The sequence below is a fragment of the Lithobates pipiens genome, unplaced genomic scaffold (genome assembly GCF_037356315.1).
Source record: "Lithobates pipiens isolate NorthernLeopardFrog02 unplaced genomic scaffold, aLitPip1_a1.2 Scaffold_1, whole genome shotgun sequence".
In the NCBI taxonomy this organism is placed as follows: Eukaryota; Metazoa; Chordata; class Amphibia; order Anura; family Ranidae; genus Lithobates; species Lithobates pipiens.
The window spans coordinates 79,664,107-79,736,195 of NW_027507685.1; the positions used below are offsets into that span (position 1 = coordinate 79,664,107).

General features: G+C 47.0%; 1 protein-coding gene across 1 annotated transcript; it reads right to left on the bottom strand.

The window, feature by feature from the left end:
* Positions 1–34,137: 34,137 nt before the first annotated feature.
* LOC143938474 (uncharacterized) lies at positions 34,138–59,200 on the bottom strand. The gene is made up of 4 exons (XM_077460896.1): positions 59,034–59,200; positions 56,291–56,824; positions 36,339–36,420; positions 34,138–34,547 (listed from the first exon to the last, which is right to left on the bottom strand). The coding sequence occupies exons 1-3, from the start codon at positions 59,080–59,082 to the stop codon at positions 36,362–36,364; spliced, it is 642 nt and encodes a 213-aa protein (XP_077317022.1). The 5' UTR covers positions 59,083–59,200; the 3' UTR covers positions 34,138–34,547; positions 36,339–36,361.
* Positions 59,201–72,089: the final 12,889 nt, after the last annotated feature.

Consider the following 72,089-nt stretch of genomic DNA (forward strand, 5'->3'; position numbering starts at 1 on the left):
CCTCACATGTGTGGTTTGAACACCGTTTTCATATGTGGGCGGGACTTACGTATGCGTTCGCTTCTGCATGCGAGCACATGGGGACAGGGGCGCTTTAAAAAAAACATTTTTTTTTTATTGTTCATTTTACTTTATTTATTTTAGTTTGACATTTTTTTCCCCAAAAATAATTTTTTTGATCACTTTTATTCCTATTACAAGGAATGTAAACATCCCTTGTAATAGGAATATGGCATGACAGGTCCTCTTTACAGTGAGATGTGGGGTCAATAAGACCCCACATCTCACCTCTAAGCTGGGAAGCCTGAAAAAAAAAAAAGATTCTGGCTTTGATCGTATTAGCGATTCGGTAGAAGCACCGGAGGGCGGCGGGAGGGGGGGGGATGTCTATGGCTGGGTATTGCAGGGTATCACCGACTATGGCTGGGTATCTCAGAGTATGGCTGGGTATCTCAGAGTATGGCGTTGCAGAGTATTGCGTTGCAGAGCATTGCAGGGTATTGGCGGGTGTTGCAGAGCATTGCAGAGTGTTGCAGGGTATTGGCGGGTGTTGCAGAGCATTGCAGAGTGTTGCAGGGTATTGGCGGGTGTTGCAGAGCATTGCAGAGTGTTGCAGGGTATTGCAGAGTGTTGCAGGGTATTGCAGAGCGTTGCAGAGCATTGCAGAGTGTTGCAGAGTATTGCAGAGTGTTGCAGAGTGTTGCAGAGTATTGCGGAGTATTGCGGAGTGTTGCAGGGTATTGCAGAGTGTTGCAGAGTGTTGCAGGGTATTGCAGAGTGTTGCAGAGTATTGCAGAGTGTTGCAGGGTATTGCAGAGTTTTGCAGGGTGTTGCAGGGTGTTGCAGAGTGTTGCAGGGTGTTGCAGGGTGTTGCAGAGTATTGCAGAGTGTTGCAGAGTATTGCAGAGTGTTGCAGAGTGTTGCAGGGCATTGCGGAGTGTTGCAAGGTGTTGCGGAGTGTTGCAGGGTATTGCAGAGTGTTGCAGGGTATTGCAGAGTGTTGCAGGGCATTGCGGAGTGTTGCAGGGCATTGCGGAGTGTTGCAGGGTATTGCGGAGTGTTGCAGGGTATTGCGGAGTGTTGCAGGGTATTGCGGAGTGTTGCAGGGCATTACGGAGTGTTGCAGGGCATTGCGGAGTGTTGCAGGGTATTGCGGAGTGTTGCAGGGTATTTCAGAGTGTTGCAGGGTATTGCAGAGTATTGCAGAGTGTTGCAGGGTATTGCAGAGTATTGCAGGGTATTGCAGAGTATTGCAGAGTGTTGCAGGGTATTGCAGAGTGTTGGCAGGGAATTGAGGGGTTAATTTTCGGTGAGCAGCGATGTGGGCACTGCAGATGCAGCCCACATCGCTGCTGACACCGATCTCTTCCCCCTCCGCTGTACTGATCGGTACAGAGAGGGGGAGGGAGGAACCGGCGTCATAATATGACGCCGGCTTGTTTACAAGTGATCACTCTGTCATTTGACGGAGCGATCACGTGGTAAACGGCCGCGATGAGCGGCCGTTTACCGTGATTCGTGATGCGCCGGGTCCACTGGACCCAGCGGTCACGGATGCTCTCGTGTGCGCGCCCCAGGGGGCGTGCGAGATCAGAATTCTGGGAGGCCGTTAATTAACGGCCTCTCAGAGTTAAACAACCGCCCTGAAGCCGTTAATCCGCAATGGGCGGTTGTTAAGTGGTTAAAGAGAGAGTTGCAGTAGTCAAGGGGGGAAATAATCAAGGAGTGAACGAGTTGCTTTAGTGTCATTAGTCAGGAAGGGTCGAATTCTGGAGATATTGCGGAGGTGAAGACGGCAGGATTTATCCAGTGATTGGATATGGGGGCTGAAGGAGAGGTCAGAGTCAAGGATTACACCCAGCTCCCTGGCATGTGTGGAGAGACCAATCGTTGTGTTGTTGATATTAATGGTAAAGTCACGGGGGGGAGGATTGTGAAGGAGGAAATATAACAAGCTCAGTTTTAGAGTGAGGCTATACAGGCTGTCTGCCTGTCGTTATGCTTGTGTGAAGAGGAGCCAGCACCATCTTGTTTTTTCTGATTTCTAGCCGGGAAGTTTAATTTAGTCAATTTGTGTGGACCCTTCTGAGATTTTCGTTTCACCCAATTCCTCCTCAAGTTCCAATCCTCGGTTCCCCCGGAGGCTGTGGGTACTTTTGGGTCCGATTTTGATAGATTCTAGCCACTGTATGAAGCCTCTGAACACAGAGCTTGGTTAGAATGTGGCCATCGAGCTCCACTGCCGGCCATGGCCCCCCCCAGTGAAGTTCTTTAACCACTTGGCAACTGAATACTGTACATATACGGCAACAGGGTGGCTCTCCTTGGGCTGGATCACGTACCTAGTACGCGATCCAGTACTTCCGTGTTGGGGGCACGCAGACACAGCAGTGGTGCGACCCTGCTGTGATTATTTACTGCAGGAACCGAGGACTTGATGTCCGCCAGCACCTGCCAATCATTCGTTACTATGATTGCCAGGCACTATGTAATCAATTCATGTAAACCAGGAGCACAGATCTTTGCCTTCCCCTAATACAAACATCTCCCACAGTTTAGTAAAACGCCAGTTAGGAACACATTTAACCCTTTGATCACCCCTGATGTTAACCCTTTCAAAGCCGGTGTCATTAGTACAGTGACAGTGCATATTTTTTAGCACTGATCACTGTATTAATGTCACTGGTCCCCAAAAGTGTCAGTCAGTGTCCCGACTGTCTGCCGCAATATCGCAGTCTCGCTATAAGTAGCAGATCACCGCCCATTACTAGTAAAAAAAAAAAAAAAAACCCTATAGCTTGAAGACGCTATAACTTTTGGTGCAGACCAATCAATATACACTTATTAGGATTTTTTGACAAAAAACATGTAGCAGAATACACATTGGCCTAAATTGATGAAATTAGATGTTTTTTTTTTATTGAATATGCAGAAAGTGAAAAATATATTTTTTTTTCAAAATTGTTGCTCTATTTTTATTTATAGCGCAAAAATTAAAAAACGCAGGGGTGATCAAATACTAACAAAATAAATCTCTATTTGTGGGGAAAAAATACAGATGTTTTATTTGGGTAGAGCATTGCGCGACCACGCAATTGTCAGCTAAAATACAGCAGGGCTGTATCGCAAAAAATGGCTTGGTTATGAAGGGGGGTAAATCTTCTGGAGTCAAGTGGTTAAGGTAGGCTCATCCAAAACTCTCTGTTTATTTTCAGCGTTCAGTTCTAACAACTAATCATGACAGCAAAAAACAAAAACAAAATTCTGCTGGCTGATGTTGGTGCGCACAAGCAGGAAGTGTGTGGACACAAAATTAAGTGGATTGCAGTATTGATACTGACTGAGAATTATATGTGAGATATCTGTGTGCACAAGGAATGTTGCTCATATAAACGTGAGTTTTATGGTTTTAATAATTTTAATAAACATATTTTTTATGTAAAGCACTATGAGTGTTATTTGCTTTGCCCTGAGAGATACAATGCATCTGGAAAGTATTCACAGCGCTTCACCTTTTCCATATTTTGTTCTGGATTAAATTCATTTTTTCTCTTCAAAATTCTATAAACAATGCCCTTATAATTAATAGCGTAATAGAAGTTTGAAGTCAAATTTATTAAAAATAAGAAAATTACATATACATAAGTATTCACAGCCTTTGCGCAATACTTTGATGAAGCACCTTTGGCACCAATTACAGCCTCGAGTCATTTTGAGTATGATGCTACAAGCTTGGCACACCTATTTTTGGGCAGTTTTTCTCGTTCTTCTTTGTAGGACTTCTCAAGCTCCATCAGATTGGATGGGGAGCATCGGTGCACAGCCATTTTCAGATCTCTCCAGAGATGTTCAATCAGGTTCAAGTCTGGGCTCTGGCTGGGCCACTCAAAGACATTCACAGAGTTGTTCCATAGCCACTTCTTTGTTATCTTGGCTGTGTGCTTAGGGGCGTTGTCCTGTTTGAAAATGAACCTTCACCCCAGTCTGAGGCCCAGATTGATCTGGAGCAGGTTTTCATCAAATACGTCTCTGTACATTACTGCATTCATCTTACCCTCGATTCTGACTAGTCTCCCAGTTCCTGCTGTTGAAAAACATCCTCACAGTATGATGGTGCCACCACCATGCTTTACTGTAGGGATGGCATTGGCCAGGTGATGAGCAGTGCCTGGTTTCCTCGAGACATGATGCTTGCCATTCAGGCCAGAGTTCAATCTTTCTTTCATCAGACCAGAGAACTTTGTTTCTCATGGTCTGAGAGTCCTTCAGGTGCCTATTGCCAAACTCCAGGTGGCTGTCATGTGCCTTTTACTGAGGAGTTGCTTTCATTTGGCCACTTTACCATACAGGCCTCATTGGTCCAGTGCTACAGAAATGGTTGTTCTTCTGGAAGGTTCTCATCTCTCCACAGAGCAACGCTGGAGCTCTGTCAGAGTGACCATCAGGGTCTGGGTCACCTCCCCCGATTGCTCAGTTTGGCTGGGCGGCCTGCTCTCGGAAGAGTCCCAGTGGTTCCAGGCTTCTTCCATTTACGGATGATGGGACCTTGAATGCTGCAGAATGTTTTCTATACACTTCTCCAGATGTATGCCTCGATACAATCCTGTCTTGGAGGTCTACAGACAATTCCTTGGACTTCATGGCTTGGTTTGTGATCTGACATGCACTGTTAACTGTTAGACCTTATATAGACAGGTGTGTGCCTTTCCAAATCATGTCCAATCAACTGAATTTACCACAAATGGACTCCAATCAAGTTGTAGAAACATCTCAAGGATATTAATGAGGATATAAAAGGAAAATAATAATGAATGTATTCCATTTTGAAATAAGGATGTAACATAACAAAATGTGGAAAAAGTGAAGAGCTGTGAATACTTTCCGGATGCACTTTATCTCTTAGATTAGAGGTGGTGGTACAGGTGAGGAAAAGGCCATTTAACCTCTGAAGGGGAAAAGCGATTTATGACCTCAATCACTTAACCACTTCAATACAGGGCACTTTCGCCCCCTTCCTTCCCAGCCCAATTTTCAGCTTTCATCGCTCTAGCGATTTCAGTGACAATTGCGCGGTCATGCTACACTGTACCCAAATGAAATTTTTATCATTTTGTTCGCACAAATAGAGCTTTATTTTGGTGGTATTTATTCACGACTCCGTTTTTTATTTTTTGCGATATAAGCACAAAAAAAGCGGAAATTTGGAAAAAAAACAATATTTTCTTTTTTTTATTTTAACCTCCTCCCACCCGCCCTATAGCCGAATGACGGCCTTAGAGCGGGCGGGTTCCTTCGCCTGGCCGTCCCTGGACGGCCCGGTGTTTACTTCCGCAATGCGCGCATCGCGGAAGTATTGTATTCGCCGTGTCTCCCGGAGACAGGCAAATACAGATCGCCGTGAACGGCCAATCAAAGCGGCCGTTCACAGCGCGATCGCAGCTGCCAATGGGAGATGATCTCATATGTAAACATATGAGATCATCTCCCATTGCAGTGTCTCTCCCTCCTCACACAGAGACAGCGTGTGAGGAGGGAGAGCGATCTGTGTGTCAGCCCCAGTGCCAGTGTCAGCCCCAGTGTCAGCCCCAGTGCCAGTGTCCGCCCCAGTGCCAGTGCCATCTGTCAGCCCAGTGCCATCTGTCAGCCCCAGTGCCAGTGCCATCTGTCAGCCCAGTGCCATCTGTCAGCCCAGTGCCATCTGCCAGTAGTGCCAGTGCCGCCAGTGCCACCTGCCAGTGCCTGCCGTCAGCCCCAGTGCCGTCAGCCCCAGTGCCGCCAGTGCCACCTGCCAGCGTCAGTGCCACCTGCCAGCGCCACCTGACAGCCCCAGTGCCACCCGTCAGCCCCAGTGCCGTCCGTCAGCCCCAGTGCCGTCCGTCAGCCCTAGTGCCGTCAGTGCCGTCAGCCCCAGTGCCGCCAGTGCCGTCAGCCCCAGTGCCACCTGCCAGTGCCACCTGCCAGCACCAGTGCCACCTGCCAGTGCCACCTGCCAGCGCCAGTGCCATCCGTCAGCCCCAGTGCCGTCAGCCCCAGTGCCGTCAGTGCCGCCAGTGCCAGTGCCACCTGCCAGTGCCACCTGCCAGCGCCAGTGCCACCTGCCAGCGCCAGTGCCATCCGTCAGCCCCAGTGCCGCCAGTGCCACCTGCCAGTGCCACCTGCCACCACCAGTGCCGCCAGTGCCAGTGCCGCCAGTGCCACTTGCTAGTGCAACCTGCCAGTGCCACCTGCCAGCGCCACCTGCCAGCGCCAGTGCCATCCGTCAGCCCCAGAGCCACCAGCCCCAGTGCCGCCAGCCCCAGTGCCGTCAGCCCCAGTGCCACGTGCCAGTGCCACGTGCCAGTGCCACCTGCCAGTGCCACCTGCCACCTGCCAGTGCCACCTGCCAGCGCCAGTGCCATCCGTCAGCCCCAGTGCCGTCAGCCCCAGTGCCGCCAGCCCCAGTGCCACCTGCCAGTGCCACCTGACAGTGCCACCTGCCAGTGCCACCTGCCAGCGCCAGTGCCATCTGCCAGCCGCAGTGCCATCTGCCAGCCCCATTTGCCAGAGCAATTAGCCAGAGCAAATAGCCAGCACCATCTGCCAGTGCCATCTGCCAGTGCCAGCCCCAGTGCCAGCCCCAGCCCCATCTGCCAGCCCCATCTGTCAGCCCCATCTGCCAGCCCCATCTGCCAGCCCCATCTGCCAGCCCCATCTGTCAGCCCCATCTGTCAGCCCCATCTGCCTCCAGTGCCATCTGCCTCCAGTGCCATCTGCCTCCAGTGCCATCTGTCAGTGCCACGTGGGGTCACTTTGTGGGCATTTCCATTGTCCTGGTGCTCCAGGGCCTTCAAAACTGTAATAGGTGGTTGAGAAATAAGATGTGTAATTTATGCTCCTAGAACGCCTAATGGTGCTATTTCAATATTGGGCCTCTGTATGTGGTCAGGCTGTGTAAAAGTCTCACACATTTGGTATCGTTATACTCAGGAGGAGTAGTAGAACGTATTTTGGGGTGTAATTTTTGCTATGTACATGCTATGTGTTGGAAATATCTTATAAATGGACAACTTTGCGTAAAAAAAATGCGTTTTCATTTTTTTTCCACATTTTCCCAAAACTTCTGGAAAAAAAATGAACCATTCAAACGACTCATTATGCCTCATAGATTATACGTTGGGGTGTTAGCTTTCCAAAATGGGGTCACTTTGTGGGCATTTCCATTGTTCTGGTGCTCCAGGGCCTTCAAAATTGTAATAGGTGGTTGAGAAATGAAATGTGTAATTTATGCTCCTAGAACGCCTGATGGTGCTATTTCAATATTGGGCCTCTGTATGTGGCCAGGCTGTGTAAAAGTCTCACACATTTGGTATCGTAATACTCAGAAGGAGTAGCAGAACGTATTTTGGGGTGTCATTTGTGGTATACACATGCCATGTGAGAGAAATAACCTATTACATTGAAAATTTTGTGAGAAAAAAAAAAAAAAATCTTCATTTTGCAAAGAATTGTGGGAAAAAGATGACAACATCAAAAACCTCACCATGCATCTTAGTAAATACCTTGGAATGTCTACTTTCAAAAAAGGGGTCATTTGGGGGGTATTTGTACTTTCCTGACTTGTTCGGGTCGCAAGAAATGAGATAGGCCACCAGTACATCAGGTGTGATCAATTTTGTGCGATTCGCACCACAGCTTGTAGACTCTCTAACTTTCACAAAGACCAAATAATATCCACTAATTTGGGTTATTTTTACCAAAGATATGTAGCAGTATAAATTGTGACCAAAATTTATGAAAAAAAAAATATAATTTGCAAAATTTTATCACAGAAACAAAGAAATATGCGTTTTTTTTCAAAATTTTCGGTCTTTTTTCATTTATAGCGCAAAAAATAAAAACCCCAGAGGTGATCAAATACCACCAAAAGAAATCTCTATTTGTGGGAAAAAAAGGACACAAAATTCATTTGGGTACAGTGTTGCATGACTGAGTAATTGTCATTCAAAGTGTGAGAGCACCAAAAGCTGAAAATTGGTCTGGTCAGGAAGGGTGTTTAAGTGCCCAGTAAGCAAGTGGTTAAAAGAAATCCAATAAAATCAAATTTTGTCATAAATTTAAGCCAAAATGTATTCTGCTACATGTTTTTGGTAAAAAAAATTCCATTAAGTGTATAATAATTGGTTTGTGTGATCACGGACATATGTACGCAAATGATCATGTACATATGTGTGCAGGTGATCATGTACATATGTGTGCAGATAATCATTGGGACATGTGATTTTAGTGGGACATATGTGGGGGAAATGTTTTTATTATTAGGGACATGTGTTTTATTATTTGGGGACATGTATGTTTTGGGGACATATGTGGGGACATTGTGTTTATACTGTGTGGTGTGTTGTGTGTATTACACTAGACTGGTGATCAGTGAGTAAAAAGCTGTAAAAAACAGCTCATACTCACTGATCATCAGCCGGCTGCAGCGATCTGCTCTCCTCTCCTCAGCGATGACTTCTGTGTGAGGAGAGGAGGAGCCTAGCAACCGGCTGTTTGTTTACATCACATGACGGCCGTGATTGACACGGCCGTCATGTGATCAGGAGGGCCAATCACAGAGCCCTCCTGCCGATCTGAGATGTGCCGTGTCCGGGTGACACGAGCACATCGGGATCGCGCCGCTGCGCGGGCACGCTCCTTCTGAAGGACGTTCCTGAACGTCCTATCAGAAGTAGATGGCTCCCACTCGGCCGTATATATGCATTGGCCGGGTGGGAAGTGGTTAAAGATCATAAAAACAAAGGTGAGGGCACATCTTGAGTGCAATGTTATCACCAGGTGAAGCAGTGGACTTGAACATTCATGTTCAAAAGAGCTTGCTTTGAACATGTTTTTCTTTGTGTGAAAATTTTAGAACATTTAATTTCCAGCATGGTGGAGTGGATTATAGTGAAAGGAAGCCCGGAGCATAAAAAAAGCACAGCATGAGCGCAGGGCGGCATGGCAGGGTTAACTGGGACGTAGGACAGGAGAGGGCAGTGCTGTGATTGTACTGGGAGGGGAGGAGCAGAAGTAATATGCAGAGGGGGCGGCTCCTCCCCTCCTCAGTCTGCAGAGTGGAGGGAGCTTGTAGGATGCAATGGCGGCGGTGGAGGAGCTGTTTGCCAGGCTGAAGGCCGGATCGGCGTCCATGGGCCCTGGATGGCTGGAGGCACGACTGGCGGCGGCGCTGGGTGAGTCTACCCCAGCGGCAGTGCGACACGGCCGGGAGACGGCGCGAGCCCCCACCAGACCGTTTTTCCCCTGATCCCCTCTCTCCCCCCTCCCTGGGACTGTTGGTGCATGTGGCGGGGGTCACAGGCCCCCCTCTGGCCCGCCCACGAAGCGAACGGTGGGGCCCTTAGCGGGGGGGCTCCAGGAAGCGGACACATGGCTGTGGCAAGGCGGTGGGGGGTTCTAGCAAGGACAGAACTGGTGCTGGGAGGGCCGGGAGGACACGAGACGAGCGTGGGGCCCCAGCTCCTGGCATGGAGGTGGCGGGGGCGGGGCTTGCAAGTGGCACACAGGGGAGGATGGCTGCTGGGCTCCAGGGACAGACAGTAGGTGGCCCCTCTGGGACAGGCAAGCGGCAGGGGACCCCTGCAGGGGGCCCCCCGTGCGGAGGCTGACGGTGGAGACGTGCTGGCGTTGGGCAGTGGTCTGGAACGGCACTGCGACAAGGGGCGAGTGGGTCCCGGAAAAGCGCTGGAAAAATCATCGTGCGGATCTGGTGCGTTACAGAGGAAACGGAAGGTCCGCGGATCCCCGGCATCCAGTGACGCATCCGGCGATCATGGTGGTTGAACAGGCAGCCCCTGCCGCCCCGGTGGCTGATCAGGGGGGCGGAGAAGACGCCCGCGGGGGGGGTGACCACTGAACCCGCAAAAAAGCAGGACTTGGTTCGCTTAGCGGATGCGGCGAAATGTGAGGTTTATGTATGCTTCGAGGGGCCCCTGGGGGCCCATCTGAAGCCAGAAGTTAAGGAGAAGATATGGAAGGGCGAATACGTGGAGATTTTCGCTCTCCTGCCATTGGAGAAGTTTAATCTCGATAGGGTGAGGCCGGAGGACCACAAGATGGAGGACGAGGAGAAGAGGAGATATAGGCTCATTCCGCGGACGTTTACGAATTGGTTACAGGCGTTCGCCATATTAGCTAGCGTGATAGTGGAGAAGAACCCGTAACACTGTTCTGCCCTTTTCTGCTACCTGGACGCTGTGGGAGAGGCCTATCGAGTCTACGGGGGAACGACTTGGTTGCGTTATGACGAGCAATTTTCGTCAGCGGAGGGCTATTCGCCTGTCCTTGAGATGGGATCATAAGGACATCAGCTTATGGATGCGCCTTATGACCTCAGCGCGGTCGACTAGCCATTTTTTTCAAGGTGGGGCCGGTGGGTCCACTACCCCCGGACAATCGGCCACAAGAAAAAAAGGGGTGTGCTGGCAGTACAACGAGGGCTCCTGCAAGTTCGGAGGGTCATGCAAGTACAAGCATGAGTGCTCTGGCTGTGGTGGGGGGGACATCCCTTGTCCTGCTGCTTTAATCAAGGAAAAGGCAGGCCCAGTGATGCTGTTGGAAAAGGGGACCACGCCGGTGAGAGTGGGAAGGATGCTGCTTTTCCTCGCTAGATATCCGGATCGGGAGGCTGCGCAGTTGCTGGCCCGGGGGTTTGAAGAGGGTTTTTGTATTCCGGCGCAGCTGGGTGTAGCGCCCCCCTTGGCCCGCAATCTGCGGTCGGCGTTACAACACGCCGGAGTGGTGTCGGAAAAATTGCGAAAGGAGGTGTCGTTGGGGCGCATGGGGGGCCCCTTTTTGGTGGCGCCTATTCCGAATTTGGTGGTGTCGCCTTTGGGCGTGGTGCCCAAGAAGGAGCCCAACAAATTCAGGCTAATTCATTATCTGTCGTATCCGAAAGGGGGATCGGTGAACGACATAGAGACATACTGACTATGGGGAGGGTGTTTTGGCGACGGCTGTTGGCCAGCACTGCGGGGGCCACTTCGCCCAAGCACTATGTGCATCTGGTGAAAGCACATAGGGAGGATCTGGCGACCTGGCACGATTTCCTGGCTAACTTCAACGGCAGGGTGCTGTGGATGTCGGGCCCAGTTAGCAACTTTGACCTGGAGCTGTACACGGACGCAGCAGGGGCGGCTGGCTTTGGTGCTTTTTTCCAAGGCAAATGGAGCGCAGGGCCATGGCCGGAGTCGTGGAAGGCGGCGGGCCTGGTCAAAAACATGTTGCTGCTGGAACTTTTTCCGGTGGTTCTGGCGGTGGAACTGTGGGGCGAGGCGTTTCAGAATCTGAAAGTTCGGTTTCATGGGGACAACCTGGGGGTGGTTCAAGTGCTCAACAAGGTATCGGCGGCGTCTCCTCCGGTGGTCAAGTTGCTCAGGCAACTCGTGTTGCGCTGTTTACAGTTAAACATGTTTCTTTATGCTGTACATCTTCCTGGGGTGGAGAACGTTATCGCTGATGCTTTGTCTCGCTTCCAGTGGGACAGGTTTCGGGAGTTGGCACCGGGGGCAGAGGAGCGCGGGGTTCCTTGTCCGGAATGGCTGTGGAGGATTGCTTTGGAAGAGTAGCCAGCTGGATCAGACGGTCGGTAAACGAGGCTACGTGGTCAGCATATAGTAAAGTGTGGGCGGAGTGGGCCGCCCTCGTGCAGCAGGTTACTGGGGGGCAGGAGGAGCAGGACTTACGTTTACTGGTGATTTATTTTGTTTCCAGGAATTTGGAGCTGGGAGTGTCAGTGTCGGGGCTTAATAAAAAGTTGGCTGGGCTGGCATTTTGGTTCAAGTCGCGGGGTTTACCTGACTGGACAAAGGATTTTTGGGTGAGGCAGGCTATGAAGGGTTATAGGCGCTCGCATCCTAGCAGGGATACGAGGCGCCCTGTTTCGTTTACACTTTTAGGGAAGTTACTAGTGCAGCTTTCTATGATTTGTTCTTCGCCCTACGAGGTGGCCCTGTTTAGGGCAGCATTTGCTTTGGCATTTTTTGGGGCTTTGAGGGTTAGCGAATTGGTGAGCCCGTCGCAGAAGCGACAGGGGGGTCTGGGGATGGATGAGGTGGTGTGTGCGGGTGATCGGTTGTCCATTTTGGTGAGCCGGTCAAAAACGGATCAGCGGGGCAGGGGTAAGACGGTACAAGTGTTCGCACTTCCCGGTTCGCCCTTGTGCCCTATTGGGTTGGTGCGCAGCTTCTTGAGCGTGCGTCCGGTTGTGGGTGGGTCGTTTTTGGTACATCAAGATGGACGGTCGCTTTCGAGGTTTCAGTTTACGGCAGTTTTTAAGCGGTGCCTGGTTGCGTTGGGTTTGGGGGATCAAAAATGTTCTTTGCATTCCTTCCAGATAGGGGCGGCGACGGAAGCAGTTAAGTGGGGGTTGGATGAAGTGGCGGTTAAGCGCATTGGGTGATGGGAATCCAGGCGGTTCCTGTCTTACGTCCGCCTGCATTTATTGGTTTAACTTCGGAGGGGATGGTTTGGGTGATTATGCTGGATTGTGTTACTTATTGACGTTGGGGTGTCATTTCTTCTCTTCTTTTCTTACAGGCGGACGACAGGGGTTGGTGTGGATAGTTGGCCACTCGTATGTTTGTTGGGGGGCCAGACGGGGTGATGCTCGCCTGGACGGCCGACAACTCAGGTTTTCCAGACAGGATGCAGTTATCCGGTGGCTAGGTGTACCGGGCATGCTGTGGGGCAGGGCGGTGGCGGAAGTGCATAGATTTGCACGCTTGGACAGGCCTCTGGATGTGCTGGTGTTGCATGTTGGAGGAAACGACTTGGGGGTGAAAACTATGCTGGATTTGGTGAAGGACATTAAGCTTGATTTTTGGCAGCTCCGCCTTGCCTTCCCAGGCATGATCATTGTGTGGTCGGACATGGTGGGTCGTACGTCCTGGAGGTTTGCGAGGTCCGTTGAAAAAATTAACAGGGCCAGGAAAAAGATTAATAAGGAGGTCAGTGGTTTTATGGTCAGGAATGGGGGGTTGGCTGTAAGGCACTTAGAGTTGGAAGTGGACACTTGGCGCTACCTTAAGAGGGATGGGGTGCACCAGAATGATGTAGGGATGGATTTATGGTCCCTGGGTATTCAGGATGGGATTCAGCGAGCATTGAGGGTGTGGCGGGGCGCGCAAGGGTAAGGTTTTGCCCTTGCGTGCTGTGGCATGTTGTTGGTCTGTGCGGATGAAGGATTTACCCCAGTGATCGAAGAGTGCGGGACCTATCAGTGGTATAGTACCCGTCGGTGGTGTACAGCTAACAGTGGTTTTAACTGAAGTTGGTATCAGGTGCACTGCCGTCAGTGTTTGGCCTCTGAGCTAGTTTGTCAGCTTGAGGTCTATTAGAGTTGGGTACCGCAGTGACGGAAGTTTTATGATGGTGTTTGGTGGGTTTATCCTAGCACAGACCAACGGGAGGAGTTCAAGGGAGGAAATGCCTTAATACCTGAGTTTAGATTTGTTAATTTATGTTATTTATGTTATTTATGTTAATTATTTTGAATAATTTTATAATTTTATAATAAAGATAATTGGCTGCTACGGCCATGTTTTACTCCAGATTGGTGTGGTCTCAGTTTCTGGGGTATCAAAAAGGTAAAGGGCGTAGCAGTGGTAAAGATTGGAAAAGGGGAGGAAGTCACTTAGGTTATACACTAGTCAAGGAAGCCCGGAGCATAAAAAAAGCACAGCACGAGCGCAGGGAGGCATGACAGGGTTAACTGGGACGTAGGACAGGAGAGGGAGCGGTGCTGTGATCGTACTGGGAGGGGAGGAGCAGAAGTAATGTGCAGAGGGGGCGGCTCCTCCCCTCCTCAGTCTGAAGAGTGGAGCGAGCTTCCCACCCTCCCTCCCTTAGCTTTGGGGGGGATGTTGTTTTTAGTAACATGTTTGCTTTATTTTCCAGTTTTGAGTTGTCGTGGCAGCGGCATGTTGTTGGTCTGTGCGGATGAAGGATTTACCCCAGTGATCGAAGAGTGCGGGACCTATCGGTGGTATAGTATCCGTCGGTGGTGTACAGCTAACAGTGGTTTTAGCTGAAGTTGGTATCAGGTGCACTGTGGTCAGTGTTTGGCCTCTGAGCTAGTTTGTCAACTTGAGGTCTATTAGAGTTGGGTACCGCAGTGCCGGAAGTTTTATGATGGTGTTTGGTGGGTTTATCCTAGCACAGACCAACGGGAGGAGTTCAAGGGAGGAAGTGCCTTAATACCGGAGTTTAGATTTGTTAATTTATGTTATTTATGCTAATTATTTTGAATAATTTTATAATTTTATAATAAAGATAATTGGCTGCTACGGCCATGTTTTACTCCAGATTGGTGTGGTCTCAGTTTCTGGGGTATCAAAAAGGTAAAGGGCGTAGCAGTGATAAAGATTGGAAAAGGGGAGGAAGTCACATAGGTTATACACTAGTCATGGATATTACAGGGATTATAGTAAAGGACCATTATATTTCCAGCAGGGTAGAGTGTATCATGGTAATTGAACTTGTCACACATATAAGATACTCCTTTAAAAGTGTCTTATTGTTAGCATGGAGTAAGGCTAGGTTAAGATCTGTGCTGGTAATTCCCACCATACCTGTTCCTGCACCGCAACCACCTGCACATAAAAATATCACGCCACACGCACTGAAAATTGCACCCACGGGTTGCACTTTCTAAAATGCTGCAGGGACATTTTCGTTTTTTTCAGGAGGCATGGCAGTCGATTCAAATTACACTGGGCAGCCCCGATCCTCCTCTTCTCAGGTCCCCTGCTGGCGTTCTGGGCCCCTCCCCTTGCCGAGTGCCCCCATAGCAAGCCTCTTTCTATGGGGGGGTAGAAACAAACACAAAGCTTCCGCTTTTGGGTGGAGCTCTGCTTTAATGAGACCTCAGGATTCTTTTAGACCCCTGGTATCTCACCTGCACTCCATTGAAGCTAATGGAGTGCAGATCACACCCATTGGCTTTTTCCCTGGATACAGCAGGCACGGAAAGTGATACCAAAAACCACAAGTGGCATTATACATATCTCATCCAGGTTCTTTGCAGCAAGGAAAGATCAGCAAATCAACGTTCGTTGGTCTCCCTCCCCTCCACCCAGCGGCACCAGCCATGTAGGTCCAGGACCAAAAGTGGGACAGCAGAGTCCAGGAAACTTGCAAGTGGGAGGGGTTATGGAGGGATAAGGTACACTTTTCTGGGGGTCAGAGAAAGCAATCAGGCAGCTGTACATCTATCCTACCACTTTAATCAGAAAGCCAACAGTTGGCTGGTGAAATAAACACAAATTCCCAGCTGATATAGCAGCCAGGAGTGTGTGTAAAAACCCCCCCGCTGCCACCGACTAATGCCGCGTACACACGGTCGAACTGTTTGACGTACTTAGTCCGTTGAAACACATTTCAGCGGACAATCCGCTCGTGTGTGGGCTTCAGCTGACTTTTTCAGCGTGCAGTCCGGAGTACTAAGATTTTCGGTTTTTCCAAAAATCTGTCCGTCGTACTTTGGTTTCAGCGGACAATACGGTCGTCAGTATGCTAGTTCGACGGACTAAGAATGGCGCATGCCCAGAAAGGATTTACACGGCGGAAGGGTGCTTTGCTGTGTCTTGGACTTCCTATTTCTAGTCCCGTCGTACGTGCTGTACACGTCATCACGCAAGCTTTCGACGGACTGTTTGTGTATCCGTGTGTGGTCAAGTCCGTTCAGTGGAAAGTACGCCGGATTGTCCGTCGGATTGTATGACGGACTAAGTACGCCATACAATCCGCTCGTGTGTACGCGGCATAAGCCTTACATTGGTGACAGTAAAAGGGTTAATGCAACAGTTTTATGTGAGTGGAATATTCCTGTCCCTATAAGGGAAGGAGGCAATACACATGATGGGGAAAACTCAAATTTGTTGGCTCAGAGGTACTAAAGATTGCTAAAGCAGGATATAACCGCAATCAGAAGGATGTGTTAATATAACTGCAAACAAGTGAATTACAAAAGCAACATTGCTGATGAATTGTATTCGGTGTCTGCAACTATTCCACATTGTGTCATTTTTGCAAGCATTAGACAACTGTTGCGCCAATAAACAGTAGCGCACCAAGTGATATAGCTATTTCTTTTTCTATTCCTGCACTCATCATAGTTATACTGCTAATGGTACCTTAAATCCATGAACTATTATTCTATCAACTGGTACACACACAAAACATAACCACTTGAGCTCCGGAAGATTTACCCCCTTTCATGACCAGGTAGTTTTTTGCTATACGGCACTGCGTTACTTAAAAGTGGAGGTCCAGCTGAATTTTTATTTTTTTTAAAGTCAGCAGCTACAAACACTGTAGCTGCTGACATTTTAATAAGCACACTTACCTGTCCAGGGTGCCCGTGATGTTGTCCGCCCGGGCCGATCTGTCCATCGAACTAAGGGAAACAGACAGTGGAGCCTTGTGGCTTCACTGACTGTTTCCTACTGCGCATGTGTGAGGCGCTTTGTGAATGGCCGGCTGTGTTCTGGGACACACACAGTTCCCAGAATACAGCATGCTCCATTTCCCAGAAGGCAACGCAAGGAGGAGAAGAATGAACCCAAATAAATAATACCCAAATAAAATGTATGTCCTTTTTTTCCCACAAATAGAGCTTTCTTTTGGTGGTATTTTTTCACCCATGCATTTTTTTTTTTTTTTTACGCTATAAATAAAAGGCAATTTTGAAAAAGAAACAAAATTTTTTACTTTCTACTATAAAACATATCAAATGAAAGAATAAAAAAAATCGAATTTCTTCATCAATTTAGGCCAATATGTATTCTGCTACATATTTTTTGGTAAAAAAAATAAAAAAATCCAATAAGCTTATATTGATTGGTTTGCGCAAAATTTATAGTGTCTACAAATTATGGAATGTTTTTATGGAATTTTTATTTATTCATTTATTTTTACTAGTAATGGTGGCGATCAGTGACTTATAGAGGGACTGCGATATTGTGGCAGACAAATCAGATACTAACTGACACTTTTTTGGGAACCCATGGCACTAATACAGTGATCAGTGCTAAAAAAATGCACTGTCACTGTACTAATGACACTAGCTGGGAAGGGGTTACCATCAGGGGCAATCAAAGAGTTAACTGTGTGCCTAGCTTGTGTTTTTTTGTGCAGTGTGGTAGGTGCTTTTACTAGGGGAAGACATGGATCCTTGCACCTAGAACCAAGAACACAGGATCCAAGCCTTTCCTGCTGACAGAACAGAAATCTGCTTTGTTTACATTGGCAGACCGCTCTGCCTCTCTACCAAAGGATCGGCAGGTGCCAACGGACATCGACTCTGCAGTATAATGTGTGTACAGTTGCAAAAAAAGTATGTGAATCCTTTTGGAATGATATGGATTTCTGCACAAATTGGTCATAAAATGTGATCTGATCTTCATCTAAGTCACAACAATAGACAATCACAGTATGCTTAAACTAATAACACACAAAGAATTAGATGTTACCATGTTTTTATTGAACACACCATGTAAACATTCACAGTGCAGGTGGAAAAAGTATGTGAACGCTTGGATTTAATAACTGGTTGAATCTCCTTTGGCAGCAATAATCTCAGCCAAACATTTCCTGTAGTTGCAGATCAGACGTGTAATTCTTGACCAGTCCTCTTTACAGAACTGTTTCAGTTCAGCAATATTCTTGGGACGTCGGGTGTGCAACGCTTTTTTTGAGGTCATGCCACAGTATCCCAATCGGGTTGAGGTCAGGACTCTGACTGGGCCATTCTGTTGTTGATTTACTTCTATACTTTGGGTCGTTGTCCTGTTGCAACACCCATCTTCTGTTGAGCTTCAGCTGGTGGACAGATGGCCTTAAGATCTCCTGTAAAATGTCTTGATAAACTTGGGAATACATTTTTCCTTCCATGATAGCAATCCATTCAGGCCCTGACGCAGCAAAGCAGCCCCACCACCATACTTCACAGTTGGGATGAGGTTTTGATGTTGGCGTGCTGTGCCTCTTTTTCTCCACACATAGTGTTGTGTGTTTCTTCCAAACAACTCAACTTTGGTTTCATCTGTCCACAGAATATTTTACCAGTACTGCTGAGGAACATCCAGGTGCTCTTGTGCAAACTGTAAATGTGCACCAATGTTTTTTTTGGACAGCAGTGGCTTCCTCTGTGGTATCCTCTCATGAAATCCATTCTTGTTTAGTGTTTCACGTATCGTAGATTCGCTAACAGGGATGTTAGCATATGTAGGGGTCAGCCCCTAGGATTACTGAACTATATTGCACTGTGTTCCATCTATAATATATACAGCCTGCTATTTCCAGTTTAGCCACAAGATGTCACTGTTGCTGCCGACCCTTCAGAGGAGAGGAAACAGGAAGTGGCAGTGAGAGAGAACTGTGAGGAGTGTGTGGGCAGCTGAGGGATTCCTGTGCGGAGCTGAGGAAAAGTCAAGTCTGCCCTGAGGAGAGGGAGACTTTGTGTGGATAAAGAGTCGCAGTATCCAGCTAAAGATCGGGCACCTCGGGCAGAGAGAGAGAGCTGTGGTGATTTTGGGCCGCATCTGTGTTCATCCATCCGTCCCAGACGGGCAAGCTGCAGCACTAGGAACTGGACTTCACCTGCCTCATGAAGGAGGCCAAGACAAGGGACCCTCCAGCTGTCTAACAAACTGTGAGTGAGCACCGGTGCTGGATTGTGATAGGGAATAGTACAGTCCCTACTGAGATAGTACGTTGTAGAAACGTGTCCCGATAAGCGGGAATCAGGCAGGACATATTAGAAGAGGGTAGCCTGTATCACTGTGCATGTGTTGGCGGGAAAGCCATTTTGTGTACCACATTCCAGTTAGCCTTACTGTAAACTACTGTGAATTGTTAATACTGTTATCCTCCTCCTCCGGCCATTATATCTTACTGTTTAATAAAGCCGGTTTTTGTTTCAGCCTCCTTGTCTGCTGTCCCGTACTTGAAACCTGCATTGCGGTCTCCTATACCTCTGACCGCTACAAGTGGCGCTGCGAGCAGGGTACGGTTACAGAGATGGAGGCGGCTGAAGGCAACGTACCTGATGTTGATGTGAATGCCTTAGGTAATGGTGGAACCCCTACAAGGACCCTCCCTATGGGCATGCTTTTTAACTTGTTGCCAAAATTTGATGGCCAGAACATGTCACTGTCAGACTGGGTGACGAGATTACAGAGCGTTGCTAGAATTTACAATGTCAGCCCAGAGCTACAGGTGGAAATTGCTTTGGCTGCCCTGGAGGGTGAAGCGCGGAAAACTGTTTGCTTACAACCGGAAGCTACGCGCAGTACCTTGAAAGAGATTGTGCGCTTTCTAGAAGAAATATACGGTGAAACAGCTAGTGCGGGCCACCTCCGGGCAAAGTTCTTCTACCGGGTACAGCAGGAAAATGAAGGGGTCTCACAATATGCAACGGCTCTACAGGAAGTACTGGCTGAGATACAGAAAAAAGAGGCAGACGGGATAACCGCCATGGGATCCGCAGACCGGATACTGAGGGAACAATTGATCCTGGGACTCTACAGCTCTCACCTGAGACAAGCCCTACGGGAACGAGTCAGAGTGGACCCTACACTGAATTTTCGGCAAATATTGGCTGAGGCCGTGGAGCGAAGTAAAGAAGAAATTTATGCCTCTGGAGTGATACGGACCCAGACCGCCTCCCTCGGGGTTGCGAAGAATGAAGAGGTCCTGGTTAGAGTGGTGCAGGACCTACAAAGCTCCCTGGGTCTCATGCATGAGAAGTTGACGCAAATAGAGAGACGGATGGATTTGAGCTACCCCCCTGAGGTTGCATATCTGGGGCAACAACAACCTTATCAGACTGCCTCGATGGTTCCTGCACCAGAGCATCCTTACCCACGTATTCCCACCTACCGAGTCCCTCAATATCCTCCAGTGAGCTCGGCCAGTCCAGGCCTACGGGCGCCTCCCGCACACAGACAGAGAGAACAACGCAGAGAGGCTCAGTGCTGGCGGTGTGGAGAAAAAGGACACTTCGCTAGAGAATGCCGGAGGGACCTGCCTAGACGCCCAGAGCCGGCGTTAAACTTCAGGCCCCCGCAGTAATGAGGCACACTGCGGGGGAAGTAGAGTGTCAGGCCACTCAGCACAGCTCCGAACACCTGGTTGCAGGATGTCCCACCATAAGAGCCGAGTTTGAAGGCATTCCAGTCAACTGTTTAGTGGACACCGGATCACAGGTAACGACCATGCCTGAGTCATATTTCAACCGTTACTTTCAAGCACTGGCCAAGCCAGAACAGGGGACATTGATCCGGGTCACAGCAGCTAACCAGCAACAAATCCCTGTCACAGGTGTCGTATGGATGAATGTACGTCTGTGTGGACAGGAAGTTGGAAAAAAAGGTATCCTGCTGGTCCCTGAAACCTTCAAAGAAGATGTACCGGTGATAATGGGCATGAATATCCTGCGAGAGTTGGATCAAATTATGTTCACTAAAAGGGGGCCGGGCTATTGGAAGAATGCCACTCCACACAAACCAACGCAAAAGGCATTTCAACGGTTAATCCGGTTTTGTGGGACACAGAAGAGTGTCCCAGTACATCAGTCTGTAGGAAATATTCGAGTGCCGGGAAGGGCTACCCTTACCCTCCCTCCTGATCGGGAGACTATACTGACTTTGCCCGTGGGAACCTCCCGCAACCTTGAAGGTATGGAGGTGATCATTGAGCCTGAAGGCCTGGGAGAGTTAGGTCAGGATGTCCTAGTGGCCCGGACACTGGCAGTAGTCCAAAATGGACGAGTACCCATAAGAGCTGTAAACGTTGGACAACGGGAAGTCTCTCTGGTGCCAGGAGTGGAACTGGCTCGCGTGTACCTACATCGGGGAGAAGTGCTGAGTCAGGGAGAAGTGACTCTAGCTCCGATAGGCAATTCTGCTTGGACCTTGGCAGTTACTGCAAAGCCTGCAGAGGCACCGACCCCAGAATGGAATGGGACAGTCATCTTGGAACAAATGGAGATAGATGTGAAAGCTCTAAGTCCGGATCATTTACGAGCAGTTGAAACCATGCTGTGGGAGAATCAAGCTGCGTTTGCCCGCAATGCCAATGACTTTGGTTGCACAGATGCTATCACACATGAGATACCGACGGGGGACACTCCCCCAAGCCGAGAGAGATATCGACAGATTCCACCCAAGTTGTATCAAGAGGTGAAGACATTGCTGAAACAGATGATCGATTCAGGAGTGGTTCGGGGTAGTCAAAGTCCCTGGGCAGCCCCAGTGGTGCTTGTCAAGAAGAAGGATGGCACCATTCGATTTTGTGTGGATTACCGGAGATTGAATGCGTGCACAGTGCGGGACTCATATCCTCTGCCTCGCATCGAAGAGTCCCTAACAGCCCTAGGGCGGGCTAAATACTTCTCCACCTTGGATTTAGCAAGTGGATACTGGCAGGTACCGGTGGCTGAACAAGACAAGGAAAAGACAGCATTCATACTTCCCATGGGTCTGTTTGAATTTAATAGGATGCCATTTGGGCTGTCTAATGCCCCAGGAACCTTTCAGAGGCTGATGGAAAAATGTCTGGGAGATCTAAATTTTGAAGCTACCCTGATATACTTGGATGATATTATAGTGTACTCTGCTACTTTTGAAGAACACTTGGCCCGATTAGGACAGGTACTTGAGCGACTGCGGGCCCATGGCCTGAAGATAAAGCCAAAGAAGTGTCATCTCTTCAAGAAGGAGATCGAGTACTTAGGCCATACGGTGTCCAAAGACGGGGTGCTGCCATCCCAAAATAAAGTGGCTGCCATTCAACAATGGCCGGAGCCTAGAACGCTGCGTGAGTTGAAGGCCTTCCTTGGTCTGACTGGTTACTACCGGCGGTTCATCAAAGACTATGCAAAGATAGCGGGCCCTCTGAATGAGATTTTGAGAGGAACTGCTGGGCAATCCAAGAGTCAAAGTGTTCCCTGGGGACAGAAGCAAGAGGAGGCCTTCCTGACCTTGAAAGAGGCTCTGACATCGGCCCCCATCTTGGCTTATGCTGATTTTGACAAACCATTCTTCTTATCTACTGACGGTAGTCTCTACGGACTCGGGGCAGTGTTGTCACAGATGCAGGACGGACACGAAAGAGTGATTGCCTATGCCAGTAGGTCCCTGCGGGATACGGAGCGAAACCCTCATAACTATAGTTCCTTCCGGCTAGAGCTCCTTGCCCTGGTGTGGGCCATGACAGAGAAGTTTGCCGGTTACCTTACAGGGGCTAAAATCTTTGTACGGACTGATAACAATCCCCTGGCCCATCTGGATACTGCTAGACTGGGAGCCCTGGAGCAACGTTGGGCAGCTCGCCTTGCAAAGTATGACTTCTCAATTCGCTATCGCTCTGCTACAGAGAATACCAATGCTGATGGTCTGTCGAGGGTTACTTTTGAAACTCCATTGGGAGAGCTTGATGAACAAAAGGAAGAGGATGAAATTCCAGACTTCCGCAAGTTTACACCTCCAGCAGTCGCAGCACAGACAAGCGGGGAGGCCCGGTCCCTGCCTAAGGCATTAGCAAGAACTAATGAGGAATGGGGGCGAATACAAGATGAAGACATTGGACTGCGACAGATAAAAGGTTGGGTGGCTCGGCAAAGGAAACCAGACAGAGAGGAAAGGGCTGATCTTGATGCTGAGATGAAGTCAATTCTACATCAATGGGACAGACTAGAGGTTCATGGAGCTGTTCTATACCGCAAGTGGCAGCAGCCTGCCGATCTGGAGGCAAGATGGCAGGTTGTCATACCAAGGAGTCTGGCACTAGAGATAGCCAGGGAAGCTCATGAATTTGGAGCTCATTTCGGGCCAGTCAAAACTTACCAGTGGCTGCAGCGTTATGTGTATTGTCCACGACTGGAGGTCGTAGTTGAAGAAGTCTGCCGACAGTGTAGAGTGTGTGAGCTTACTAAAAGCACAGAGCAGAGGGCACCCATACAGCCCATACAGACCAAGGAACCGCTGGAGGTATTGCTGATAGATTATCTCCTCGTGGGACAGTCAGCCAGAGGCCCACAATACTGCCTGGTCATGATTGACCACTTCTCCAAGTTTGCAGTGGTCACTCCAACTCGGGACCAGACGGCTGAGTCTGCAGCTCGGGCCATCTGTCAAGATTTCATCCGGGTCTATGGATGCCCGAAACGGATTCACTCAGATCAAGGAGCATGCTTTCAAGGGAAAGTGATGGAGGAGTTACACCGACTGTATGGCATTGGAAAATCCAGGACAACTCCATATCATCCCCAAGGGAATGGGGCCTGTGAGCGCTTTAATCGGACTCTGCTTCAGATGCTGAGGACCTTAGAGGAGGACAAAAAGACACACTGGCCAGACTATCTGCCTGAATTAGTCTGGGCCTACAATAATCGTGTCCACACTACCACCGGCTATACCCCATACATGCTACTGTTCGGTAGAGCCGGACGAGAAATTGTCGAATTGAATTTGGAACAGCCAGAAGATGTGATAGAGCGATCAACCACCTCATGGGTGAAAGAACACCGCAAGCGACTCCAGACCATCTGCCGGTTAGTAGGCCAGAGATTGCAAGAAAAGACTTATACTGACCGTCCTCCCATCCAAGAGATTCCGTTGCAACCTGGAGACCGGGTGCTGGTTCGAGAGAAACGGCCCAGAGGCAAGTTGAGTGAGCGTTGGGAGGTACAGCCGTACAAAGTGATCAAGAGAGTGTATCCCAATGGTCCAGTTTACGAAGTTCGTGTTGAGAATGGGGAGTCGGCTTCAAGGGTTCTACATAGGAATATGCTACGGCCATGTCGGTCAGAAGATCGGATACCTGCACAGAGGACACCACTCCCTGCCCCTTCCTCAGAATTTGTCATTTCCGATGGGAATAATATTGAAGACTGGTGGATTGTTCCTGACTCTGCACGTGATGAAGCCCCTGTTATAGAACCAGTACCAGCTCCAAGGGAGGAAGGACAAGTCCTAACAGAAAGACAAGACCTTCGGAGATCTAGTAGGTCTACTGCAGGGGTTCCACCAAACAGGTACAATGCTGATCAGTTTATTTGGTCTAACTGTATGTATTATGAACAATGTTGTGCTGCCGTTAAAGATTGATTTAACCCTTTTCTTCCCCATGGACTATATAGCAAGGCCGAGGACGGCCACCTTTAAGCGGGGAGGCATGTAGGGGTCAGCCCCTAGGATTACTGAACTATATTGCACTGTGTTCCATCTATAATATATACAGCCTGCTATTTCCAGTTTAGCCACAAGATGTCACTGTTGCTGCCGACCCTTCAGAGGAGAGGAAACAGGAAGTGGCAGTGAGAGAGAACTGTGAGGAGTGTGTGGGCAGCTGAGGGATTCCTGTGCGGAGCTGAGGAAAAGTCAAGTCTGCCCTGAGGAGAGGGAGACTTTGTGTGGATAAAGAGTCGCAGTATCCAGCTAAAGATCGGGCACCTCGGGCAGAGAGAGAGAGCTGTGGTGATTTTGGGCCGCATCTGTGTTCATCCATCCGTCCCAGACGGGCAAGCTGCAGCACTAGGAACTGGACTTCACCTGCCTCATGAAGGAGGCCAAGACAAGGGACCCTCCAGCTGTCTAACAAACTGTGAGTGAGCACCGGTGCTGGATTGTGATAGGGAATAGTACAGTCCCTACTGAGATAGTACGTTGTAGAAACGTGTCCCGATAAGCGGGAATCAGGCAGGACATATTAGAAGAGGGTAGCCTGTATCACTGTGCATGTGTTGGCGGGAAAGCCATTTTGTGTACCACATTCCAGTTAGCCTTACTGTAAACTACTGTGAATTGTTAATACTGTTATCCTCCTCCTCCGGCCATTATATCTTACTGTTTAATAAAGCCGGTTTTTGTTTCAGCCTCCTTGTCTGCTGTCCCGTACTTGAAACCTGCATTGCGGTCTCCTATACCTCTGACCGCTACACATATGCCAGAGACTTTTGTAAGTCTTTAGCTGACACTCTAGGATTCTTCTTCACCTCATTGAGCAGTCTGTGCTGTGCTCTTGCAGTCATCTTTAAAGGATGCCCACTCCTAGGGAAAGTAGCAGCAGTGCTGAACTTTCTCCATTTATATTCAATTTGTCTTACCGTGGACTCATGAACAGCAAGGCTTTTGGAGATACTTTTATAACCCTTTCCAGCTTTATGAAACTCAACAATTCTTAACCAACACCTCCAATCTCATCTCATTGATTGAACTCCAGTTGGCTGACACCTCACTCCAATTAGCTATTGGAGATCTCATTAGTCTAGGGGTTCAGATTCATTTTCCACCTGCACTGTGAATGTTTACATGGTGTGTTCAATAAAAACATGGTAACATTTAATTCTTTGTGTGTTATTTGTTTAAGCAGACTGTGATTGTCTATTGTTGTGACATAGATGAAGATCAGATCACATTTCATGACCAATTTGTGCAGAAATCCATATCATTCCAAAAGGGTTCACATACTTTTTTTTGCAACTGTATAATCACAGTGGGAGTGAAGGACATTCACACTACCCAGAAGTGCAGGATCGTATATACATGATACTGCGCACAGAGACCACCCTGTAGGAGGTAGCCGTAAAACTGCTATAGGGCGGTGGTGAAGTGGTTCAATTTAGACCTCAGATCATCCTCAATGCATACACCTTCAGATGTGATGCCGGATATGGCATTACTTCCAGCCACTTTACTGGAAGTGGTGCAGACCTTAAGGGACAGAACATCCTGCCGCTATGCCGGTGCTTCATGTATGTTTGGACGCTAAGTTGTGGAGACATGTGGGAACACTCCTGTCCTTGATGCTCAGTGTTGGGATCTTATTGCAGAGTATCTATGATACTTACATAGTTAGTCTGGTTGAAAAAAGATACAAGTCCATCCAGTTCAACCACTAGAAAGGAAAAACATTTTTTACAATCCTATTCCTGCAGTTGACCCATGGGAAGGCAAAAACAAACAAACAATAAAACCAGCAGGGGGACAAAATTCCTTCCTTATCCCCCAAGAGGCAATCAAATATTCCCTGGATCAACTTTACCTATAAATGTTACTATCCAGTTATATTTTGCGTATCTAGGAAAGAATCCAGGCCTTTTTCAAAACAATCTACTGAGCTAGCCAAACCAGCTTTTGAAGGAGTCTATTCCACATTTTTACATCTCTTACTATGAAGAACCCTTTCCGTATTTGGAGGTTAAATCTCTTTTCCAACAGATGTAAAGAGTGCCCCCCTTCCCCTCTTTGATGACCTTAAAGTGAATAACTCAACATGTTCACAAGTTCACTATTAGTTCTGTAAACCTTTCACCAGTTTTCAGCCAACAGCAGGTTAAAGTCCGCTGTCGGCTGACATCACAGAGCTGGTCCAGGCTCTGAAAAGATCCCCATCATATGGTTAGGATCCAACCAAAAGCCTGGACTGACAGCATGATCAGCCTCTCAGCGAGGCTCTGAGAGCCTAAGCCAGCCACTCATGCCCCCTCCATAGCCCAGCGCTCCACTGAACACTGGAGGGGCAGTGTGAGCAGAGCTGCTGATAAGGCAGTACAACAAGCCCTCCTGTACTGGGCCCAGACCCAGTCAGTTCAAAAGGGGGGCCTAGGCACCTGCTGTGCAGGAGGTCCGGCTGTACTGTCTATTGCAAACACTGATCCTCTTCTGCCTCCCTATGCAGCACTGCCCGCTTCTCCTCTTCTTTCTCCCTCCGGCTGCACTGCAGGGGATTGGTTCTAGCACATGCGCCCACTACTGTCCAGGCCCCCCTATGTGGACCTTTCCCCTTGCATTGCTGCCAGCTTCCCTCCTTTCCTCTCCTGCTGGCAGCTGCTGCTGATGTTTCAGGATGGAGAGTATGGGAAGGGGCCAGTAAATATGTCATTTACTGGTCCCTTACATTTATGAATGAACACAGTGAGCAATTGGTACTAATCACTTCTTAATCACTCCTGTGTCCATTTGTCACTGAAGCAGAGTGAACTGTGTTACTACCCTGTTTCCCCTAAAATAAGACCTAGCGTGATTGTCGGTGTTGGCTGCAATATAAGCCCTACCACAAAAATAAGCCCTACTCTGTTTCCTCAAAAATAAGCCCTACCCTTAAAAGAAGACCTACAAGGACTTTAACTAGGGCTTATTTGGGGGGTAGGGCTTTTATTGCAGCTATCACCGACAATCACACTAGGTCTTATTTTAGGGGAAACAGGGTATGTTTCCGTTTGTGAATGAGTAGGAAGCCTCGGATAGCTTCCTATCCATTCATCTGTGCAGCTGAGCCTACAGAGAAAGTGACTGATAAATCTATGCCCTCAGTCACTTTCAGCTAGGGGAAGGGGGCCCTGTCAGGTAGGCTGTAGGGGGCCCCATAATTTCTAACAGCAGACCTGAGTGTGAATACCTTATGCCCCACGTATTGGTGATTGTATAGTGCATCTGGGACATCAGAGTGATTGGTGTAAGAATTTGTTGGTGTTTCTATCTATGGAGTTATTCTTTTTTTGTGTAGTAATTTTCGTGGGCATTATCATACAATTGTGATATCCCTGTTGTTGCATCTATTGGGTAGGTTTATTACTTATATTGGAATTGTGAATTCTGTTTTTTCTTTTTGTATTAGATTATATTTATTTATATATATATATATATATATATATATATATATATATATATATATATATATATATATATATATATATGTACAGGACGCCAAGGTTGGGTCCTGGACGGGTACTATGTGGCGCCTATATTCGGGATGTGGTCCCTTTAAGGGAATCATGGTAGGCCTCAGGGGGTCACCCAAAAATGGGTGACAGATTCCGGGTATAGTTTTCGGGAGAAGACTGATTCGCGGTCCTCTCTATATTTTAAGAGAGGTAGTTGGGACCCGGAATTTGGGAGGCTCTAAAGTGACATTTGGGTGGGAAAGAGCCTCCCTCCCTGACCACAGGGGGTTAACGGCCTCCAGGAAGACAGACAGCCTATAAGACAGGAAGTAGACAGAGAGGTGGTGGTGAGGAGGAGAAGGAGATGAACACCTGTCTGAGGAGCTGTCTGGCTGTGTTGTTGTGTTTGCTGTTTGCTGTTTTGGAGGCTGCAAAAAGATCTCTGCAAGGACTCTTTTTTTTGGTGAAGACCTGTCTACAGAACTGTAGGTGCTTTTCTTTTTGTATTATTTTGTGCTGAAGATAAGCGGACTTTAATTTACGGTTTTTATATGCTGAAGAAAAGCTTTATTTTTGATTTAATTATAAATAAATATATTTTGGTTTCACCTGACAACGGTTTATGCACTTAATCCCGCGGAGCTAGTATCCCCAAACTTCACAATATACATATATATATATATATTTTCTAGACCTGATAATATCATTCAAGTAACTAGATGGTGATGATGTTTTATCTCCCAAAGCGGTTATCTGTTCCTCTCAAATAGGGATGAACCGAACACCCCCCGGTTCGGTTCGCACCAGAACATTCGAACGGACCCCAAATTCGTACGAACGTTAGAACCCCATTGAAGTCTATGGGACTCGAACGTTCGAAATTAAAAGTGCTAATTTTAACGGCTAATATGCAAGATACTGTCCTAAAAAGGGTTTGGGGACCTGGCTCCTGCCCCAGGGGACATGGGTCAATGCAAAAAAAAGTTTTAAAAATGGCGGGAGCACTGATTTTAATGACGATTAAAGTGAAAAAAAAAAGAAGTGAAATATTCCTTTAAATATCGTGCCTGGGGGGTGTCTATAGTATGCCTGTGAAGTGCCACATGTTTCCCATGTTTAGAACAGTCCCTGCACAAAATGAGATTTAACGGAAATAACGTCATTTCAAACTGCTTGCGGTTTTAATGTTATATCTGGTTCCTGCAATATGGTTGAAAATCATTGAGAAAAATTGCATGGGTAGCCCCTCCCTGCCCATTGCCAGCCCCTTTGGGTCTTTTTTTTTTTTTACGGATATTAAGGGGAACCCCGTACCCATATTAAAAAAAGGAAATACGTGTGGCCCCCAGGCCCTATATACTCAGAACAGCAGTATACAGGCGGTGCAAACAAGACATGGACTGTGTAGATTTGTTGTGTTAAGTTGAATCTGTTTGTAATTTTCAACTGGTACATTTTTAAAGTGTAGCTCCAGTCAAAAAAACAATTTTTAAGCTTTTTGGAAAACATAGGGAAGGGTTATCACCCCTGTATAATTTGTTTTGCCGTCCGTCTTTTTTCATCTCACTTGCTGTTGTCTCCTTCCGTTTGCAGTAGGAGATGTTTGTAAGTTGGATGTTTGAAAGTAGGGGCCTGCCCTATATGCTCTGCAGAAATGGCGGAACAAGGTGTTGGTTTTGCCACAACATTGTAAGCCCTCAAAGTGACTCTTGGTGGGCGCTGGAGCGCCCTGCTGTGAACGATTATATCAAGAATTGTAATTACATGCCATTGTTGAACAGTGGTAGAAAAATTGACCTTTGGTGGTTGTGGTGCTGGTGCCACAACACTATAAGTCCTCACAGTTACTCTGGGTGGGCACAGGAACGGGCCCTCCTGTGAAATATTATATCAAGAATTGTAATTACATGTCCCTGTTAAACAGGGGCAGAAAAATTGGGCCTTAGGCACTGGTGCTGGTGCCACGACACTGCAACCTCTCCCATATACTCTAGTTTTAGTGCAGGAATTAGCCCTGACTGCAAGCTCTATTTAAAACGAGCAAGATAGCTAGCTATATAGATGGATATAGCGGTGTATACTGGGTTCAGAGCACACAGACAGCACGCACAATCTCCTACCACTGACTGCAAGCTCTATTTAAAACGAGCAAGATAGCTATATAGGTGGATATAGCGGTGTATACTGGGTTCAGAGCATGCAGACAGCACGCACAATCTCCTAACACTGACTGCAAGCTCTATTTAAAATGAGCAAGATAGTTAGCTATATAGGTGGATATAGCGGTGTATACTGGGTACAGAGCACGCAGACAGCACGCACAATCTCCTACCACTGACTGCAAGCTCTATTAAAAAAGAGAAATATAGCTAGCTATATAGGTGAATATAGCGGTGTATACTGCGGTCAGGGCACGCAGACAACAACCACTACAGAAGAGCAAGAACGAAAAATCGTCCGATAACGATCGGTGTATACTGTGTTGAAGGTACACAGAACACCCCCTAACTCCTACAGACGCCAACACACTACACAAGGCCACCGCGCTGGCGCCTTATATAGTGTGGAGCGTGTACTACACAGCCTGAGCTATGATTGGCCACAGGCATCCTGCCTGTGGCCAATTATGGCTCTCCTCGCTGCCGGCGCTGTGATTGGCCAAGAATGCGGGGTCACAGTGCATGCTTGGCCAATCATGAGCCAGCAATGCACTGCGATGGCGCAGTGCATTGTGGGCCGTGAGCGCCACACGATTTTGGCGCGAACGGCCCATAACGTTCGGAATTCGCAGAACGGGCGAACAGCCGATGTTCGAGTCGAACGTATGTTCGAGTCGAACACGAAGCTCATCCCTACTCTCAAGCATTATCGTTTGAGCGTATGATTGGGCCACATCATAGTCAATCAATTTCCCCCTCCCCCCAATGCTTGGACCCTATATCAAGAGGTACTTTTTTTTTCTCCTTCCCAGTTGTTCAATCCATATTATTATTTTGCCTGTAATGCAATATGAGTATGATGTTGGTAATATCTTGCTATTTTTTAAAAGAAGAATAACACACTATATGCTCTATTGCACATTGTTCTATTACTTTTATCTTCATAAATAAACATTGGTTGCATTTATAATGTGGATCCTGAGGAAGCAAGTCTACTGCCAAATGTGCCAATCCACTACGCCATTTTGGAAGCTGTATCTCTACACCAATCAATTATGATCACATATAACAACTGTGTTGTGGTTTTTATGATGTTTATAATTGTGTAATAAAGATTATCGAAGATGTTATATTGATACTTTAGCGAATATCTTCCTACCCCAATGAATGCGCCTTCAGACCACAGACCAGCCTTTATTTCTGCACCTTCACACCTCACCCACAAACCTCAGATCATCTCCAATTTATGCACCTTCAGACCTCATATCAGTCCCAACTCCCTCACCCTCACACTTCACCCTCATACCTCAGATCAGCCCTAATTCCTGCACCTACAAACCTCATATAGCCCCAAATCCTGCACCTTCACACCTCACCTCCAGACCTTAGATCATCCCCAATTCCTGCACCATCAAACTTATGATCAGCCTCAATTTCTTAAACTTTAAACCTAATGCCACGCACACACGAGCGGACTTTTCGACAGACTAGGTCCGACGGTCTTCCCGACGGACTTTCAGCGGAGTTCCGATGGACTTTCCGAATGAACGGACTTGGAGACACACAATCACACCAAAGGATTCAAACATGATGACGTATGACTGGACTAGAATAAGGAAGTTCATAGCCAGTAGCCAATAGCTGCCCTAGCGTTGTTTTTTGTCCGTCGGACTAGCATACACACAAGCGGATATCTCGATAGGAACTGGGTCTGGTGGAGTTTCGGCGAAAAAATTTGAAACGTTCTATTTATAAAGTCCATCAGATTTTTCGACAGCAAAGGTCCGATGGAGCCCACACACGATCGAATTGTCTGAAAGATTCCGTCGGACCTTTGCTGTTGAAAAGCCCGCTCGTGTGTACGTGGCATAAGATCAGCCCCAATTTCTGCACCTTCAGACAAACATATCAGCCCCAATTCATGCACCTTCAGACTTCATATGAGCCAGAATTCATTCTAATCTCCTATCACTATCTCCTAATTCATGTGCCTTCAGATCTCAGATCAACCCCAATTCATACACCTTCACACCTCAGATGAGTTCCAAAACAATACTATAGCACAGGAGAAGACTGGGAACCTTTGGCCCAAGGGTAACCACAGCCAAGTGGTCCTTTTAAGGCCTCATGTGCATAGGGCGTTTGATTTTCTCCTCTGAACACCTTTTACTTCTGGCAGGAGGAAGCAGCTTCAAAAACGTGCTAACAGTTTTTTGCACAATCGTTTAGGGCTTAGGCACAGCAAGTGTTTGAGCATTAATGTATTCCACTGACAAGAATGTTAATTTATTCTGACCATTGGAATGAATGAAGGCTCTAGCGCTAAAGGTTTCTAACGTTTCGTTCCATTTACACGCATCTAGCATTTTTTCTGCTTCAAAGCTCCTCTTCTGAACATGCGGGTGATGATTTTTTTTCTCATACGCTCCTGTAAACGCTCCTTTTCTAATATGCCTTTGTGTGCATAGAAAAATAGAAAAGTGAGGGCAGAATAAGACCAAGTAATCCATCGACTACAGTATTTGTGCACCAAGCATGTTTGAAAACATTTACTGTTGACTGTCTCACTACCTCTGCTGGAAGTTCATTGCCACACAGGCTAACATAGAGGTGCTTTTAGAGGTTGAACTGGGGCGGTGCGCTTGCAGCACCGGAAAAAAAGTCCTGCAAGCAGCATCTTGCTCTGCCCATTGAAATGTATGGGCAGCGCTGCCAAAGCGCCTACAAAGTGATTTGGCAGTGCCGCAACATGGACGCTATTAACTCTTTCTTCAGCCGCTAGTGGGGCTTAAAAGCGCCCCACTATTTTCCCGAAAAGCGCCCTAAAACTAGGAGCGATTCACCGCTAACGCCGGCACCGCACCAGTGTGAAAGAGGTCTAATACAATTAATTGGATATCTTGCTCTGGAGGTAAAACACCCCATATGAATGTCTAAATCAGTAAAATTAATTATGAATTATATATATGGAGGGAGAAGGAAAAACAAACAGATGGTAGACTACTACTTTGGAAAACATCCTACTCTGCCTATCTAAAAGAGCCATGCACCATCTCTTCTCTCTTGGCTTTTGGAATATACAAATGCAACAAAAAACACTTTTTGATAGATAAAAAGTGCATTTTATATACAGATCAGACTAAAATGAGGGACAAATGAGAAGGAATGAGGACAGAGGGACTTTGTTCCAAATCAGGGACAGTCCCTGGAAATCGGGGACAGTTGGGAGCTATGTGTATGTGTCCCCAGACTGCACAGGCTTTTTTTTTTGCAATCATTGTGAAACCCAAGACCCACAATAACAATGTGATATCATTTCACAAGCTGGTCTCATGATTTGTTGCAGTGCTAATTCCAGGCCCTGTTCATTGTGTCATCATCTGAAGTATTAAAAGTTCAATCAGAAGTTCATCTCCCTTTATTATTATTATTAGCCTTTGACACAACCTGTATATCACACTATATAAAGGGCACTTCCCAATGTCAGAGTGGGGATGGTAAAAACGTAGTTGAGATGCATTGTTACTACCCCACCAAATGCACCCCTCAAGCTGCAAGGGTAGCACATGGGGGTGTTCTCCTACTGCGACTGCAGCAAAAATGATCTCCCTGTTGTGTTTGGCAGCAAGTAGCACCACTGAATGCGACTTATTTTAAAATGTTTCAGTGGTGTAGCATTTTCAAGGTTAAAAAGGGGTGGTACAGAGGCAACATAGCACCTCCTCACCGCCTGTCAAATTCCTTTGAAAAGCAATTTGAATATGGATTGCTTTTCAGAGGCACAGCCATCTTATGGAATTAGCTTTTAACACCCAGTAAGTACACTCTAAATACAGCAAATACACACTAAAGGGCCAGTTAACACCAAAATTTCTGCGTTCCGGATGCAGTTGTGCATAGACGTTCCTTATGCATTCTGGTGCATTTTTGATTCATTGCGGTGTGTTTTTTTATGTGTTTTGCTGTTTTTATTTGTTTATGTAATACCTTTATCCCAAAAGCAAAAACTGTTGCTGTAACTGATTATAAAGCTTTAGCTGGAGTTCAGTTTCAATTTGTCAGTGTTTTTAAATCTGCTAGTGCAGCTAACACTTCCCTCACCCACAGACTGCTGCTATCTACTGTGCCTCCTGTAAGGTGTCTGTATAATACAGGAGGTGTTACTGGCCAGATCACCAGGTAAAAACAGAGGTAAAAGACTAAAAAAATAAAATGAATGTAGCCATCACATCTAATGATTAGTAAGCTGTGATATATTACAATTTTGGTTTAATACCGCTTTAAAGTCCATTATTTATTTCTTATTATTACCTTGTCATTACATAATGCTCATGTTTGAAGTCCAGCCTGTGTGACAACCATGGCTGCCTCCAATAGTAGAATGAGTGTAGACATGAAGGAACGGGAAGTGCATTGCTGGCAGGTTCACCATGTAAAAACAGAGGAAGAAACCCAGAAAAATAAAAACAAATTCAGCCACCACATCTAAGAACCAGTAAGCTGCAATATATTACATTTTTTGTTTTTTGATTTAGATACAGTGTGATCCCAAATTTAGAATGCCAATCATAATGCAAAATTTAAATTTTTCAATCATTCAAAAGAAATAAGGTATAAAAATAATGGTTGCAATATAGAGATATGTTAATCAGAATGTATCTTGATTGTAGTGAATTTGTTGAAGTCTGCAAATAGAAATAACAGAAATCTGGTTAGTAGGAGTACAAACCAAAGAGTTAAGATTTATATGTCTATACAACAAGTTTACAACTAACTCAAGAGTGATACAAATAAAAATGCAATGCCCTGCATTAGTTAACCACTTCAATACCAGGCACTTATACACCTTCCTGCCCAGGCCAATTTTCAGCTTTCAGTGCTGTCGCAAATTGAATGACAATTGCGCGGTCATGCTACAGTGTACCCAAACACATTTTTTATCATTTTGTTCCCACAAATAGTACTTTCTTTTGATGGTATTCAATCATCTCTGCGATTTTTATTTTTTACGCAACAAATAAAAAAAAAGAAAATTTTTAAAGAAATAAAAGTTTTTCTTTGCTTCTGTTAAAATGTTTTGTAAATAAGTAGGTTTTCATCTTCAATGACGGGCACTGATATGGCTGCACTGACTGGCACTGATAAAGTGGCACTGATGGGCACCAATGAGGTGGTAATGATGAGGTGGCACTGATGATGAGCACTGATAGGTGGCACTGGTATGCAGCACTGATGGGCACTCATAGGCATCACTGATGGGTACTTATGAGTGGCACTGATAGGTGGGCACAGATGGGTGGCATTGCTGGGCAATCATTTGTGGGCACTGATTGGCATATGTTGGGCATTCATTTTCACATGTGGATGGCCATGGGGGATGTACATGACCACCCACATGTTAGGAGCTTCCTTGATGGTCCTGACGGCTTCCCTGGTGGTCCAGTGTAGGCATCTGAGGGGGGACTGCACTGATAAACAATCAGCACAGACCCCCCGTCAGGAGAGCAGCCAATCAATATTGAACCAGGGATTCTCAACCAGGGTTCCGTGGAACCCTGGGGTTCCTCAAGAGGTTGCTAGGGGTTCCTTCAGCATTTGGCAATTTCTGCCTCTCAGATAAGTTCCCACTGATACCAGTGACCTTTTTAACTATCTGTAGGTTAAATGAGGTAATTCTTCCCAATGACCACAAGTGTAAGGACCATTCTTCCCACTGACCATCACACTAATGTATCATGAGTTGTAGATTTCAAATTTTTAGCAGGGGTTCCCTGAGACCGGAGAACTATTTCAAGGGTTCCTCTGTGTTGAAAAGGTTGAGAAAGGCTGCTATGGACTAAGACTGGGATGTTATTAAAGTTCATGTGTGTGTAAGGCTGGGTTCACACTATTGCGAATTGGATGCGGGTTCCCCCGCATTTGACATCGGCACATGCAGATACAGTGAATATCTCTGAAACTGTGCAAGTTTAGGAGATATTCACGGTACCTACAGGTAAGCTTTATTATAGGCTTACCTGTAGAAAAAGTGATGAAACAGGGTTCACAACCACTTTAAATATCATCAGTCACCTTTAACAGTATCTGTAATCCTTTTGTAGATGGCTTCCCCACATGGAGAAGACAGTATCAAATTGGGTAGCAGTAATGTCAATTGGTGGTTGCAGGCCTAAGGCCTGACATATGCCAGGAGCCAATGATGTGTACAGTGACGGGACAAGGTCATCCAGCGTCCAGGGCAAATATTCCAAATTGCGTCCCCCTCCCCCGCTTATGATGTGCAAGCTTAGGGGATCCTATACCCAGCAGTCACTTCCTTGTCAAAATCACTGTCGCTGTCTTTACTTCTGTCAGCCTTGCAACAGAAGGAAGGTGTCTACAGTAAAGCATTGCGCCCAGGGCAGTCGACCCTCTGGCCCTCCCCTCATGGCTCTGGGCGTGTACATTCCTTAACACAGACAACTAACATAACTTACAATAAGAAAGACCATCGTCAGCTTCAGTTGAGCAGTGATGTAAGCAGAACCAGTGGGATGATTCCCCATACTGCTCCAGCACCTGGGAAGAAAAGGCAGAAACAAGTCTTAAGCGACAACTGTTATGTTAGTAACCTCTTCCTCTGACCTCTAGATCTGAACTTAAGCAAAGATTCAAGTTTCAAGTATAAAATTAAGCTCTTTGAGTTCAGGGACTAAACTGAATATACAATATATGTAAATATATTGTAATATCCAGAGTGTGGTTGTAAATAAGGTTTGCTCGTGAACAGAGAGCAATCACTAGTGGTGTACCACAAGGCTCTGTACTGGGTCCCGTTCTATTTAATCTACTGTAAATGTACGTGATGTTTTTTTTGGGGTGGTATGACTTTCTGCCCATGACACAAAGGTGTGTAATTGGGTTGATATCCCTGGAGGTGTCTTTAACATGGAACATGATTTGGCATTGGTCAAAGCACTGGAGACTGCAGTTCAATCCGGGTTCACATATGTGCACATATGTGCGACTGTAGGTTCATGCCCAGGGTCCAGTTTCGTGTCAGTTCATCGGTTCAGGTGCGAATCAGGTCAGAATTTTTGCCTGAATTCGCATATGAACTGGACCCAAAAACACAGAACCCTTTTTCAGTCAGGACCATGGCTTCCCCGCACATGTGTGAACTGGCTCCATTGACACACTTGCATGTATGTGAATATGTGAACCCAACCTCACTGTTTCTAAATATTTGTAAAATAATGCACCTAAAGAAAAAGAATCCCATGACGGAGTACAACATTGGGGCAGTGTTAATTTCGTCAACGAAAACGTTTTCGTCAAAGATTTTGTCAGTGGAATTTTTATAGTGACAAAAACAAAAACTAAAAGTACAGCACATTTTCGTCCACTGACAAAAATCAAATCCGTTTTTGTTTCTTAACGAAAACGGGATGAAAACAGCAAGGAGGGAAGTTTACCCTCACGAACTACCCTATTTATAGGCGTATAACACATTGCATGTGTGTTATATTTGTTTTTACCAACGGGGGGGCAGGGATTGGGCCATCCGCCCCCCCGGTGCCACACATTGGGGAATGTCAGGCCAGTTGCCCCACCTCTCCTGGCCCTGGGACAGCACTGCCAGCATAGTCTAAAGTTAGGAAAAAAAAAATCACTGCCAGCCCCTTCCCCTACACTGCTCCTCCTGTGTCACTCTCATTGTCTAAATAACTAAATTCTTGTCGGCCGCTCTTCTCCTCCTGCTCCTCCTCCCAGTGTTGCTTTAGATTGGAGGAGGAGAGCGGTCACATGACCACTCATGAAATGTCAGAGGAGAGCGGTTATGTGACCGGGTCAAAGAAAGAACAGAACTATTGTGGTATTAAGAAACTTTGATTTACAATGAATGTGACACAGGATGAGCTATGTATGAGAAAAGGCTGGCGGGTATGCTGGCAGTGCTGTCCCAGGAGACTGGGGGTCTCCTGGGAGTGCAGGGGGCTGTGTATTGTGGGGGGCTGTGTATTGCGCAGAGGCTGGGGGGCTGTGTATTGTACAGAGGGTGGAGGGCTGTGTATTGTGGGGGGCTGTGTACTGTGCAGAGAGTGGGGCTGTGTATTGTGGGGGGCAGTGTCCTGTGCAGAGACTGGGGGTCTCCTGGGAGTGCAGGGGGGCTGTGTATTGTGGGGGCTGTGCATTGTGCAGAGGCTGGGGGGCTGTGCATTGTACAGAGGGTGGGGGCTGTATATTGTGGGGGGCTGTGTACTGTGCAGAGGGTGGGGGGCTGTGTACTGTGCAGAGGGTGGGGGGCTGTGTACTGTGCAGAGGGTGGGGGGCTGTGTACTGTGCAGAAGGTGGGGGGTTTGTATTGTGGGGGCTGTGTCCTGTGCAGAGCGTGGAGGGCTGTGTACTGTGCAGAGGGTAGAGGTCTGTGTACCTGTCCAGAGGGTGGGGGCTGTGTATTGTGGGGGGCTGTGTCCTGTGCAGAGGGTGGGGGGCTGTATACTGTGCAGAGGATGGGGGCTGTGTATTGCGGGGGGCTGTGTACTGTGCACATTCGATTTTAGTTTACTAAAATGATTTTATTTGACTAAAATGTACTGGAGATTTTAGTCAACTAAAATACGATGACTAAAATGGGACTAAAATTAAAATGGCATTTTAAGCAAAGACTATGACTAAAACCAAAACCCTTGCAGAAGACTAAAATTGGACTAAAACTAAAGATGCCATTTTAGTCCTAAGACTAAAACCACATTGAAATTGACTGCCAAAATTAACGCTTTTTGTTGGTACAGTGTTGGCCAGCACTGCAGAGGAAAAAGATTTGGGGATACTTATTTTAGATGATTGCAAAACAAGGAAACAATGTGACCAGGCAGTGAGGAAAGCGAATGTGTCACTAGAGGGATCACCAGCAGGAGGAAGGAGGACCTAAATCCCCTATATACAGTGCATTAGGAAAGTATTCACAGCGCTTCACTTTTTCTACATTTTGTTGGATTAAATTCATTATTTTGCTCAAAATTCTACAAACAATACCCCATAATGACAACATGAAGGACGTTTGTTTGAAATCTTTGCATATTTATTAAAAATAAAAACCTTAAAAAAAAAATCACATGTACATAAGTATTCACAGCCTTTTCTATGACACTCAAAGTTGAGCTCAGGTGCATCCGGTTTCCACTGATCATCCTTGTGAGGTTTCTTCAACTTGATTGGAGTCCACCGGTGGTAAATTAAGTTGATTGGACATGCTTTGAAAAGGCACACACCTATGGATATAAGGTCGCACAGATAACAGTGCATGTCAGAACACAAACCAAGCCATGAAGTTTAAGGAATTGTTTGTAGACCACCAAAATAGGATTGTATTGAGGCACAGATCTAGGGAAGGGTACAGAAAAATGTCTGCAGCATTAAAGGTCGCAAAGAGCACAGTGGCCTCCATCATCCGCAAATGGAAAAAGTTTGGAGCCACCAAGTCTGTTCCTAGAGTGGGCCGCCGGCCAAACTGAGCGATTGGGGAGAAGGGCCTTAGTCAGGGAGATGATCAAGAACCCGATGGCCACTCTAACAGAGCTCCAGCTTTCTTCTGTGGAGAGAGGAGAACCTTCCAGAAGAACAACCATCTCTGCAGCTCTCCACCAATAAGGCCTATATGGTAGAGTGGCCAGACGGAAGACAGTCCTTAGTAAAAAGGCACATGAAAGCCTACCTGGAGGTTGCCAAAAAGCCCCTGAAGGACTTTCAGACCATGAGAAACAAAATTCTCTGGTCTGATGAAACAAAGATTGAACTCTTTGGCCTGAATGGAAAGCATCATGTCTGGAGAAAACCAGGCACCACTCATCACCTGGCCAATACCATTTCTACAGTCAAGCACGGTGGTGGCAGCATCATGCTGTGCGAATGTTTTTGAGTGGCAGGAACTGAGAGACTAGTCAGGATCGAGGGAAAGATGAATGCAGCAATGTACAGAAACATCATTGATGAAAGCCTGCTCCAGAGTGGTCTGGACCTCAGGCTTGGGTGAAGGTTCATCTTCCAACAGGACAATGAACCAAAGCACACAGTCAAGATAACATCTCTATTAATGTCCTTGAGTGGTCCAGTCGGAGCCCAGACTTGAACCTGATTGAGCATCTCTGGAGAGATCTGCTGTGCACAGACGCTCCCCATCCAATCTGATGGAGCTTGAGGGGTTCTGCAAAGAAGAATGGGAGAAACTGCAAAAAATAGGTGTGCCAAACTTGCAGCATCATACTCAAAATGATTTGAATCTGTAATTGGTGCCAAAGGAGCTTCACCAAAGTATTGAGCAAAGGCTGTGAATACATGTACATATATATGTATATGTACATATATATATATGTACATAAATGTGAATATGTGATTTATTTTTTTCCCCTTTTTTTTTTCTATAAATTTGCAAAGATTTGAAACAAACTTCTTTCATGTTGTTATTATGGGGTAATGTTTTAAGAATTTCGAGGAAAATAATGAATGTAACCCATTTTGTTATAAGGCTGTAACTCAACAAAATGTGGGAAAAGTGAAGCTCGGTAAATATTTTCTGGATGCACTGTAGACCCTTAGTTAGACCTCATTTACAATACTGTGTCTAGGTCTGGAGACCTACCTTACACAAAGATGTTGATAAAATAGAACGAGTCCAGAGACAGGTAACCAAATTATGAAAGGTCTGGGGGATAAAACATATCGAGAGCGACTTCAGGAACTTAAAGCGGGAACTTCAGTAATTTTTTTCATCTTTCCATCTATTAAATCTTCTGCCCTTGTTGTTTTAACTTTGGATAGTAAAACATTTTTTTTCTGCCAGTAAATGCCTTCTACAGCCCACTTCCTGCTTCTTGTCTGGTCATTAGCATAGTGTTATGATCATGCACACAGCTCTGTCTCTCACTCTGGTGAGAGTTTGCCAGGAAGGGAGGGGGGGGGGGGGGAATGAGTCATAAGAGGGCCAATGAGAGCTGCAGAACTGGAGGTGTGCCTCTGTGTGTCTGTAAATCCAGAAGGTGAACAGGCAGCAGCTTCCTGTGCCCACAGTTACAGTGGGAGCACCAGACTCAGTGGAGGGAGATTTCTGCAGCATATTTGGCAAGTACAAAATCACAGTATATATTTAAAATAATATGCAAAGTGGTTGGAGGGAAGCTTCAGAATGGCAAAGATGTTGCAATTTATGTGAGCAGACTGCAGTTCCTCTTTAATATGTACAGTCTGTAGGAAAGAAGGGAAAGGGGAGACATGATTGAAACCTTTAAATACATCAATGGGGGTGAATAGGATTCAAGAGGGCAGTATTTTCAATATGAAACCAAAATCAAGAACACAGGGACATGACCTCAAACTAACTGGAGGTAAGTTCAAATCTAATCTGAGAAAGTATTATTTTACAGAATTACTGAAACTGTAGTTGATGCTTTCAATAAACTTCCAGCAGAGGTAGGGAGTCAGTCAACAGTAAGCAGGGCTGCCATCAGGGGGGTACAGCCTATACACTTGTAAGGGGCCCCAGCGTCTGGATGGGCCCAGCCGACTGGCAGGGACATGAGAAGGCGGGGGCGGGTGCAGAGGAGCTCTGTGGATGTTCCTGTATCTGTGTGAGTCAGAAGGCTGCTGCTCTGTCATGAGCTGACATTGGGCTCTTTGCTGCCACCTCTGGCCATTTCATGCATGTGCACCCCCTCTGCATATGGAAACAAGAGCTGGGATTAGGACCACCTTACAAGTAAGGCCGCGTACACACGCGGGGACTGTTCGCTCAACTTTGTCCGCTGAACAGTGTTTCGGCGGACAGTCCGCTCGTGTGTGGGCTTTCAGCGGACAGTTTCAGCGGACAGTCTGCTGAACAAAGTTTTTCGGAAATTCCGAAAAACTGTCCGCTGAAACTTTGTTTCAGCGAACAGTCCCCTCGTGTGTAGGCTTGTTCGTCAAACTAAGTTCCGCGCATGCTCAGAAAGGATTTACACGCCGAAGTTTGCATTGCAGTGTATAGGACGTCGTTTTCTAGTCCCGTCGTACGTGGCGTTCACGTCATCGCGCACGGTTTCAGCGGACTGTTCGTTCGTCGTGTGTGGCCAAGTCCGTCCATGCTAATTTTGAGCGGACTGTCCGCTGAAACTGTTTGACGGACAAAGTTGAGCGAACAGTCCCCGCGTGTGTACGCGGCCTAAGGGCGGCATTGTGTGTGACTGTGTACATGCCTATGTGTCTACAGTCCTGTGTAGGGATGAGCTGAACACCCCCCGGTTCGGTTCGCACCAGAACATTTGAACGGACTGAAAATTCGCACGAACTTTAGAACCCTATTAAAGTCTATGGGACTCGAACGTTCAAAATCAAAAGTGCTAATTTTAAAGGCTAATATGCAAGCTATGCAACAGACAACACCAGCAATAAGGGGAATCTTAAGGTGTATACTGTGCTGGAGGCACACAACACCCACTTTAACTCCTGCAGATTCCTGTATTACAGAACACCAGCAATAAAGGGTAGATACAGATGTACACTGTGCTGTGCTGGAGGCACACAGCACCCACTAACTGCTGCAGATTCCTGTATTAGAGAACACCAGTAATAAAGGATAGATACAGGTGTATACTGTGTATACTGTGCTGGAGGCACACAACACCCACTAACTCCTGCAGATGGCTGTATTAGAGAGCAACAGCAATAAAGGGTAGCTACAAGTGTATACTATGCTGGAGGAACACAACACCCACTAACTCCTGCAGATGGCTGAGAAAAGAACACAATGTCCCTGCTTATCTAGCTCTTTCCCTGCACGCCAACACACTACACAAGGCCACCACGCTGGCAGCCTTATATAGTGTGGGGCGTGTACTAAACCCAATTATGGCTCTCCTCGCTGCCGGCGCTGTGATTGGCCAAGCATGCAGGGTCACAGTGCATGCTTGGCCAATCATGAGCCAGAAATGCACTGCAATGGCGTAGTGCATTGTGGGCCGTTCGGGCCACACGAATTTGGTGCGAACGGTCCACAAAGTTCTGAATTCGCCAAACAGACGAACGGCCGATGTTCAAATCGAACATGCGTTCGAATCGAACACCAAGCTCATCCCTAGTCGTGTGTGTACATGCGTGTGTGTGTACATGCCTGTCTGTCTGTGTACATGCCTGTCTGTCTGTGTACATGCCTGTCTGTCTGTGTACATGCCTGTGTGTGTGTGTGTGTGTACACATGTCTCTGTGTGTTTACATGTCTCTGTGGGTACATGTCTCTGTGGGTACATGCCTTATTAAAGCAGTGATATGCAGCGCTACCTGCTAAAAATTAATTGTCACACTATCCTAACGTGAATAAATAAATAAATATAAATTTATAAATATAAATGTACAAAATGATGTGCAAAATGACCAAAATCCAACAATGTGCAAAATATTACTGATAAAGTGACTAAAGTGCAAAATCACACATAAAGTGTAGTAATAAGCCACACTTACATAAATATGTGCAAAAAACGCAAATTCGTAAACAATGAAAGAAGTTCATCCGATAAAAGTCAGGTGATTCACAATGTCAACAAGTGCTGTTCAATAAACAAATATCCGATAGTGAAAGTCCTCAATATTCATGCAGTGTCATGAAGGTGCATAGAACTCCACACTTATGACAGTCCACCAAAAACAGGATCCTTCAGTGCTCCACTTGTGCACCCCCCATTTCCCCCAGCCTCTCACCCCAATCCCAGACCCCCAGGGGTCATAACCGCTTTAAGAAAATGAATGGTAATCACGCTTCCTCTCTTCTTCGTATGTCCCGCCCCTCCGTCCGTATATAACAAATCTCAGCAGTAGAGAAGATAAGGAGATCTCGGCAGTAGAGAAGATAAGGAGAGAAGGGGACTCTCATGTGTAGTAAATCAAAGTAATTTTAATAAAAGTAAATCCACACATCAAAATAGGCAGTTGCGCGTGTAAACAATAGGACTTCCGGTCTCGGCCGCGACTGGAAGTGACGAATAAGACACCTGGCTCCTCCCTGATGCGTTGCGTCACAAACACGTGAGGCTGGGGGGGAGGGGGGGGGCAAGGCCTAGAGCTGTGTAAGGGGACCCACAATGTCTGATGGCTGCCCTGACAGTAAGTGAATTGAAACATGCTTGGGACAAACACAGATCTAAACAAAAAAAACAAATAAAGAACAAACAAAAAAAATGGACAGACTTGACAGTCTACTCTCTGCCGCCACTTTTCTTAGATAAAAACCTGTAAACATTATAAATAAAATACTGTAAATAAGAAAGAGGATATGGTGAGGATGACATAAAGGTGCAAACCAACCATTTTTTTTTTTTTTTTTTTTACTTTGGACAGTGAGGCAGAGTTAACATTTCTGTCAGGTTTTTGTTGTGTGCAGAATCACATACAGGTACACGATTCTGCACTTCCGAGTCTGGGGCGCACACAGTGGGAGCCAATCAGCGGGTCCGGCAGACCCGATGTCTTCCAGGACTCGTTGATCATCTCAGACAGAGGCAGAGCGGCACTCTGCCTATGTAAGCAAAGGCAGATCACCGTTCTGTTAGTAGGGAAGGCAGAGATCCTGTGTTTCTGCTCAGTGCAAGCACCCCCCCCCCCCCCCACACACACACACAGTTAACAAGTGCTCCCTAGTAGGGATGAGCTTCGTGTTCGATTCAAACATACGTTCGACTCGAATATCGGCTGTTCGCCCGTTCGGCGAATTCCGAACATTATGGGCCCTTTCGTGCCAAATTCGTGTGGCGCTCACGGCCCACAATGCACTGCGATGGCGCAGTGCATTGCTAGCTCATGATTGGCCAAGCATGCACTGTGACCCCGCATGCTTGGCCAATCACAGTGCCGGCAGCGAGGAGAGCCATGATTGGCCACAGGCAGGATGCCTGTGGCCAATCATAGCTCAGGCTGTGTAGTACACGCCCCACACTATATAAGGCCACCAGCGCGGTGGCCTTGTGTAGTGTGTTGGCGTCTGAAGCAGTTAGTGGGTGTTCTGTGTACCTTCAACACAGTGTACACCGATCGCTATCGGCCTATTTTTCGATCTTGCTCTTCTGTAGTGGTTGTTGTCTGCGTGCCCTGACCGCAGTATACACGGCTATATTCACCTCACCTATATAGCTAGCGATATATCCATCTTTTATAATAGAGCTTGCAGTCAGTGTTAGGAGCTTGTGCGTGCTGTCTGCGGCAGCTGGACATGTTGAGCCGCAACATGCCAACGACTTGGTAGAGTGGATGACCAAGCCCTCTTCATCCTCCTCTCTCACCCAGTCTCAGGGTACTAGCAAAGCAGCTGCCAACGCATCGTCTTCCCTCGTCTCAATGTCATCATCAGTGACTCCTTCCCTAGACCCACCACGTCCTCCTGAGGAGTCTCCTGAACTCTTTCAGCACAGTGTTGGGTACATGCTCCAGGAGGATGCCCAGTGTTTCGTAGGCTCTGATGATGATACTCAGCTAGAGGAAGGCAGTAGCGTGAATGCAGAGAGAGGGGATGCTCAAGAAGGACAGCAATCTGGCAGTCATGTTCCACAAGCTGCAGTATACTGCCAGGTTTGCTACAGCGATGAAGAGGGAGGGGATGATGAGGGCACTGACTCCACGTGGGTGCCTGGTAGGAGAGAGGAGGAGGAGGAGGCACATGTCCAACGAGGCAGGATGCCCTCCGGGGGCCAGCTTAGGGGCAGCACACTGACTGAATCACACCGCAGAGCTCCGCCTGTGCAGGGCGCTGCCTCTGCGCGTTATTCTAAAAGTTCTTTGGTGTGGGCCTTTTTTGAGACAAGTGCATCAGATCGCACCGCTGCTATTTGGAACATATGTCTCAAGCGTATCTCGCGGGGCCAAAACATCAGCCGCTTGGGCACCACATGCTTGACCAGACATATGTTGACCTGCCATGCAGCTCGTTGGCAAGCGTACCTCAAAGACCCACACCAAAGAACAAAGCGGACCTCTACTTGCGCCTCATCAGCTGGCATCTCCAACCCCACTAGACCTTCAGTCCTCTCTGAAACCTGCTCTGAGAGGAATGAAGGTGTAGAATTAGGTGTTTCATAGCCAAGTGCTTCCGGGCACTCTGCTAGCAGTACAACCACGTCCAATTATAGAAGGCAAATGTCCCTGCCCCAGCTGCTGGACCGGCGAAAGAAGTTCACTCCCAGCCATCCACATGCCCAGCGGTTGAATGCTAGCTTGGCTAAATTGCTAGCACTTCAACTGCTGACTTTTCAGTTGGTAGACTCGGCCCCCTTCCGTGAGTTTGTACAATGTGCGGTTCCTCAGTGGCAGGTCCCCAAACGCCACTTTCTCACGGAAGGTGATTCCGGTTCTCTACCGGCATGTGGAAGGCAATGTCCTTGCCTCGCTGGACAGGGTGGTCAGCGGTAAGGTGCATATTACCGCTGACTCATGGTCCAGCAGGCATGGACAGGGACGTTACCTGTCTTTCACGGCCCATTGGGTCACTCTTCTGCCAGCTGGGAAGGATGCAGGACAAGGTGCAGTAGTGTCGGAGGTTGTTCCGCCACGACGCCTCCAAAATGCTACTATTGGTTGTGACACACCTCTCTCCTCCACCCCCTCCTCTTCTTCTTCCTCCATGGCCTCTACCAGTGCTCTGTCCTCAGAACCAGTGGTGCTCCGTAGGCGTTCCAGGGGCTACGCAAGTACGCAGACAAAACGATGCCATGCCGTGCTTGCGCTGGTTTGTTTGGGGGACAGGAGCCACACTGGGGTGGATGTTTTGTCAGCTCTGCAGGGGCAGGCCGAGAGGTGGTTGACGCCACACCAGCTTAAGCCAGGAATGGTGGTTTGCGACAATGGCACCAACCTCCTCTCCGCCCTCCGACAGGGACAACTGACCCATATGCCCTGTGTAGCTCATGTCCTTAACCTGGTGGTGCAGCGGTTCTTGGGCAGGTACCCGGGTTTACAGGATGTCCTGAAGCAGGCCAGGAAAGTCTGTGTGCATTTTCGCCAATCATTTAATGCCTGTGCTCGGCTGGCTGAGCTCCAAAAGGAGTTGAACCTGCCCAAGAACCGCCTTATATGTCACATGCCCACCAGGTGGAACTCAACGTTGGCCATGCTGCAGCGGCTGCACACGCAGCAGAGGGCCATCAATGAGTACCTGTGGGACACCAGGACAGGGTCAGGGGAGCTCGGTTTTTTCTCACCACGCCAGTGGGGCATGATCAGGGATGCATGCACTGTCCTGTCACCATTTGAGGAGGCCACAAGGATGGTGAGCAGTGACAGTGCATGCATCAGTGACACTGTACCTCTTGTCCACCTCTTGGAGCATACGCTGCATGGAATAATGGACAGGGCACTTGAGGCAGAACAGAGGCAGGAAGAGGAGGACTTCCTTGCCTCTCAAGGCCCCCTTTATCCAGACAGTGTTCCTGCTGTGCCACCCATCACACAGGAAGAGGATGAGGAGGAGGAAGAGGAGGAGGATGATTGTGTCATTATGGAGGTGGAGGCTGGCACTCAGCATCAGCAGCAGCCGCAGTCTTGTAGGGATGATTTACAGTCCCAAGAAACCCGTGGACTTGTACGTGGCTGGGAGGAGGTAGCTGCGGATCATGTTGTCCTTAGTGACCCAGAGGACTCCGGACCGAATGCCTCAGCTAACCTACGCTGCATGGCCTCCCTGATCCTGCAAAGCCTGCGGAAGGATCCTCATATTCTTCGGATCAAGGAGAGGGACCATTACTGGCTGGCCACTCTCCTTGATTCACGGTACAAGGGTAAGGTTGCCGACCTTATCTTGCCATCGCAGAGGGAGCAGAGGATGAGACATCTCCGGGAGGCCTTGCAGAAAGGTCTGTGCAACGCGTTCCCAGAGACTGGGAGGTTACAAACTCCTGGTCCTGGTCAACGTGTTGCTGAGGCATCGGTCAGAAGGAGCGGTGGAGAAGGTGGCCGTCTGATGCTTTCAGACAATTTTTTAGTCCGCAACCCCAAGGTATGATTGGTTCCAGCAACCATTGCCAGCGTCTGATTTACATGGTGCAGGAATACCTAGGGGCAAGGTCAGACTTGGACACCTTTCCCACCGAAAATCCTCTAGCTTACTGGGTCTTGAGGATGGATCACTGGCCAGAGCTTGCACAGTATGCATTTAAGCTACTGGCCTGTCCTGCATCCAGCATTCTTTCGGAACGCACCTTCAGTGCTGCTGGTGGCTTTGTTACCGATCACAGGGTGCGCCTGTCCACCGAATCAGTTGATCGACTGACCTTCATCAAGATGAATCAGTCTTGGATAACCCACAGCTACCAAGCACCTGAAGCTGATGTAACCGAATAATTTTTTTTGAAATATCACATCCTTTCAAGACTGCCTATGCTGATGCTGAGTGACTGTCCTGTTATGTTGATTGTCTATCCTCTTCCTCCTCCGCTGATATGTTGGAAGAACATTTCTGGTTCTGGGTGATGCCATCAGCCCAATTTTTCTGCCCCTGTTTAACAGGGGCGTTTAATTACAATTTTTGATGCAATGCTTTGCAGCAGGGCTAATTCCTGCAATAAAACTAGAGTATATGGGAGAGGTTGCAGTGTCGTGGCATCAGCACTAGTGCCTAAGGCCCAATTTTTCTGCCCCTGTTTAACAGGGACATGTAATTACAATTCTTGATATAATATTTCACAGGAGGGCCCGTTCCTGTGCCCACCCAGAGTAACTGTGAGGACTTATAGTGTTGTGGCACTTGCACCACAACCACCAAAGGTCAATTTTTCTACCACTGTTCAACAATGGCATGTAATTACATTTCTTGATATAATCGATCACAGCAGGGCGCTCCAGCGCCCACCAAGAGTCACTTTGAGGGCTTACAATGTTGTGGCAAAACCAACACCTTGTTCCGCCATTTCTGCTGAGCATATAGGGCAGGCCCCTACTTTCAAACATCCAACTTACAAACATCTACTTGCAAACAGAAGGAGAAAACAGCAAGTGAGATGAAAAAAGACGGACGGCAAAACAAATTATACAGGAGTGATAACCCTTCCCTACGTTTTCCAAAAAGCTTAAAAATAGTTTTTTTGACTGGAGCTACACTTTAAAAATGTACCAGTTGAAAATTACAAACGGATTCAACTTAACACAACAAACCTACACAGTCCCTGTCTTGTTTGCACCGTCTGTATACTGCTGTTCTGAGTATATAGGGCCTGGGGGCCACACGCATTTCCTTTTTTTAATATGGGTAGGGGGTTCCCCTTAATATGCATACAAGACCCAAAGGGGCTGGTAATGGGCAGGGAGGGCTACCCATGCCTTTTTTCTCAATGATTTTCAACCATATTGCAGGAACCAGATATAACATTAAAACCGCAAGCAGTTTTAAATGATGTTATTTCTGTTTAATGTCATTTTGTGCAGGGACTGTTCTAAACACGGGAAACACGTGGCACTTCACAGGCATACTACAGACACCCCCAGGCACGATATTTAAAGGAATATTTCACTTTTTTTTTTCACTTTAATCGTCATTAAAATCAGTGCTCCCGCCAAAACGGCAATTTTTAAAAACATTTTAGGCATTGACCCATGTCCCCTGGTGCAGGAGCCAGGTCCCCAAACCCTTTTTAGGACAGCATCTTGCATATTAGCCGTTAAAATTAGCACTTTTAATTTCGAACGTTCGAGTCCCATTGACTTCAATGGGGTTCTAAAGTTCGTACGAATTTGGGGTCCGTTCGAAAGTTCTGGTGCGAACCGAACCGGGGGGTGTTCGGCTCATCCCTTCCCTGCCAGTGTCAGTACAGTGAAAGTGCATATTTTTTAGCACTGATCACTGTATTGGTGCCACTGGTCCCCAAAAGTGTCAGTTAGTGTCCAATTCGTCAACGGCAATGTCGCAGTCCTGCTATAAGTCTCTAATTGTCACCATTACTAGCGATATAGATATAGATATAGATAGTGTGAGAAAAAAAACGCGCTATCCACAAACAACAAATACAGTGCCTTGCAAAAGTATTCGGCCCCCCTTGAACTTTTCAAACTTTTGCCCCATTTCAGGCTTCAAACATAAAGATATAAAATTTTTATTTTTTGTGAAGAATCACCAACAAGTGGGACACAATTGTGAAGTGGAACGAAATCTATTGGATATTTTAAACTTTTTTAGCAAATAAAAAACGGAAAAGTGGTGCGTGCAAAATTATTCGGCCCCTTTACTTTCAGTGCAGCAAACTCACTCCAGAAGTTCAGCGAGGATCTCTGAATGATCCAATGTTGTCCTAAATGACTGATGGTGATAAATAGAATCCACCTGTGTGTAATCAAGTCGCTGTATAAATGCACGTGCTCTGTGATAGTCTCAGGGTTCTGTTGAAAGAGCAGAGAGCATCATGAAGACCAAGGAACACACCAGGCAGGTCTGTAATACTGTTGTGGAGAAGTTGAAAGCCGGATTTGGATACAAAAAGATTTGCCAAGCTTTAAACATCCCAAGGAGCACTGTGCAAGCGATCATTTTGAAATGGATGGAGTATCAGACCACTGCAAATCTACCAAGACCTGGCCGTCCCTCTAAACTTTCAGCTCAGACAAGGAGAAGACTGATCAGAGATGCAGCCAAGAGGCCCATGATCACTCTGGATGAACTGCAGAGAACTACAGCTGAGGTGGGAGAGTCTATCCATAGGACAACAATCAGTCGTACACTGCACAAATCTGGCCTTTATGGAAGAGTGGCAAGAAGAAAGCCATTTCTCAAAGATATCCATAAAAAGTCTCATCTAAAGTTTGCCACAAGCCACCTGGGAGACACACCAGACATGTAGAAGAAGGTGCTCTGGTCAGATGAAACCAAAATCCAACTTTTTGCCCACAATGCAAAACAATATGTTTGGTGTAAAAGCAACACAGCTCATCACCCTCAACACACCATCCCCACTGTCAAACATGGTGGTGGCAGCGTTATGGTTTGGGCCTGCTTTTCTTCAGCAGGGACAGGGAAGATGGTTAAAATTGAGGGGAAGATGGATGCAGCCAAATACAGGACCATTCTGGATGAAAACCTGTTGGAGTCTGCAAAAGACCTGAAACTGGGACGGAGATTTATCTTCCAACAAGACAATGATCCCAAACATACAGCAAAATCTACAAAGGAATGGTTCACAAATAAACGTATCCAGGTGTTAGAATGGCCAAGTCAAAGTCCAGACCTGAATCCAATTGAGAATCTGTGGAAAGAGCTGAAAACTGCTGTTCACAAACGCTCTCCATCCAACCTCCCTGAGCTTGAGCGGTTTTGCAAGGAAGAATGGGCAAGAATTTCAGTCTCTCGATGTGCAAAACTGATAGAGACATACCCCAAGCGACTTGCAGCTGTAATCGCAGCAAAAGGTGGCTCTACAAAGTATTAACGCAAGGGGGCCGGATAATTTTGCACGCCCCACTTTTCATTTTTTTATTAGTTAAAAAAGTTTCAAAAATCCAATAGATTTCGTTCCACTTCACAATTGTGTCCCACTTGTTGGTGATTCTTCACAAAAAATAAAAATGTTACATCTTTATGTTTGAAGCCTGAAATGTGGCAAGAGGTTGAAAAGTTCAAGGGGCCGAATATTTTCGCAAGGCACTGTAAATAATAGTTGCCAGCACCGCAGACTTACTGCAACAAACAAAATGGTGAAATAATAAAAAAGGTGCAGCGCTTAGATTATGACAATATCTATATAATCTTTTACCAGTGTAAATAATATAATCAACTTTAATAGTGAAAAAAACTTTGCATAAATTAACACTATTATTGATTCTATGTTTTAGACAACACTATATCCAAATATACAAAAAAATAAAAAATAATTGATATACGTATATCCACCAAGGTGAACGTGTTAAGAGTCCATAAGTGAAACAATATGGTGACAAAGTGCAATATCTTGAGAAGTTATAGTGACTTCAGTGAATACTTGGCAGAAATCCACCACCACTTGAGAGGAGGCTTACCAGATGTAATGGACCCAGTTCGGTATATACCTAGTGAGTCACACGAGTTTATTGATGTAAATCCACACGAAAAAACAGCTGGCAAAACTTGTAACTTCTCAGGGGTACCAGAGTAGACAGAGAGATGACCCAAAAATAGATGAAATGGCTATCCACCTTTTGGGGTGACTGAGGACAGAGATTCTTCCACATATATTATAGGCCAAAAAGAAGAAAATACAGCCTCATAGTGAAATACCATTTAAAACTTTTATTAACATTAAAAGCGTAAATGGGTACTCACATATTACAGGCAAATACAAGCATGGAAATAAAATCTGGCAACGCAGTGGCATCAAATCTGGCAACGCAGTGGCATAAATGGTCTATTCTGACTTCATACTCTATTCAACATAGAGATATACAAACTATTTTAAATAGACATTGGGGAGTGTTAAAGACAGACAAAACCTTATGCTCTCTGTTACCAGAACGGTAACGGTTACCATCTCTGTCTACTCTAGTACCCCTGAGAAGTTACAAGTTTTGCCAGCTGTTTTTTTCGTGTGGATTTACATCAATAAACTTGTGTGACTCACTAGGAGGCTTACCAGATGTAATGGACCCTAACTGGGTCCATTACATCTGGTAAGCCTCCTCTCGTGGTGGTGGATTTCTGCAAAGTATTCACTGAAGTCACTATAACTTCTCAAGATATTGCACTTTGTCACCATATTGTTTCACTTATGGACTCTTAACACGTCCACCTTGGTGGATATACGTATATCAATTTTTTTTTTTTTTTTTTGGATATAGTGTTGTCTAAAACATAGAATCATTAATAGTGTTAATTTATGCAGAGTTTTTTTCACTATTAAAGTTGATTATATTATTTACACTGGTAAAAGATTATATAGATATTGTCATAATCTAAGCGCTGCACCTTTCTTATTATTTAACCAAAGCACAGTGGTGTAGTGGTTAGCACTCTCACCTAGCAGTAAGAAGGGTCGCTGGTTCAAATCCCAACCACGACACTACCTGCCTGGAGTTTGCTTGTTCTCCCTGTGCCTGCGTGGGTTTCCTCCGGGGGGGGTGCTCCGGTTTCCTCCCACAATCCAAAGACATGCAGGTAGGTTAATTGGCTTCTGTCCAAAATTGGCCCTAGTATAGGAATTGGGACCTAGGATAGTGGGCTCCTTGAGGGTAGAGACTGATGTGAGTGTGCAATGTACAGGGATAGGGACAATTGTAGACACTCACTCAGGTTGAACTGGATGGACTGGTGTCTTTATTCAGCCTTACTAACTATGAAACTATGAAATATACACTTATTGTAAAAAAAAATTTTTTTACCAAAAATATGTTGTTGTTTTTTTTTCTGTTTATAGCGCAAAAAAATAAATAGATCACCTCTGATCAAATATCACCAAAAAAAGTTCTATTTGTGGGGAAAAAAAGGACATTCATTTTATTTGGGTCCAGCATCTCACAACCGTGCAATTGTCAGTTAAAATAACGCAGTGCCGTATTATTAAAAATAGCCTGATCATGAAGGGGGGTAAACCCTCCAGAGCTGAAGTGGTTAAAAGAATGCTTACTTTTTCAACTGCTTATTTTAATGCCCTCCTCTCTTCACCCTGCATATACTGAGCTTGCTGAGGACACTGTAATGCTTGGGTATGTTTTTCAAAAAGTTAGAAAAAGTGAATGAACCCTTTAATCCCTTTTATTCTGAAAAATCAGGTGATGAGAGCTTTAGAATGCTTTCACCCAGGGGCGGGCAGGTTGGTGTTGACGATAAAGTGCCACTAGTTTTAGCTGCGCGTAAAGCAGCTAAAACTCATTTTAGCGGTGCCGAAACGATTTGCAGGTGCTTCGGCAGCAATGCCCATTAATTTCAATACACCGCTCCTTCTCCGCCCCATAGGACTCAGTGTGCAAGCACTCAGGTTTTACTGGTCTCTCCTTGCCACACCCTATATATGGTGGATAGATTCATGCATAGCATGAATCTATCCACAGACACCATGGCAACCCCCTTTTTATGTGTCAGGCCCCTTTCAGGACACCGGGTGCATGAATTGCAGAGGCGTTTTTTTTTTCTTTTTCGAAGCACCTGATTAGAGCTAGTGGCTTTAATAGGTTTCAAAATCGGGTGGGCTCAGGTCGCAGAGGATGCGTCCGGAGCCCACCCAGGTGTGTTCCATATTCATTCGCTGTTGCAACACTGATCCTCCTCCCGGCCAATTGGGAAGCAGGTATGAAACTGTTTCCCAATTGGCCAAAACATCAGGCGATCCTATTAGATGCCTAGCGCCGGGAGGAGCAGAGAGGAGACTTCTGCAATTGTTTTAGTGGTATTTAGTCGACTAAATCTCCAGTACATTTTAGTCTACTAAAATGTCCTACATTTTAGTTGACTAATTCTCCAGTACATTTCAGTAATTGCAATTTAGTTGTAGTCATAGTCTTTTCACTAAAATGACATTTAGTTTTAGTCGTATTTTAGTCATCTCAATTGTTTTCATCGCATTTTAGTTGACTAAAATAGTATTCATTTAGTCGACTAAAATGTTTTAGTAATTTTAGTTGACTAAAATGTTTTAGTCGACTAAATTAACACTGCACAGAAGCTGCTCCAGGAGAGGATTTTCCCGAGCCCCCTACCACGCTGGAAGATGGCTGTATCAGCTCCGACTGCTTCTCTCGTCGTCCACATCCAGGATAAGGACAGTGGGTGCTGGGGGGGGTGGTAATTCTGTGCCATGTCGCGCCACGGGGGTTGGTGGTAGTTGGCAGTTGTGTTAGTGCTGCTTCATTGGTGTCCCAGGGGGAGGGGGTTGTTTGCTGCCCCCCCCCCCACAAAAAAACCCACCAGCCACCACAGCTTGAATGGCAGCTCTCAGCCTGCTGGAGCGGCTGATGGTGCATCCAAGATGGTGGCTTCCAGCAACAGTCTCAGGCAGTGGTGTATCCAGGGTATGGTATGTGCCCTGGGTGCCACTTGAAGAGCAAAACTTGGGTGTGCTATAGTACCACCAACAATTCTGCTAGCAACCCCAAAGCACTCCCATCAGATTAGCAGATTAAAGCACCCTTATTTTATTGTGAAATAATGCCGCGTTCACATGACCGGAATTTTGGTCGGCAAAAGCTCTGATGGTTTTCCCGATGGAATTCCAACGGAATTTCACTCAAGCCATCTTGCCTACACATGGTCACACCAAATTCCGACCGTTAAGAACGTGGTGACGTACAACACGTACAACGGGACTAGAAAAAGGAAGTTCAATAGCCAGTAGCCAATAACTTCCATCTCGTAGTTTAATCTGAGCATGCGTGAGTTTTTGCGTGTCAGAATTGCCACACGAACGCATTTTCGGATAGGAACTTTTTCCGAGTGAAAAATTAAGAACATGCTCTAAATCTTTTGCTGGCCGAAATTTGGCCAGCAAAAGTCTGATGGAGCATACACACGATCACATTTTCTGACCAAAAGCTCTCATCGGTCTTTTGCTGGCCGAATTTACGATTGTGTGTATGCAGCATAAGAATTTCCCTGAGCCCTCTATATATGGCATAACACGGCATCAGATGTTTCCATGGAACAGGCAAGCCTATGAGTATTAAGTACCTGCTTTGGCCTAGCAATAGCTTCCTGCTGTCCTCTGTGCAGCAGGGCTCAGACAGGGAGAGGAAGAAGCAGCACACGGCACCAAACTGGTATGTTACTGTTTTCATGTTACTAACAAAGAGCATTCTGATAGTGAGAGCAAAGTTACAGAGAAATTTGCTCATCAGTCTGCTGCTGTCTGCTCACTGCCCAGTCAGAGGCTGAGGGAGGAACATGACCTGTAAGTGTAATGCCCCATACACAATTGGAAATTGTGCCAGCAAAAGTCCGATGTGAGCTTTTGGTCGGAAAATGCGATTGTGTATGCTCCATTGGACTTTTGCTGGTCGAATTTCGGACAACAAAAGATTGAGAGCATGTTCTCAATTTTTTGGTCGGGAAAAGTTCAGATCGGAAATTTCGATCGTCTGTACAAATTCTGACGCGCAAAATTCCTACGCATGCTCGGAAACAATTTGATGCATGCTCGGAAGCATTGAACTTCATTTTCTTGGCTCGTGGTAGTGTTGTACGTCACCGCGTTCTTGGCGGTCAAAAGTTCAGAGAACTTTTGTGTAGCCGTGTGTATGCAAGAGAGCTTGAGCGGAATCCCGTTGGAATTCTGTCGGAAAAACCATCAGAGCTTTTTCTGACCAAAATTCCCATGTTTACGTGGCATTAGGTGACTGCAGCAGAGAAACAATTAGTAATTGGCTGTTTGCCTGCTGTCCTCATGTCCCTGGGAGTGGGATGAGGTTTTAAATAAATATAAGATAAAGTGAAGAACACTTAGCAAATATGATATATGTGGAAAATGAAAAATGATACATTTTATCTTCTACTTACGCAGTGCGGGTTCTCCACTTAGCACCATACGATTCTGTGTCTCAGAAGGCGTTGTCTGAACAGTGGCAGTCTGAAGACTTACAGAAATGACTGTAGCATTGCTATCTTTTTTAAGACCTTGAATATTAGTTGATTTGCTTTCATAGTTATAATTGATATATAGTTTGGCGGTATCTTTTTGTGCACCAAGTGACATAGTATTAAAAGATAAACCTATTCCTACATTTATTGTCAACCAGAGTCCTCCAATGATGTGAATGTCATACACATGTGTTATCCCATAATTTGTGATCGCCGTTATAGAAAGGGTTAGATGTGGATCAGGGCAGGAGGCGTTTGTACTTTCTGAGCCAGTCTCGGTAGGAGTATCGCATAGAGATGCTTTCTTCTTAGCTGTAATGGTAACTAGAAGTGGATATTTCTGGGTCATCTGCACTGGTGATGATACAATCTCAGTGGTTCCAAGCTGATAGTCAGGTACCATAACACTTGTGTACAGAGTATGGATGATCAGAGAGTCCTCTTTGGCCTGAGCTGCAGAGAGAAAATGCAATAGGCTTCCTGAACTTCTAAAAATGACAGCTGTGATGATAGTCCACAGTATAGAATTCTAATATTTGCTCTTATGTTGGTCACACTCAGATTCTGACTTGGTTCTGTCAAGTCAACAACATTTACCAACTGTATCGTTTGAAGGTATCTCTGACTTTAAGTGTATCTAAAGCCAAAAACATTTATAAAATATTGCAACTTACCAGTCCATATATGTGGTGGCTGAATTCATTTTCTTCTTTTTCCTTGCTTTTATTTTTTTTATTTTCACCTGATGATCCTGTCAGTAATGCCGCGTACACAAAATCTGAATTCTGGCCAAAAAAAGACCGATGAGAGCTTTTCATCGGAAAATGTGACCGTGTGTATGCTCCATCGGAATTTAGCTGTCCAAATTTCCACCAGCAAAAAATAATAGCATATTCTCAATTTTCCCGACGGAAATTCCGATCTTGTGTATGCAATTCCAACGCGCAAAAACTTACGCATGCTTAGATTCAGCTAGGAGATGGAAACTATTGGCTACTGGGTATTGAACTTCCTTTTTCTAGTCCCGTCGTACATGTTGTACGTCGCCACATTCTTGACGGTCGGAATTTGGTGTGACCATGTGCATGCAAGACAGCTTGAGCAAAATCCCGTCGGAATTCCGTCGGGAAAACCATCAGAGCTTTTTCCAACCAAAATTTTGATTGTGTGTACGCGGCATTACACACTTTCTGTCCTAGGTTATCAATGTTTACTTTCTATACTGTATCACACCAGGGCATGAACTACAGGACAACCCCCTCCCATCATCTCTATAACCTAGGGGGAGGTGTTATGTAGTTCACAGAAATAGCTTGGAAAATGCTGACTGATAACTGGGTAAAGATCATTTGAAATTATCAGATCCAGCAGCAGACTATTATTCTCCTCCTTCTCCTCCTCCTTCTCCTTCTCCTCCTCCTTCTCCTTCTCCTTCTCCTTCTCCTTCTCCTTCTCCACTACTTGCCGACCAGCCGCTGCAGTTTTACTGTGGCAGAATGACACGGCTAGGCAAAGCGATGTTATATTAACTGTGGCCATTAGGAGCGGACCCCGAGGCCGATGCGAGTGCCCGGGGGTGTCCACTGCATGCCCCCGGAGCTGATCGCTCGTGACACACCAAGAACCGGAATCTGTATGTGTAAACACAGATTCTGGTTCTCTGTGGGGAGAGCAGACAGATTGTGTGTTCATACAAAGTATGGTCATTGATCAGTCATCAACCCTAGACAGTCTCCTCCCCCTTTCAGTTAGAACACAGAGAGGGAACGCAGCTAACCCCTTGATCGCCCCCTAGTGTTAACCCCTTCCCTGCCAGTGACATTTTTACAGTAATCAGTGCATTTTTATAGCACCGATCATTGTATAAATGCCAATGGTCCCAAAAATGTGTCAAAAGTGTCTGATGTGTCTGCCTAATGTCGCAGTCCCAATAAAAATAGCAGATCGCCACCATTACTAGTAAAAAAAAAAATTATAATAAAAAAGGTTCTAAATCTATCCCCTATTTTGTAGACGCTATAACTTTTGCGCAAACCAATCTATATACGCTTATTGTGATTTTTATTACCAGAAATATGTAGAAGAGTACATATCGGCCTAACCTGAGAAAAATTATCTTTTTTAAAAAAATGGGGATATTTATTATAGCAAAAAGTAAAAAATATTGTATTTTTTTCAAAATTCTCGCTCTTTTTTTTTTTTGTTTATAGCGCAAAAAATAAAAACCGTAGAGGTGATCAAATACCACCAAAAGAAAGCTCTATTTGTGGGAAAAAGGACGTCAATTTTGTTTGGGTGAACCGCCACAGGACCACGCATTTGTCAGTTAAAGCGACGCAGTGCCGAATCGCAAAAAATGGCCCGGTCATTCAGCAGCCAAATCTTCCGGGGCTGAAACGGTTAAACAGATTTAACCAATGCCATAATTTAACTTTATTCCCCTAGGAAAAGGGTAGGCAACCTGGGCCCTCCAGCTGTTGTAGAACTACATTTCCCATTGCAAGGCTGGCAGTTACAATTACTCCCAGAGGCATGATGAGACTTATAGTTTTGCAACAGCTGGAGGGCCCCAGGTTGCCTACCCCTGCCCTAGGCTGACTACCTAGACCTTTAAAAGCACTACATATACAGTATGTACCTATTTTAAATAGCAAAGTCATACCCATTATGCATAAGTTCAGAAGAGTGAAGATTTTCAGTCCTTGATCCATCTTTGTGCCTTTAGTGGAGACTATCCCCTTCAGAATTGCTTTATGGCCAAGAGAGTGCCATTTAAATAGTTGTATCAAGAGGAACTTCTGCCAGAAAACCAGATTTACTAAGCTTAGTGAAAACAACATATATTCCAGTCAACATATAGTGAATGATTCCATTGTGTCCTCTTCAAAGACCAGGGTAAACCTTCTGGAAAAAATGACACAGGTACTGTAGAGGTGCACATGGGAATTTTGTTTTAGAAACAGATGAATGGTAATTAGGGATGAGCCGAACACCCCCCGGTTCGGTTCGCACCAGAACTTGCGAACGACCCCCGCGTTCGGTACGAACGTTAGAACCCCATTGAAGTCTATGGGACTCGAACGTTCGAATTGGAAAGTGCTAATTTTAACGGCTAATATGCAAGATAGTGTCCTAAAAAGGGTTTGGGGACCTGCCTCCTGCCTCAGGGGACATGGGTCACTGCAAAAAAAAGTTTTAAAAACTACCGTTTTGGCGGGAGCACTGATTTTAATGACGATTAAAGTGAAAAAAAAAAGTGAAATATTCCTTTAAATATGGTGCCTGGGGGGTGTCTGTAGTATGCCTGTGAAGTGCCACGTGTTTCCCGTGTTTAGAACAGTCTCTGCACAAAATGACATTAAACGGAAAAAACACCATTTAAAACTGCTTGCGGTTTTAATGTTATATCTGGTTCCTGCAATATGGTTGAAAATCATTGAGAAACATGGCATGGGTAGCCCTCCCTGCCCATTACCAGCCTATTTGGGTCTTGTACGCATATTAAGGAGAACCCCGTACCCATATTAAAAAAAGGAAATGCGTGTGGCCCCCAGGCCCTATATACTCAGAACAGCAGTATACAGGTGGTGCAAACAAGACAGGGACTGTGTAGGTTTGTTGTGTTAAGTTGAATCTGTTTGTCATTTTCAACCAGTACATTTTTAAAGTGTAGCTCCAGTCAAAAAAACTATCTTTAAGCTTTTTGGAAAACATAGGGAAGGGTTATCACCCCTGTATAATTTGTTTTGTCGTCCATCTTTTTTCATCTCACTTGCTGCTGTCTCCTTGCGTTTGCAAGTAGGAGATGTTTGTAAGTTGGATGTTTGAAAGTAGGGGCCTGCCCTATATTATAGCGGTATGTACTGGGTACAGAGCACGCAGACAGCATGCACTATCTCCTAACACTACTGACTGCAAGCTCTATTATTAACCACTTGTTAGCCCAATGTTTGCATAAAGTGAAAGATGAAGTTATGCTGAGTAAATAGATATCAAACATGTCACTCTTCAAAATTGCACATGCCCGTGGAATGGCGCCAAACGTCGCTACTTAAAAAATCCCCATAGGCGACGCTTTAAATATTTTTTTACTGGTTACATGTTTTGAGTTGCAGAGGAGGTGTAGGACTAGAATTATTGCTCTCGCTCTAACATTCTCGGCGATACCTCACATGTGTGGCACATGCGAGCACATGGGGACATGGGCGCTTTAATTTTAATTTTATTTTTTTATTGTTCATTTTACTTTATTTATTTTAGTTTGACATTTTTTTTCCCAAAAATATATTTTTGATCACTTTTATTCCTATTACAAGAAATGTAAACATCCCTTGTAATAGGAATATGGGGTGACAGGTCCTCTTTACAGTGAAATCTGGGGGGTCAATATGACCCCACATCTCACCTCTAGGCTGGGAAGCCTGAGATAAAAAATAAAAAAAAGATTCTGGCTTTGATCGTACTGGCGAGTTGGTAGAAGCACCGGAGGGCGGTGAGGGGTGGGGGGCATCTATGGCTGGGTATTTCAGGGTATCACCGAGTATGGCTGGGTATCTCTGAGTATGGCTGGGTATGGCAATTTATGGCAGGGTATTACAGAGTATTGGCGGGGTATTGGCGGGGTACTACAGAGTAATAGCAGGGTACTGCAGAGTATTGGGGGTACTGCAGAGTAATGGCGGGTACTGCAGAGTATTGGGGGGTACTGCAGAGTAATGGGGGTTACTGCAGAGTAATGGGGGGTACTGCAGAGTAATGGCAGGGTACTGCACTGCAGAGTAATGGCGGGGTACTGCACTGCAGAGTAATGGCGGGGTACTGCAGAGTAATGGCGGGGTACTGCAGAGTAATGGCAGGGTACTGCAGAGTAATGGCGGGGTACTGCACTGCAGAGTAATGGCGGGGTACTGCACTGCAGAGTAATGGCGGGGTACTGCAGAGTAATGGCGGGGTACTGCAGAGTAATGGCAGGGTACTGCACTGCAGAGTAATGGCAGGGTACTGCACTGCAGAGTAATGGCAGGGTACTGCACTGCAGAGTAATGGCGGGGTACTGCACTGCAGAGTAATGGTGGGGTACTGCAGAGTAATGGCAGGGTACTGCACTGCAGAGTAATGGCGGGGTACTGCACTGCAGAGTAATGGCGGGGTACTGCAGAGTAATGGCGGGGTACTGCAGAGTAATGGCGGGGTACTGCAGAGTAATGGCGGGGTACTGCAGAGTAATGGCGGGGTACTGCAGAGTAATGGCGGGGTACTGCAGAGTAATGGCGGGGTACTGCAGAGTAATGGCGGGGTACTGCAGAGTAATGGCGGGGTACTGCAGAGTATGCACTGGTATTGCAGAGTATTGGCAGGGAATTGAGGGGTTAAATTCGGTGAGCAGTGATGTGGGCACTGCAGATGCAGCCCACATCGCTGCTGACACCGATCTCTTTCCCCTCCGCTGTACCGATCGGTACAGAAAGGGGAGGGAGGAACAGGCGTCATAACATGACGCCGGTTTGTTTCCAAGTGATCACTCCGTCATTTGACGGAGCAATCACGTGGTAAACGGCCGCTATGAGCGGCCGTTTACCGTGATGCGCCGGGTCCTATGGACCCGGCGGTCACGGATGCTCTCGAGTGCGCACACCGCGGGGCACGCGAGAGCAGAATTCTGGGAGGCCGTTAATTAACGGCCTCTCTGAGTTAAACAACCGCCCTGAAGCCGTTAATCGGCAATGGGCAGTTGTTAAGTGGTTAAAGCTAGATCACTAGCTATATAGGTGAGGTGAATATAGTGGTGTATACTGCAGTCAGGGCACAGACAACAACCACTACACAGCAGCAAGATAGGAAATCAGCCAAAAACGATTGGTGTGTAACTGTGTTGAAGGTACACAGAACACCCACTGCTTCAGATGCAAAGTAACACACTACAGGAGGCCGCCTTAAAGGCGGCCTTATATAGTGTGGGGCGTGCACTACACAGCCTGAGCTATGATTGGCCACAGGCAGGATGCCTGTGGCCAATCATGGCTCTCCTCGCTGCCGGCACTGCGATTGGCCAAGCATGCGGGGTCACAGTGCATGCTTGGCCAATCATCGGGCAGCAATGCACTGCGCCAACGCAGTGCATTGTGGTCCGCGTGCGCGTCACTCGAATTTTGACGCGAACGGCCAAAACGTTCGGAATTCGCCGAACGCACGAACAGCCAATGTTCGAGTCGAACGTACGTTCGACTCGAACACGAAGCTCATCCCTAATGGTAATCATAAAAGAGCAGTTCAGCATATAGAGAGCAAACAAGATGGTGGCTGTAGTGAAGAACCTTAGGTCGCGTACACACGGGCGGACTGTTGGCTCAACTTTGTCCGCTGAACAGTGTTTCAGCGGACAGTCCGCTCGTGTGTGGGGCTTCAGCGGACAGTTTCAGCGGACAGTTTGACGAACAAAGTTTTTCGGAAATTCCGAAAAACTGTCCGCTGAAACTTGGTTTGAGCGAACAGTCCGCCCGTGTGTAGGCTACTTTCGAAATGAGCAAACTGTTCCCGCTCGGAGGGAAGTCTGCTCATTTCGAGCGCGTGTGCAGGTAGGCGGGGCCCGCGACGGAGACGTCGCGGGCTCCGCCGCCTGGAATGGACTTAAAGGGGAGCCCCAACGCCGAAAAAAATCGGCGTGGGGGTCCCCCCAAAGTCCACAACAGACCCTTGTCCGAGCACGCTACCCGGCCGGCCAGGAAAGGGGGGCGAGCGAGCGCGCCCCCCTCCTGAGCCGTACCAGGCCGCGTGCCCTCAACATGGGGGGTGCCTTGGGGAAGGGGGGGCCGCGCGGCCCCCCCACCCCAAAGCACCTTGTCCCCATGTTGATGAGGACAAGGGCCTCTTCCCGACAACCCTGGCCGTTGGTTGTCGGGGTCTGCGGGCGGGGGGCTTATCGGAATCCGGGAGCCCCCTTTAATAAGGGGGGCCCCCGGATACCGGCCCCCCACCCTATGTGAATGAGTATGGGGTACAATGTACCCCTACCCATTCACCTGTAAAATAAAAGTACCCCAAAAAAACACAACACACGAGATAAAATATTTTATTGCACAGCTCCGGGGGTCTTCCGTCTTCGGGGGTCTTCTCACCGGACTCCTCCGCTATCTTCTTGTAGCTCTTTTGCTAGCGGAGGAGTCCGGCTTTCTTCCTCCCCGCCGTCGGCCTGTTCTCCCGACTTCGGGGGTCTTGTCCCCCTCTTCGGTTCTTCTGCCGGGCCACCGCGCCTTCTTATAGCTCTTTTGCAGGCGGTGGCCCGGTCTTCTGTCGCCTCTGTCGCCGCCGCCTTCCGTTCTTGTTCTTCTTCTTGTTCTTCTTGTTCTTCTCCAGGAGATGTTGACACGTCGCTCTCTCCGGCCGGAATGCCAGAGCCGCGCTGAGCGGCCACTTATATAGTGACAATGGGGCGGTGTCACATGGTATATGTCACATGGGTTGGTCACATGGTGACCCCGCCCCCTTACGATGTCATAGTCCCCATGTGACATCAACCCACGTGACCAACCCATGTGACATATACCATGTGACACCGCCCCATTGTCACTATATAAGTGGCCGCTCAGCGCGGCTCTGGCATTCCGGCCAGAGAGAGCGACGTGTCAACATCTCCTGGAGAAGAACAAGAAGAACAAGAAGAAGAACAAGAACGGAAGGCGGCGGCCGCCTACCTGCACACGCGCTCGAAATGAGCGGACTGTTGCCTCGTGTGTGGGCGAGTCCGCTCATTTCAAAAGTTGCGCGGACTTAGTACGACGAACAAAGTTTGCCGTATTTGTCCGCTCAAAAAGTGCCGTGTGTGGGCGTGTTCGTTCATTCAAAAGTTTGAGCGGACTGTTTGACGAACTTAGTTTCAGCAGACAGTCCCCGCGTGTGTACGCCGCCTCAGAGGTAGGATGGAATTTCTCATCTTCATGACTTATTATTATTAATAATAAGCACCAATAGTTTGCACAGCAATTTACAACATGAGGGCAGACAGTACAGTTACAATACAACTCAATACAGGAGGGATCAGAGGGCCCTCCTCGCTAGAGCTTACAATCTAGAAGGAAGGGTCAAGTGGAACAAAAGGTAATAACTGTGGGGGATAAGATGATGGAGAAAATGAAAATACAGTTGTTAGGTGTGGGTAGGATAGGCTTCTCTGAAGAAGGTTTTCAAGGATCGTCTAAAAGCTAATAGTCGGAGATAATCGGACAGATTGGGGTTAGGAGTTCTATAGGATTGGAGAGGCTCTGGAAAAGTCCTGGAGGCGAGCAAGGGAGGAGGTGATGAGGGCGTTAGAGAGCAGGAGGTCAGATGAACAGAAATTTCAGGAGCTGCGTGGCATTGTCTTATACTCTGAGAGATAACCTGCTCTAAATACCGGAGGGCTCTGATTCAGGGCTGGGACAAGGGGTGAACAAGTGAGGCTGCTGCCCAGGATGCAGTGGTAGAGGGGGTCCCTTTACTGCACCCAAACTCTAGATCAATGTTTAGTAAACCTGACCAGGCTGTAGCCTCATGTCTGCTTTGACAGCTACTTCTGTAGAATTTCAGAAAATGGCCATGAATATGCAGTTTACACTCCATGCAAACCACGGACAGCCGGTGCAACGGGGCAGTGAATGGGCACAAGACGGTACACCCATTCTACAGCATATACTAGGAGTGGGAAAGAGGGCGCAGTTCCTCATCCCTTGCCTGGTGCACTAAACAAACCTGTCCCAGTACTGCCTTGATTAGTCTGGTCTCCATGTGCACTATAAGGCCAAAATCGTTAGAATGCTTCCATGCGATTTCCAGCAATAAAACCAGTAGGAGAGAGGGTTTAGCAAAAAAAAATACAATTTCTCAAATCGCCTTTCAGGACAACCCCGGAGAGAGTGTAGCTCCACCTTGTCATTAGGAAACACATGCCCACTTTAAAAACACCTCCTCTTCCTCCATGGCTTCAGTTATTGTGTTTCCTCCATGGAGGAAGCATGTGCCTGAACCAGGGAAGAGCTACACTCTCTGTAGGGGAGTAAGGCTTACCTCAAGTACTGGTTGTTTGTTTCTTTTTGACCCCCAGCAGCATCTCCAGTGGGAGAGGACTCCTGGAGCTCCTGGTCTCGCCATCTCACGGTAGTAAGGACCCTTGGAGTGCCGGCGTCGGGTGCCCGGTGTCCGCTGGATTAGCGCAGGGAGGGCTCTGGCGCTGGCGGAGGTCGCTGCAGGTCAGTGGCGTGGCTCCGTTTTTCGGCGTCGGGTCCCGGGCGGCGACAGTGTCGTTTGCGGTTACGCGCGGGCGCTCTGAGGGGGCGTGGCGCCGTGGTTCAAGCGACTGGAATGCAGGGATCATGGGGCGGGTCAGGTGGCCGCGTGCTTCTGCTTCCAGCCGGCCCTGATGACGCGGCGGCCGGGAAAATTTGATAAAATGACGGAGCTGTTTGTGTATAGCTGCCTTACTCGGCGATGGAGGAATGTAAGCCAGCTATGGTGGAGACAGGCGCCCCTAGCACCGGTCCAGCCCAGGTACATAAGGTGCAGTGGCACCCTCTGCTTCACTGTTGGGCTATGTCTTTGTCTGTTCCCCCCTCTTGGGGGCCTGTCGCTGCAGGTCGGAGGTGACTTCGCTCTGACCCTTTGCAGCCTAGTTCTGGGGTCTCACTAGTGGTCTGGTGGTGGATCTCTGCACTGGCTTGGTGTTAAGCGACTGGTTGTTGAGAGCTTTTAGTGAGTTAGCCACTTAACAACCACCCTATAGCCGAATGCTGGCTACAGGGCAGTTTCTTAACTCTGGGAGGCCGTCATATGACGTCCTCCCAGAATTCCGCTCTTGCGCGCCCCCTGGGGCGCGCACTCGAGAGCATCCTTGACCGCCAGGTCCACAGGACCCGGCGCATCACGGATCACAGTAAACGGCCGCTCATAGCGGCCGTTTACCACGTGATCGCTCCGTCAAATGACGGAGTGATCACTTGTAAACAAACCGGCATCATATGACGTCGGTTCCTCCCTCCCCCTCTCTGTACCGATCGGAACAGCGGAGGGGGAAGAGATGGGTGTCAGCAGCGATGTGGGCTGCATCTGCAGTGCCAATACCCTGCCATTACTCTGCATTACTCTGCAACGCCCGCCAATACCGTGCAACACTCTGCAATGCTCTGCAACACCCGCCAATACCGTGCAATGCTCTGCAACACCCGCCAATACCGTGCAATGCTCTGCAACACCCGCCAATACCGTGCAATGCTCTGCAACACCCGCCAATACCGTGCAACACTCTGCAATGCTCTGCAACACCCGCCAATACCGTGCAACACTCTGCAATGCTCTGCAACACCCGCCAATACCGTGCAACACTCTGCAATGCTCTGCAACACCCGCCAATACCGTGCAATGCTCTGCAACACCCGCCAATATCCTGTAACGCTCTGCAATGCTCTGCAACACCCGCCAATATCCTGCAATGCTCTGCAACGCAATACTCTGCAACGCCATACTCTGAGATACCCAGCCATAGTCGGTGATACCCTGCAATACCCAGCCATAGACACCCCCCCCTCCCACCGCCCTCCGGTGCTTCTACCGACTCGCCAATACGATCAAATCCAGAATCTTCTTTTTTTTTTTTTTTTTTTTTTCAGGCTTCCCAGCTTAGAGGTGAGATGCGGGGTCTTATTGACCCCATATCTCACTGTAAAGAGGACCTGTCATGCCATATTCCTATTACAAGGGATGTTTCCTTGTAATAGGAATAAAAGTGATCAAAAAAATTATTTTTGGGGAAAAAATGTCAAACTAAAATAAAGTAAAATGAACAATTTTTTTTTTTTTAAAGCGCCCCTGTCCCCATGTGCTCGCATGCAGAAGCGAACGCATATGTAAGTCCCGCCCACATATGAAAACGGTGTTCAAACCACACATGTGAGGTATCGCTGCGAACGTTAGAGCGAGAGCAATAATTCTAGCCCTAGAACTCCTCTGTAACTCAAAATATATAACCAGTAAAAAAAAATTAAATCGTCGCCTATGGGGATTTTTAAGTAGCGACGTTTGGCGCCATTCCACGAGCCTGTGCAGTTTTGAAGAGTGACATGTTGGGTATTGATTTACTCGGTGTAACTTCATCTTTCACATTATGCAAAAATTGGGCTAACTTTACTGTTTGCTTTTTTTTTGTTTTGTGCTTAAAAAAAAATAAAAAATTCGAAAAATTGCTGCGCAAATACCGTGCGAGATAAAAAGTTGCAACGACCACCATTGTATTCTCCAGGGTGTTTTCTAAAAAAAACATATATAATGTTTTGGGATTCTATGTAATTTTCTAGCAAATAAATGATGATTTTTACATGTAGGAGAGAAATGTCAGAATTGTCCTGGGTGCTCCAGAACGCCTGATGGCGCTCCATGCATGTTGGGCCTCTGTATGTGGCCACACTGTGTAAAAGTCTCACACATGTGGTATCACCGTACTCGGGAGTAATAGCAGAATGTGTTTTGGGGTGTAATTTGTGGTATGCATATGCTGTGTGAGAAATAAACTGATAATATGACAATTTTGTGAAAAAAAAAAGTAAAAACAAATCTTGATTTTGCAAAGAATTGTGGGAAAAAATGACAACTTCAAAAAACTCATCATGCCTCTTACTAAATACCTTGGAATGTCTTCTTTCCAAAAAGGGGTCATTTGGGGGGTATTTGTACTTTTCTGGCATGTTAGGGTCTCAAGAATTCAAATAGGCCGTCAGTACTTCAGGTGTGATCAATTTTCAGATATTGGCACCATAGCTTGTGGATAGTGATGGCCGAACAGTTCGCCCGGCGGTCGTTTCGCGGCGAATTTCGGCTGTTCGCGATTCGCCCGATCGGCGGACTATTGCAGCCGTTCGCCCGGTGGACTTCCGTGTTTTCTGTGTAAAAGAACTTTGACCTATGATGACACATCCATCATGGGGTACAGGACAGCCAATTGAGACATTGCAGCACATGGACACTTGGACATTCCCCCTAACTTATAAATAGACCCGATCCGGCGGCCATTTTACATTCTTTCTTCTGTCACTATAGGGAGAGGTTGCTGTGTGGAGCAGGGAGAGATTCCAGTGACCCAAATCGCTAGCTATTTGGTACACAAGTTCTCTCTGGTATAGGTGTTAGGTGTATATAGGTTTGCTGTGCTACTGATTGTTGCAGCAGCCTGAGTGTCTTTTGTCAGTTTAGAGAAAGGGACAGGACGGTGTGTGCTGCAGGGAGAGTCAGTTTAGTCATCATCATTAGCTGTTACTATCAGGTCCACAAAAGTGCTATTCCAGTTATTGTTCCAGCAGCCTCTGTTTTGTCAGTTTATATAGGGACAGGCAGGAAGCAGTGTGTCAGGCAGTGAGGGTCAGTTTAATCAGTAGCTGTTACTATTAGTTCCACAAAGGTTCTTTTCAGGACTGGTATGGTAATAGGCTTGTACACGTATAATATTCTTTCTTCCAAATATAGAAAGAATATTATACTTGACTGCTGCCCTTCTGCTGCAGTCTGCTAATCATTCACAACCCACTTGTTCCACAAACCTCCTTATAAGGACTGTTAACTTGGTCTGTCTAGGGTGCTACAGTACATAGGGTTGAGTGAGGTACAGTCTGCTACTCTATAAGGACTGGAATAGGTACACAATACATAGGGTTGAGGTGCACTACTGCTGACCGCTGCCCTATACTGCAGCAGTCCTTCATTGGTATAGGGACTGACATACAGTCTGCTAATCACTCGCACACAACCTACTTGGTCCACAAAAGTCCTTATAAGGACTGGTAAGGTATAGGGTACTACAGTACATAGGGTTGAGTGAGATACAGTCTGCCATTCTATAAGGACTGGTATCGGTCCACAATACATAGGGTTGAGGTGCACTATTGCTGACCGCTGCCCTATACTGCAGCAGTCCTTCAGGGTCATTTAAAAAATGACAGGCAGAGGAAGAGGCAGGCCCTTCCGCAGGGGTGGAAGGGGTAGGGCAGGCGAAACAGGCTTGAGCCAAAGTGGGAAGTTGCAGAAGGTGCGTTCAATTACTTTAAAGGACGCACCAGACTTGGTTGAGTGGCTCGCTCAGCCTTACTCTTCTGCACCCTCCTCATCCTCTCGATCTGCACCCTCTTCTTCACTCTCTGCTATGTGCACCCCCAAAGACACTACCACCAACACCACCACCACATACCTTCCGCTTGAGTCACAGGAATTATTTTCCGATCCATATCAAGAGGACATTTCTGATGCACAGCCACTCTTGGTATTGGATCAGGAAGAGGAGGTAGCAACAACCGCTACTCAGCAGTCTGACAGTACCCAGATCAGCCCAAGGAGGAGGTTGGTCCCCGGTGTTGCTGCCTACTCCGAGATCTCTACTTATAGCGGTGGGGAAAGTGACGTTGATGATGACGTGTCTAGTGATGTCACGTGGGTGCCCACAAGAGAGGAAGAGGAGGGGAGTTCATAGGGAGATATGGACCAGCAGATAGGGAGGAGAAGCAGGAATAACTTACATTGCACAGGAGGGACAAAGCAGACTGCAAATGTATCAGGAGCGAGTCATCGACCATGTACGGTCACATCTGGCGCTCCCAGGACACCGGCACATGGCTCTGCAGTGTGGGCTTTTTTTTAACGTGTCCGCTGCTGACAATAGCGTTGCCATCTGCAATCTTTGCAGTCAACGCATTAGTCGTGGTAAGCCCAACACTCACCTAGGGACGACCGCCTTAAGAAGGCACATGAGCAGCCATCACCGAGCCCAGTGGGAGCAACGGAACACACAAAGCCACACTCCAGGCTCTCACCGTCCAGCCTCGTCTTCTACTTCTCCTTCTCCTCTCTCCTCACAATTGTCCTCCACTCCACCTTCCATCACGCCAAGCTCACGTTTTTCTGCAAAAAGGCATGCTTCCGTGGGCCTAATGTTTGAGCATAAAAAAATGACGCCGGATAACCCTCTTGCCCAACGGTTGACGGCTGGCTTGTCAGAACTCATAGCCCACCAACTACTGCCATATAAACTGGTGGACTCGGAGGCCTTTCGCAAATTTGTGGCCATTGGAACACCACAATGGAAGGTCCCAGGAAGGAAGTATTTCTCAGAGAAGGGCATCCCAGAGCTATATGGCCATGTTCAGCAGCAAGTGAATGTATCTCTGGCACACAGTGTCGGTGCCAAGATACATCTGACCACAGACACGTGGTCTAGCAAACACGGGCAGGGAAGGTATATCACTTTTACTGCCCACTGGGTGAACCTTCTGACGGCCGTCAAGCATGTAACCCGTGGCACCCGTGTAGATTTGGTTTTACCGCCACGGATTGCATGCAGGGCTGACTCTTCTTCTCCTCCCTCTCCTCCTCAGCTGACTCCTCCTTTTCCGCTGCTAGCGTCTCTTCCGCTGCGCCGCCCAAGCTCCCCAGAACCTATTCGACATGCCAGGGGAGACGTTGCCATGCCGTGCTGCGTCTGTTGTGCCTGGAAGCCAAGAGCCACACTGGCCCGGCACTCCTTTCAGCTTTGAGTTCACAGGCAGATCAATGGCTAACACCGCTCAATTTGACAGTTGGTAAAGTGGTTTGTGACAACGGTGCCAATCTGCTTAGAGCATTGAAACAGGGCAAAATCATGCACATGCCATGCATGGCACACGTCTTAAACTTGGTCGTGCAGCGATTCGTTGTCAAATACCCTGGGGTCCAGGACATCTTGCGGCAGGCAAGGAAAATCTCGGCCCATTTCAGAAGATCTTACACGGCCATGGCTCGCCTTGCTTACATTCAGCGGCGACACAATCTGCCGGTCAGACGTCTTATTTGCGATTGCCCGACGCGATGGAACTCAACCTTCTATATGCTTGATAGTCTGCTCCAGCAGAAACGTGCAGTTAACGTCTACCTGTATGAACTCTGCGGCAGAACCGGTTCTGGGGAGCTGGTTTTTTTTTTTCACCGCGCCAGTGGCTGCTCATGCGCGACGCATGCAGACTTCTGTGCCCATTTGAGGAGATCACCAAACTGGTCAGTCGCAGCCATGGCGCCATCAGTGACATGGTACCTTATGCCTTCTTTATGGAGCGTGCATTGCGTTGTGTCATTGATCAAGCTGTGGAGGAGCAGGAGCGGGAAGATGAGGAAGTCGCAATGCTGGATGAATTCCCAGGGGGGGCTACTCTATCTGAGACAAGTGAACAACAGGAGTCTGAAGAGGAGTCAGAGGAGGATGGTGCCGGGGCAGATGAGGAGGAGCAAGAAGAGCATGCTTTAAACCTTTCTGGGATCCCTGTTGTGCGTGGATGGGGAGAGGAGAATGAAGAGGACGACATTATCCTGGATGATGGGCAGGAGCCAGGCCACCACACCGCTTCCACTTAAGTGCAAATGGGGGCCTTCATGCTCCAGTGTTTTAATAGGGACCCCGTATAAAAAGCATAAGGGTCAAGGACCAGTACTGGGTGGCAACGTACTTGACCCCAGGTACAAACACAAAATGGCGGAAATGTTACCGCCGTCACAGAGGGCTGTCAGAATGCAGCACTTCCAGGCTTTGCTTCGAGAAATGCTGCATTCTGCTTTTGCGTGCGCTGGCAGAGGAGCAATTCCCACTCCCAGAGAAGGAGTTGCGGGTACCAATCCAACAGCGCCTGCAAGAAGAGGCCGGTTTGAAGATGTGTTGGTGACTTCGGATATGAGGTCATTCTTTCAG

Coding starts and splice junctions, on each gene's coding strand:
- LOC143938474 (XM_077460896.1), bottom strand. CDS start 59,082: ATGGATCAAGGACTGAAAATCTTCACTCTTCTGAACTTATGCATAATG. Junction 56,825..59,033: donor TCTGAACTTATGCATAATGG/GTATGACTTTGC, acceptor TTCTCTCTGCAG/CTCAGGCCAAAGAGGACTCT. Junction 36,421..56,290: donor AAGTGGAGAACCCGCACTGC/GTAAGTAGAAGA, acceptor TTTTCTTCCCAG/GTGCTGGAGCAGTATGGGGA.